This window comes from Anastrepha obliqua, unplaced genomic scaffold, assembly GCF_027943255.1.
Source record: "Anastrepha obliqua isolate idAnaObli1 unplaced genomic scaffold, idAnaObli1_1.0 ptg000009l, whole genome shotgun sequence".
Classification (NCBI taxonomy): Eukaryota; Metazoa; Arthropoda; class Insecta; order Diptera; family Tephritidae; genus Anastrepha; species Anastrepha obliqua.
In genome coordinates, this window is record NW_026562178.1 from 3,615,181 (window position 1) to 3,687,269 (window position 72,089).

At 37.2% G+C, this 72,089-nt stretch overlaps 1 protein-coding gene across 1 annotated transcript; it reads right to left on the bottom strand.

Annotated features, from left to right (window-relative positions):
- Positions 1-6,093: 6,093 nt before the first annotated feature.
- Positions 6,094-6,828, bottom strand: LOC129251198 (uncharacterized). Its single transcript, XM_054890559.1, has one exon. It carries the CDS (start codon positions 6,826-6,828, stop codon positions 6,094-6,096), a length of 735 nt encoding a protein of 244 aa, XP_054746534.1.
- Between the last annotated feature and the right edge of the window lie 65,261 nt (positions 6,829-72,089).

Here is a 72,089-nt window from a genome sequence, read left to right on the forward strand (position 1 = left end):
CCCACAACAAATCCGACACCGAATTTGCGCTCCTTTACATGGCAGCTGTAGTAGACGTCGCAAGGTCCCATGGTTTTCTTTCCTTGCCCCGTCCATCGCATCTCTTGGATGGCAGTGATGTCAGCCTTTACTCTCACGAGGACATCAACCAGCCGGGCAGAGGCACCTTCCCCATTAAGGGACCGGACATTCCAGGTGCATGCCCTCAAATCATAATCCTTAGTTCATTTGCAGGGGTCGTCATCAGTATAGGGAGGTCTCATCCGAGGCTTTTTAAAACTTTTCATTGGGGGCGATTTTTAAGTGGCGGGTCCCAAACCCAACGCACAACCAGCTATCCTGGAATGTTTCGTCTTCTCACGTTAGCTCACTCCCGAACGGATGTTCGGAAGCTACCCAGAGGATACGTGGGCTAATCCCGGCCGTTGTGAGCTGCTTGAACCATATGCAGAAGAATCGTCCTGGCCATTCCCAAGTGAATGGCGATCAGTAACTTTCCCCACTTGCGTGGACTTCTACACATGGAACCATCCTCCAGGCTTACCACCTCATAATTTACGATTAAAAATTGGAGCACCGATTATTATGCTGCGCAATAGTAATGTGCCCCGACTTTGCAACGGTACCAGACTCGCTGTGAAGAAGCTAATGGGTAACGTTATCGAAGCAACAATTTTGAAAGGGAAGTACAAAGGAGAAGACATTTTGATACCCTGAATTCCACTGATTCCGGCGGATTTACCATTCGATTTCAAACGTTTGCAATACCCTATTCGCCTTGCCTTCGCTGTGAGAATTAATAAGGCGCAAGGACAGTCTCTACAAATGTGCGGTATTAATTTAGAACACCCAATTTTTTCTCATGGACAATTGTATGTAGCTTGCTCACGAGTTGGCAAACCATCGTCATTATTCACGCGAAAGATGAAAAAACCAAAAACGTTGTTTACCAAAAAGTGTTACAATAAAGTTCGAATGAAATTGTATCAAAGAATTTGCTTTGTTTCGTATTAATTTTATTCTCTTTTAGCAAATCATTGAATTTATCGTCTAGCGAAGCGGGCGAGGGTACGCTAGTAATCTATATTTCTTATTTTCTTACATTCTACACAGTATACGTTATTAAGGTAGTAGTCTGGTAAATTTATTTCGTCCCTAACTTTCCATTTTTTAGTCCGATTTCCACTTTAAAAAAGGCAATTTTCTTACGAAGTCCGCCATTTTGTTATTTCTTGTCAAAATCATTTGATCTTACTACCCGCCAGAACGACAAGCACACTGATTAATAAACAATTTGTTTTTTCTGTTTCAGATGGCCACAAGTGACGAAATCACGCCGGCCAGCCACTGTACCTCTTTTTTTTGCCGCTTGCTGCAGTGTACAAAAATAGTATCAAAACATAAAAAAAAAAAAATTTTTTTGTACACCTTCTGATACCTTTAATAACATATCAGAAAATTAAACCGATTGAATTTTATTTTCCCTTCCAAAAAATGTCCCAAACATGGCCTCAAAAAACGTGTAAGTTACCAGACTACTACCTTAACATCTAATAAATTTTTAACAGCTTTATCTAATGAAATACTAATAAATTCCATTGAATCTATAAATCTTAATTCTATTTTTTCGTATACAGTATATAATTCTAAGTCTGTTGAATTACAATTACGACAAGTGTCTCTTGTTATTAAATTATACTCATATTTACATTTACCATTTTTACATTTCAAATAATTTTTTTTCATCTACAACAACACTTTTTTTAATTTGTTTAAATTTTTCAGTACTTGTTTCTGTAGTTTCTGTTTCTGGATAAATTTCGTCTAAATATTTTACAAATAACTTTGAATGATAACCTTTTAAATTATGAATAACAATTTGTAAAAATTTTGGTATCTTTAAATTTATATTACATATTTTACATAATGCCATTCTATATTTACCAGTTGTATGATCCCAACATTTTATAATATTTTTAGAAAATGAAATATTGCAAATTTCGCAATTTTTAGTATATTATTATCAAATTTTAATATTGATTCTTTATCTTGAATTATAATATTTGTTGCGGGTTTAAAAATATTGCGGGAAAAGTCCTGTATTCAATCCAATAAGGAAGTCTGCTGGATGCGTGGAGAATCCTTAATATGTTGCGGGAATGTTGCGTGGACAATCTTAAATATGTTGCGGGAATGTTGCGTGGAGAATCCTTAATATATAGCGAAATTAAAAATATTGCGGCAAAAGTCCTATTTCTAATTCAAATATGAAAGTCTGCTGGTTCAGTTTCGAAATTACAATTTTTCTCACAATTTTATTTCAAACTGTTCCCTATATATATACAATTATTTCAAACAAAACCTACTTAATATCTATGGATAAGTTCGTGCGGTTTTACAACAGATGGCGTAACTTGATTATTATTCCATCGATCCACATTTCCAAACATTCATTGGAGAGCTACTGTCGTAAGGCACAAACGTCAGTATAAGTTTTTTATTTGAAGCGTAAACAACAATATTTTTACCACACTTGAAAATGTCGAATTTCGTGCCAAATAATGTGTTTTTGCGGGGAATTCTTTAATATGAAGAAAAAAGCAGCCGAAAGTCATCGTATCTTGGTGGAAGTTTATGGTGAGCATGCTCTAGCTGAGCGAACGTGCCAGAAGTGGTTTGCACGCTTTAAAAGTGGTGATTTTGGCCGCGCCGCCAAAGTTCATGGATACCCAATTGGAGGAATTGCTCGATCAAGATCCGGCTCAAACGCAAGAAGAGGTTGCAAAAACTTTGGGAGTTGATCAATCAACCATTTCCAAACGTTTAAAAGCCATGGGAATGATCCGAAACTCAAATTTCGAAAAAAAACCGCACGAACTTATTCATAGATATTAAGTAGGTTTTGTTTGAAATAATTGTATATATATAGGGAACAGTTTGAAATAAAATTGTGAGAAAAATTGTAATTTCGAAACTGAACCAGCAGACAGAAAATCACAGAAAATTATAACAAACTGGCAAACCCGGCCCGCTTCGCTGGGCAAAGACATGGTGGGTCCACGTTTTGGCATATATTTCGAGACCCTAGTCATCAATAGGTATGAAAATTACCCCACATTAAAGCACTTATCGACAGCTTTCATTTGATGCCCATATTGCACATCCACAACCAAAGGTTACCCGGGCCCACGTTTTGACCTATATCTCGAGACCCCAGTCACGGAGCGGCATGAGAAATACTCTGTACTAAAGCATTCACCAACAGCTTTCAATTGATATCCATATTGTACAAACACATTCTAGGGTCCACGTGTTGGTCTCTATCTCGGGACCCTAGTCACGGAGCGGCATGAAAAATACTCTGAACTAAAGCATTCACCAACAGCTTCCATTTGATACGCATATTGTACAAACACATTCTAGGGTCCACGTGTTGGTCTCTATCTCGGGACCCTAGTCACGGAGCCGCATAAAAAATACTCTGAACTAAAGCATTCACCAACAGCTACCATTTGATACCCATATTGTATATACACATCCGAAGGTTACCCGGGCCCACATTTTGACCTATATCTCGAGACCCCAGTCACGGAGCGGCATGAAAAATACTCTGTACTAAAGCATTCACCAACAGCTTCCAATTGATATCCATATTGTACAAACACATTCTAGGGTCCACGTGTTGGTCTCTATCTCGGGACCCTAGTCACGGAGCGGCATGAAAAATACTCTGAACTAAAGCATTCACCAACAGCTTCCATTTGATACCCATATTGTATATACACATCCGAAGGTTACCCGGGCCCACGTTTTGACCTATATCTCGAGACCCCAGTGTCGGAGCGGCATGAAAAATACTCTGTACTAAAGCATTCACCAACAGCTTCAATTTGACATTCATATTGTACAAACACATTCTAGGGTCCACGTTTTGGTCTCTATCTCGAGACCCTAGTCACGGAGCGGCATGAAAAATACTCTGAACTAAAGCATTCACCAACAGCTTTCATTTGATACCCATATTGTATATACACATCCGAAGGTTACCCGAGCCCACGTTTTGACCTATATCTCGAGACCCCAGTCACGGAGCGGCATGAGAAATACTCTGTACTAAAGCATTCACCAACAGCTTCCAATTGATATCCATATTGTACAAACACATTCTAGGGTCCACGTGTTGGTCTCTATCTCGGGACCCTAGTCACGGAGCCGCATGAAAAATACTCTGAACGAAAGCATTCACCAACAGCTTCCATTTGATACCCGTATTGTATATACACATCCGAAGGTTAACCGGGCCCACGTTTTGACCTATATCTCGAGACCCCAGTCTCGGAGCGGCATGAAAAATACTCTATACTAAAGCATTCACCAACAGCTTCAATTTGATATTCATATTGTACAAACACATTCTAGGGTCCACGTTTTGGTCTTTATCTCGAGACCCTAGTCACGGAGCGGCATGAAAAATACTCTGAACTAAAGCATTCACCAACAGCTTTCATTTGATACCCATATTGTATATACACATCCGAAGGTTACCCGGGCCCACGTTTTGACCTATATCTCGAGACCCCAGTCACGGAGCGGCATGAGAAATACTCTGTACTAAAGCATTCACCAACAGCTTCCAATTGATATCCATATTGTACAAACACATTCTAGGGTCCACGTGTTGGTCTCTATCTCGGGACCCTAGTCACGGAGCCGCATGAAAAATACTCTGAACTAAAGCATTCACCAACAGCTTCCATTTGATACCCATATTGTATATACACATCCGAAGGTTAACCGGGCCCACGTTTTGACCTATATCTCGAGACCCCAGTCTCGGAGCGGCATGAAAAATACTCTATACTAAAGGATTCACCAACAGCTTCAATTTGATATTCATATTGTACAAACACATTCTAGGGTCCACGTTTTGGTCTTTATCTCGAGACCCTAGTCACGGAGCGGCATGAAAAATACTCTGAACTAAAGCATTCACCAACAGCTTTCATTTGATACCCATATTGTATATACACATCCGAAGGTTACCCGGGCCCACGTTTTGACCTATATCTCGAGACCCCAGTCACGGAGCGGCATGAGAAATACTCTGTACTAAAGCATTCACCAACAGCTTCCAATTGATATCCATATTGTACAAACACATTCTAGGGTCCACGTGTTGGTCTCTATCTCGGGACCCTAGTCACGGAGCCGCATGAAAAATACTCTGAACTAAAGCATTCACCAACAGCTTCCATGTGATACCCATATTGTATATACACATCCGAAGGTTACCCGGGCCCACATTTTGACCTATATCTCGAGACCCCAGTCACGGAGCGGCATGAGAAATACTCTGTACTAAAGCATTCACCAACAGCTTCCAATTGATATCCATATTGTACAAACACATTCTAGGGTCCACGTGTTGGTCTCTATCTCGGGACCCTAGTCACGGAGCGGCATGAAAAATACTCTGAACTAAAGCATTCACCAACAGCTTCCATTTGATACCCATATTGTATATACACATCCGAAGGTTAACCGGGCCCACGTTTTGACCTATATCTCGAGACCCCAGTCTCGGAGCGGCATGAAAAATACTCTATACTAAAGCATTCACCAACAGCTTCAATTTGATATTCATATTGTACAAACACATTCTAGGGTCCACGTTTTGGTCTCTATCTCGAGACCCTAGTCACGGAGCGGCATGAAAAATACTCTGAACTAAAGCATTCACCAACAGCTTTCATTTGATACCCATATTGTATATTCACATCCGAAGGTTACCCGGGTCCACGTTTTGACCATTTTCCCGGCAATTATTCGAAATTTTCTCACCTTTAAAACCTTCCCTAGACCTCCACGAATAATTCAAGACCAAGATAAGATAAATCCGTTCAGCCATTCTCGAGTTATAAGCGAACATAGGGACAGATTTTCACATTTATATATATAGATAACAAGAGTTGAAAAACATTAAAGTATTTTAAACTAATACTAAATTGGACTCAACATACCGCCGCCCTTGAACTATCTTAATAAGTTCAAAATAAAATATTAAGAAGAAAATGGAAAGCCTTGAAAAAACATTTACGATAAGTTATTAGTTTCTTCATGAAATAAATCTCCTTTCGTTGGCAAAAGGCAAAGTTTGACTATAGGGCGAACCAATTCGCCATGCGGTGTTTTCAACGTAACTACTCTTACGCGTCCATCGGTACCATGATGGCATTTGATCACTCGTGCAATCGTCCACTTCGTCGGAGGATTAGGCTCGTTGAAAACAGCAACCACATCCCCTTCTTCAATGTTGCGTGAAGAACGAAACCACTTGATGCGGCGTTGTAAGCTCACGAGGTACTCGTCTCTCCAACGACGCCAGAAATGTTGTCTCATGGCAGAAATTGCTTGCCATCGCTGACAAAGATTTCCACGAAACCCTTGACCCTCAGGTTCCGGTATTGACTTAAGCGGTTCACCGACTATGAAATGTCCGGGAGTTAGAACTTCTAAGTCACCAGCAGCTTCAGAGTTGTCACAGAGTGGGCGAGAGTTTGCGCAAGCTTCTATTTCAGTCAAAAGTGTGTTGAACTCTTCGTATGATAGTGGAACTTCTCCTAGTATGCGTTTTAATTGATACTTGACACGTTTGACTCCAGTCTCCCAGTAACCTCCCATATGGGGTGCAGCCGGTGGATTAAAACACCATTCGATATTCGAATCCGCAAAGAAAGAGCGAAGTTTAATATCAGCCATGCACTGTTGAAATGCAATGCGCAACTCCTTCTCGGCTCCAACGAAATTTGTACCGTTATCTGATGTCATGACCTTACAAAAACCTCGACGATTTGTGAACCTTTAAACGCATTTAGGAATGCTGGTGTTGACAGGTCACCAACAAATTCGAGATGCATCGCACCAGTGCACATACAAATGAACGAGCAGATGTAGCCTTTGGTAGCCTTAGCTCCTCTTCCTTGGGTGAACTTGTAGAGGTAAGGTCCAGCGAAATCCACAGCAGTGTGAGTAAAACAACGGGCGTAGGTTGTGCGAATGACAGGTAGATCACCCATGACTTGTGTGGTAAGATTGCGGTTCAAATAAGTGCATTTCACGCACTTTTGGTATATATTACGGATCAAGCTACGGATCAAGCTACGAGCGCCGATAACCCAATCACGACGTTGCAAGACAGTTTGCATAATGCGGGGCCCAGCGTGCAAAGTGACCTTGTGTATATCGCAGATTATTAACTTAGCAAGCGGACAATTCTTAGGCAAGATAATGGGATGCCTAACATCTGGAGCGACTTCATCATTTTTTATTCTTCCTCCAACACGTAGAACACAAGTCCCATCCAGAAAGGGCTGCAGACGCAAAAGACTACTGCGAAGTGGGATTGGTCTTCTAGCGCTGCAAAGAGAAATTTCATTAGAAAAATAAAACCGTTGCGTATACCTGATTAGGCGAAGTTCAGCTTCAAATAACTCATGGCAACTCGGTGTACCAAAACGTTTTGTAACATTAAGCCGTTTGTTAGCCCGAATGTTAGTCAAAAAGCGTAAAACGTAGGAAATAACTCGGCGCAGCTTAGAATACGATGAGTATTTTGTCATCAGGGATCAATAATCTGTAGAATTAGTCACATGGGCACAAATACTATTTCGTATGCCCAGCTCTGTAGTGTGCTCTTTAGATATTTTCTGCTTCCACAATTGTTCAGTGCTTTTCAGGAAAATAGGACCAGCCCAAAACAATTGATCACGTAATAATTCGGAGGGGGTTATACCTCTTGAAGCACAATCTGCAGGATTCTGTTCAGAACGAACGTGGTTCCAACATTCGGGAGGCAAAACTTCTTGAATATCAGCGACGCGGTTGGCTATAAATGTCACCCATCTGCTGGGGTGAGCTTGTAAACATGCCAATGTTATAGTAGAGTCAGTCGAAGCGAAAAGCGGATAACGGAGATCAGACCAGCAGTGCAGCACGCTTCGCACTGGTTTAGTAGCAAGATGAGCGGCGCATCATTCAATACGTGGCAACGTTGTCGGCTTAAGCGGAGTTACCTTGGTTTTCGACGAAATTAATGACACAGTAATGCTACCGTCGCTTTGTGTTGTTCATGCATACAAAACGGCGGCGTAAGCGCGCTCGGACGCGTCTGCGAATACGTGCAATTGCGTAAATGACCCAGCTACTTCAGTACCAAGCCAACGGTTCACCTTCAAATGTGCCAATTGCTTGAGTTCTATGCGATGCTCCAACCACTTCGTTGCGATAGACTCAGGAATGATACCATCCCAACCTACCTTAGTGCGCTATATGTCTTGAAACCAAATTTTTGGATTTGTAGTTGCGGGAGCAACTCGAAGAGCGTACTTGCATCTCATAGAAACATACGCTTGGCCAACTTAACTGGCGGTTCCCTCAAGTTAATGGTAAACGTGAGGTAGTCTCCTTCTGTGTTCCAGATAAGACCTAAAGCGTGAACATCCTTATCGTCGACAATATAATGTGATATGTTCGTAGACGCATTGGAAATGCTTGCGATTAGTTCAGCGCAGTTCGATGCCCACTTACGAAGCTCAAACCCCCCTACCCTCAATATTTCGGAAATATTTTGCTGCAAGAATCGAAGTTCTTCTTTACTAGATGCACCAGTACTTAGATCATCCATGTAAAAATCCTTGAGAATAACACTAACAGCCCTAGCACAACCATTCGACGAATCTCTTGCCGTCTGTTGAAGTGATCGGACAGCTAGATGAGACGCAGCTGCCACTCCGTACGCGAACCATGCGAAAATCTTGGATAGGCAGGGATGGGTGGCTACGCCATACGATGCGTTGCAAATCGGCTTGTTTTAAGGATACGCAGATTTGACGATACATTTTGGCGACATCTGCCGTTACAGCATAGCGGTGTGTTCTAAAGCGAAGTAAGATCGTGTACAAATCTTCTTGCAATTGAGGTCCTACAAAGAATGCGTCATTCAGTGAATTTCCGGAAGTCGATTTTGCGGACGCGTTAAATACAATCCTCAATTTGGTCGTGATACTATTTTCCTTTAAAACAGGATGATGAGGCATATAATGCGTTGGATTCATAGTCTCTGACGTGACCTGCATATGTTTCATGTCAATGAGTTCATTCATGAATTCATTGTAGCGTAAACGAAGATCGGAGCCACAAGAGAGTCTTCTTTCAAGTCGTAACAAATTCCGGATAGCAAAGTTTCGCGACTCTCCCAGAACTACATCGGGCTTCAGCGGCAATTCGACGATAAACCGTCCGTTAGGTTCCCTTCGATGCGTTGTTTCAAAATGGTCTTCACAGTAACGCTGCTCATACGTAAGATACGTTTTTTGCGGAGCTTCCTCTAACTCCCTCTTAACTTCATAACAAATGAACATCGCAATGTAACGACTTTAAGCGTGGCATATCAGGCTCAGATCCATTCACGCTTCCAAACAGAGTCCACCCAAAGACCGTCAGTTGAGCCATAGGAGCTCCAAATGGACCCTTACGAAGTTCTGTACAGATCAGTTGATCCATAACATCCATACCAAACAATATATCGACCCGCCCAGGCTTCATAAAATCGGCTAAAAACAAACCTCGGATATGTGGCCACGATAAAGTAGCTATAGTCTGTGTTGGCAAGTCGCTTGTAATTTTAGACAGAATTAACGTTTTGCCAGTAAAGCATTGATTTGTAGAGAAAGAAGAAAGTGAAAGTGATACTTCATCTCTAGCTCGTCCTCCTTGCGCTGACCCAATTCCAGTAATGTTAACTTCAGATGTGGATCGCGGCAGGCCTAAGCGTTGCACACACGTCTCGGTCACAAAGGAAGCATGTGATCCAGAATCGAAAAGTGCACGTGCAGGCTGCCAATTACCAGAACAGTCGCGTACCTTTACTAATGCGGTGGATAACAGCACAACTCTTTCTACCGCTATGGGTGGACTGGAGCTCGAGTGCAAGCATGAAGAAACGCGTGGAACGTCAACGCTTGCTGGAAGTTTAAAAGTTTTTGCGCTTACCTTTGATGCGGCGTCAGCAGCGCATAACGGATGTGTCGCGTTGCCGATGCAATTGTTCACTGCGGTAGCGGTCGTTGAATGCAAAGCACCGTGCAACAGAGTGTGATGACGTTGTTTACACATGCGGCAAGTGGAAGCACTGTTACAACGGTCTTTATAGTAACCTGAACTTAAGCAGTTGAAGCATATGCGACCTTGCTTCACGAACTGTGATTTTGTGGACAAGTCCAATTCACGAAATTTTTCACAACTGTAAATTTTATGAGGTCCACTACAATATGTACACACGTTATTTTGTTTTGATACCGCGTGGAACACATTTGTCGACTTGCTTGCTGATGCAGTTTTAACCTTAATTGGTGCTGATGTTGTTGACGACGAAAACATCGATAAACGCCTTAAGCTCGCGAATATGCTGTTGCAACGCATCTTTGATTGCGTCAGCATTGTCATGCACAGCCCTTTTAATTTCAGCCAACGCGCGAAGATGAGATTCCACAATTACACGAATAACCGATGTTAATAGACCCCAGGCTTCAACGTAATTTGCGTCACATATTTTCAAACCACTGACAATTTTCATCACGTCACCTTTCAAGCAGCTTCGAAGATAGTGCAACTTTTGTCCATCTGATAAAGCAGAGTTACTATCAACTAACGAGGCAAACGCGCCGAAAAAACCAATCCATTCTGTAGAGTCACCGGAGAATGTGGGCAACTCCATTTTCCTTAAACGTATAACCGTGGACACAGATGCCTTTGTGGAGCTATCTTGCGATTTAGTACGACAATTTTTCACGCGGCTAAAGTTAGCTGAAGCTGTAGATTACCAAGTTTCGGCTTGGATGCGCACATTTTCTTCAATTTCAATAACATCGGCACCACAAGTAATTTCTACAGCGTCTTGAGCATCGTTAAAACGAACCCACTGTTCACTCAATAACTGAAGGTAGCTTGCAATATTTTCTGCATCCATACTGAATGCCTCATCAATACTTTTTGCCATATACCGTTTAATGGCATTGAGAGCGGAATCGCGCGTTTTAGTAGAATTCGACATTTTTAATGTAACAGAAAAGCAACGACGGGGTTTTAGAATTTTCGCCAAGTTAAATGCAGGAACGGCTGCACAAACGTACTCACGATTTAATGCACAAAAATAATTTTCTTAATATTCGTTGCGCCTTTTGCTACGCGTATGTATGTACACAAGCGAATGCATATATGCAAAAGGCAAGCGGAGTGACTATATCCGGCTCGAAGGACCAAAAATGTTGCGGGGAGAATCCTTAATATGTTGCGGGTTTAAAAATATTGCGGGAAAAGTCCTGTATTCAATCCAATAAGGAAGTCTGCTGGATGCGTGGAGAATCCTTAATATGTTGCGGGAATATTGCGTGGAGAATCCTTAACATATTGCGAGATTAAAAATATTGCGGCAAAAGTCCTATTTCCAATTCAAATATGAAAGTCTCGCAATTTTATTTCAAACTATTCTCTATATATACACAATTATTTCAAACAAAACCTACTTATATTCACAGAAAATTATAACAAATAACAAGAGTTGAAAAACATTAAAGTATTATAAACTAATACTAAATTGGACTCAACAATATTATTTATCTTTCTTACTTTATTATATTCTTTAGTATATTCCAATAAATCATCAAAGAATGATTTTAACAATCTTTTTTTATTAGAATCATTCTTTGAAATAAATTGTTTAGAATAAGTGTTATTAATACCATAACTATTTGGAATATGTTCATGAAGTAATATTGTTTCACAATTGTCAGATTTTCTTTTATTAATTTTTTCCAAAGTACATTCAAAGTCAGCATATAAAGTATATGGATGAAATCCGACGCACTGTGGCCATCTGTTGCACCGGAGCTTTTCCGACTACTTCAGGCCCGGCACTAGATGCTCTGATTGGTTTACCACCACTTGATGCTTTCATCCGAGGAGAGGCCTTCAAGGCCATCTGCAGACTGAAACACAGTGGGAACTGGTACGGCCCTTGTCCGGCATTGGAACACAGAGAAGGCATGGACATCGATCCAACGATTCTCTCCATGCCTCTTGACTCCATGACATCAAGGGTCGTACTTGAAAAGAGATACAGTGTAGTGCTACCAGAGGCTCAGTTGTGGGGAGACTCAGAAAATGAGCCCGGCAAACACTGTTTTCGCATTTTTACGGATGGCTCCAGGACCGAGCATGGCTCCGGCTCTGGAGTCTACGTGGAATCCAGCGGGACAAAACTGCACTTTGCTCTGGGAATGCATCCATCTCTGTTTCAAGCGGAGGTGTATGCAGTTCAAGAAACGATGAACTTTGTTGTGGAAAAACGATGGAGAGGCAGATCCATATGTGTCTGCAGCGACAGCCAAGCAGCGCTTATGGCCTTAGACAGCCCTCAAACCACATCAGGGGTAGTGAAGTCCTGTAAATCCAGGCTGAACTATGTCGGCAGACATAATAGCCTGATGCTAACATGGGTCCCGGGACACGTGGGTATCGCGGGTAACGAGACCTCTGACTCCTTAGCTAAGATGGGCTCTGAGGCAAACTTCTTTGGCCCAGAGCCCGTTTTGCCACTCCCCTCTGCGGCCATCACGGCCACAGTTAACAAATGGGTAACTACTACCCACAAGCGAGCTTGGCAGGCTGAGAGAGGCTGCAGATGGACAAAACTGATGTTACCGGTCATGTCCGATCGACTGTCGCAAACCCTTCTGTCATTAAGCAGAGGGGAGTGCAGACGGCTGGTTGGCCTGATGACGGGCCACTTTCTGTGGGCAAAGCACATGGAAAGGTTGGGCATCTCAGACAGTGTACTCTGCCCAGCCTGTGAAGAGGAGGATGAGACGGCGGACCACTTCCTGTGTGTCTGCCCCGCCTTCGCTCGAATCAGGTTTGAGGTCTTTGGCACTGATGTGTTAAGAAGCGACCATCTTGGCTCCTTGGCACCACAAGATCTACTCAGATTTCTTCGGAGATCGGGTAGATTTAAAGAAAATTAAAAGGGAATCCAAGTGTAGTACAATGGACTCAATTAATGTCTGAGTGCTGCACTTGCTAGTTGTCCCGACAAAAAAAAAAAAATATGGATGAAATAATTCTGCTCCATTAGATTTATGTTTTAAAATATTTTCACCTTCTTTAAGTAACTCTATATTTTAAATTATATCATTATCGTCTTATAATGTGTAAGATATTTTTATATGTTCTTTCAAGTCATTCATTGATTTACATTTTTTAAAACATTTATTACAAATATGTAGATGCTTATCATATCTGTGAATTTCACCACTAAAAAATCCAGATAAATTTGTAATTAATATAAAATGAGATTTGTAATTTTCTTTAGTAATATTTTCTTCTATATATAAAAAATTAATATGTTTTCTAATTAATCCATTAACTAAAGAACCAAAAGAATTACTTTTATACACTAATTGAATTTATTAAGTTGTATCATTTTCTTCTGAATCAAAATGATAAAAATTCATTGTAATATTGAAATAATCTTCTGATTTTTTAACATTTGCTTCATTAATTATAAATGGAAAATTTAAATTTAAGTTTTTAAATTTATCATCATTTTCTAAATCTTCAAGATATTATTTATATTTTGTTGGATTTTGAGGATTTTTGGTTATTTCATCTTGATGAATAGAATACAAGATACAATATAAAATGAATTTATTATCAATATTTTTAATATTAATACAATTTCTATTAGTAAATGGAACAAAGGATCCAGCAAGACATTGAGACTTATCTCTACTAAGATGTTTTTTTATAATTTTAACAAATCTAGCTGTAGATCCTTTTGTACATTTTTCTGACAGTTGACTATCTATTTCATCTGTCATTAAATCAAATTCTTTTTTATAGCTTAATTTATTAACACAATGTATTTTTGATCTATACCAAAATTCGTTTTCTTCAACTTCTTTAGTTTTAATATTAGTAGTCACAATATTTACTTTTGTTGCTAAACAAACTTTAAAATTATCATATTTCTTTAAATTTTTGAAAAAATACTTATTTTTTTTTACTAATTCTAAAAGTTGTTTTATATTAAATTCAACCCAGCGCACAACCAGCTATGCTGGGATGCTTCGCCTTCTCACGTTAGCTCACTCCCGAACGGGTGTTCGGAAGCTAACCAGAGGATACGTGGGCTAATCCCGGACGTTGTGAGCTGCTTGAACCATATGTAGAAGAATCGTCCTGGCCACTCCCAAGTGAATGGCGATCAGTAACTTTCCCCACTTGCGTGGACTTCTACACATGGAACCATCCGGAGCTAACGTGAGAAGGCGAAGCATCCCAGCATAGCTGGTTGTGCGCTGGGTTTGGGACCCGCCACTTAAAAAGCCCCCCCAATGAAAACAGCAACAAAGCCTCGGATGAGAACTTCCAACATTGATGACGACCCCTGCAAACGAAATAAGGAATACAATTTGAGGGCATGCACCTGGAATGTCCGGTCCCTTAATGGGGAAGGTGCCTCTGCCCGGCTGGTTGATGTCCTCGTGAGAGTAAAGGCTGACATCACTGCCATCCAAGAGATGCGATGGACGGGGCAAGGTAAGAAAAACATAGGACCTTGCGACGTCTACTACAGCTGCCATGTAAAGGAGCGCAAATTCGGTGTGGGATTTGTTGTGGGAGAGAGACTTCGTCGACAAGTACTGTCGTTCACTCCAGTGAACGAGCGTCTCGCAATAATCCGCATCAAAGCGCGATTTTTTAACATCTCGCTAATTTGCGCCCACGCCCCGACGGAAGAGAAGGACGATGCGACCAAGGATTCTTTCTATGAGCGCTTGGAACGTTCCTATGAGCGCTGCCCCCACCACGACATAAAAATCGTGCTTGGCGACTTCAACGCCAGGGTGGGCAAGGAGGGAATTTTTGGTCCCACAGTCGGAAAATTCAGCCTACACAACGAAACATCCGGTAACGGACAGAGGCTGATCGACTTCGCCGGGGCCCGAAACATGGTAGTCTGCAGCACCAGATTCCAGCATAAAAAGATACACCAAGCTACCTGGCTGTCTCCTGATCGAAAAACGCGAAACCAGATCGATCATGTTGTGATAGATGGAAGACACGCTTCTAGTGTATTAGATGTACGTACGATCCGAGGAGCCAACATCGACTCGGATCATTACCTTGTTGCAGCCAAACTGCGCACACGCCTCTGTGCAGCAAAAAACGTACATCTACCTACGCAAAGAATGTTCGACATCGAAAAGCTGCAATCACATCAGACAGCCAGAAGATTCGCCACTCGACTCTCACTCCTGCTCTCGGAGAGCACTGCCCAACACACCGGCATGCGCGAGCAATGGAGCAACATTTCTCGTTCCCTACGTACCGCCGCCGAAGAAGAAATCGGATTCCGGCGAGCCCGAAAAAACAATTGGTACGACGAGGAATGTCATGCTGCCGCCGAAAGAAAAGATGCCGCCTATAGAGCCACGCTGCGATCGGGCGCAACGCGAGCCATGCGGGATCGCTACAGAGAGCTGAAAAAGGAAGAGAGACGTATTATCCGACAGAAGAAACGAGAGGCCGAAATACGTGAGTGCGAGGAGCTTGAGATGCTGGCCAATAGGAACAACGCCCGAAAATTTTACCAGAAAGTTCGGCGGCTTACAGAAGGTTTTAAGACCGGGGCGTTTTCCTGTAAGAACAAAGACGGCGATCTGGTGACTGACGTACAGAGCAATCTTAAATTATGGAGGGAACACTTCTCGAACCTGTTAAACAGTGACAGCTGCGCATGTCACAGAGAATGTGAAGATCCCGATACCCCAATCGATGACGACGGAATTGTAGTTCCGTTACCCGACCATGACGAGGTGAGAATAGCAATAGCACGGCTAAAGAACAACAAAGCCGCGGGCGCCGACGGACTGCCGGCTGAGCTATTCAAACATGGCGGCGAGGAGCTGGTAAGGTGCATGCATCAGCTCCTATGCAGAATATGGTCGGATGAAAGCATGTCTGCCGATTGGAATTTAAGTGTGCTCTGCCCAATCCATAAGAAGGGCGATCCTGCAATTTGTGCCAATTACCGCGGGATTAGTCTTCTAAATATCGCCTATAAGGTTCTAGCGAGCGTATTGTGTGAAAGGCTGAAGCCCACCGTCAACCAACTGATTGGACCTTATCAGTGTGGCTTCAGACCTGGAAAGTCTACCATCGACCAAATATTCACAATACGCCAAATCTTGGAAAAGACCCATGAAAGGAGAATCGACACACACCATCTTTTCGTCGACTTCAAAGCTGCATTCGACAGTACGGAAAGGAGTTACCTGTATGCCGCTATGTCTGAATTTGGTATCCCCGCAAAACTAATACGGCTATGTAAGATGACGTTGCTCAACACCAGCAGCGCCGTCAGAATTGGGAAGGACCTCTCCGAGCCGTTTGATACCAAACGAGGTTTCAGACAGGGTGACTCGCTGTCGTGTGACTTCTTTAACCTGATGTTGGAGAGCATCGTACGAGCCGCAGAACTTAATCGCTCAGGCACAATTTTTTATAAGAGCGTACAATTGTTGGCGTATGCCGATGATATTGATATCATCGGCCTTAACAACCGCGCTGTTAGTTCTGCCTTCTCCAAACTGGATAAAGAGGCAAAGCGAATGGGTTTGGTGGTGAACGAGGACAAAACGAAGTACCTCCTGTCTTCAAACAAACAGTTGGCGCACTCGCGTATCGGCACCCACGTCACTGTAGACAGTTATAATTTCGAGGTTGTAAAAGACTTCGTTTATTTAGGAACCAGCATTAACACCGATAACAATGTCAGCCTTGAAATCCAACGTAGAATCTCTCTTGCCAACAAGTGCTACTTTGGACTAAGTAGGCAATTGAGCAGTAAAATCCTCTCTCGACGAACAAAACTAACACTCTACAAGACTCTCATCATGCCCGTCCTAACGTATGGCGCAGAAGCTTGGACGATGACAACATCCGATGAAGCGACGCTTGGAGTGTTCGAGAGAAAGATTCTGCGTAAGATTTTTGAACCTTTGCACGTTGGCAACGGCGAATATCGCAGACGATGGAACGATGAGCTGTATGAGCTCTACGACGACATAGACATAGCGCAGCGAATAAAGATCCAGCGGCTACGTTGGCTGGGTCATGTCGTCCGAATGGATACAAACGCTCCGGCTTTGAAAGTATTCGATGCGGTACCAGCTGGTGGTAGCAGAGGAAGAGGAAGGCCTCCTCTGCGTTGGAAAGATCAGGTGGAGAAGGACTTGGCTTCACTTGGTGTGTCCAACTGGCGCCGGTTAGCACGAGATAGAAACGACTGGCGCGCTTTGTTAAACTCGGCCAAAATCGCGTAAGCGGTTATCGCGCCAATTAAGAAGAAGAAGAAGATATAGTTGGCATTATTTAACTAAGTATATTATTGTTATTAAAAATTACAGTATTTTCATTAGTTTTGAAATATTTTTCTATTAATATTGGTAATTTATTTATAGCAAAGGAATCATAGTAAAAAATATGATTATTATATTTTTTATATGCTATCCAATGTGTACCATTACCATCATTATTATCTAAATATATTATTCCACATTCTATGTCTTTTATCTTTTTTGGTAATCTATCTTTCATGAATACACCCCTACAATTTGCAATATTAAATTTTCTAGCATATTTTTTTAAATCATAATTACTTAATGGTTTAATTGGAACTAAATAAAAATCAAATTTTTTTAAGTAACATACCATTACCAGATATTTTAAGTAATATACCATTACCAGATTTTATATTTTTTTCTTCTAATGCTTTATTATGACGTATTTTTTCTTCTAATAATTTATCGTTATTTTTTTATCATTATATGCTCTATATAATGTTGTTCCTGCAGGAACTGCAGCTCCTATTGCTGGAATAAGTGGTAATAGTGCTGGTAAAAATCCACCAATTTTTTCATTATTAAAACTTTGTAACTTAGACATAGATAATTTTAATGTAAACATTTTTAAAGTAGTTTTATTATTCAAATGTTTTTTTATAGAATTAATTTGTTTTCTAGTTAATGGTAAATATGTTTCGTTCATTACACTTTCTTTACTTCTCTATAATTGAATTGGTTCTAATTTTATAGTTATATATTATATATTGGATATTTAATATATCGTCCACATTTTGGAATAAAATTAATTTCATCTTTATTCTCATTTTTATTGTCTATCAATTCTTCAGTTGATGAATTGTGAGTTGTCAAACCCATACCCATTTTTCTTTTAAAATAAATAGCATTAGTAATTAAATATGCATGTACTTTTTCTGATAAACTAGCATCTTTTGCTAAAACTCTTGACCATGCTTTATCTTCTAAAATTTTATCACCTTCATGTCTTTTCCTTATATCATAACTTTTAAAATATGCAATATCATGTTCTTTAGCTGCTTCATCTAATTTATTAATTGGATTCACATCTTTTTCAAGTTTTAATTCAAGATTAGTACCAGGTCCTAAATAATTATATCCTGGAGAATGTAACTCAAATGGAAGATTATTTATAAGATTATTTATAATACCGTTACCATAATATCGTACCATTTATTTAATAAAAAAAAGTGATGTATTTATTTATTTGGATAATTATTAATCATGAACTAAAGGTAAACTAAACAATTCGTTTTTATTTTTCTTATTTATTTTAGTTACATTCTTTAAAAATCCCTCTGTTACACTATTTGATTTGTTTGTCGAGAATTGTTTTCTTTTGTCGAGAATTGTCTTCTTTTTTTGTTTTTTTGCCAATAATTTCCATACCAAGTAATTTAAGTCCATTATTAAGAGAATCACGTGAAATACGATTTTCTTCGCAAAATTTTACTTTCGTTAATTTTAAAGTACTAGCTTGTTCTAAATAATTAATAGCTAAATTTTTTTCTCTAATTTGTTTAATTTCATTAGCATTTTTTGGAATATGAATATTTTTTGAATTTCTAAAACTTTTTGTTTTCCCTTGTAGTGATACAAGTGGTGAAACAGTTTTAGTAGAAGGGTTTGGCTGATTGTATAAATTAGTTATATTCTTATACATTTTATTAATTTTTAATTTATTTATGAAAAAATTTTTAATATTTTTATTTTTATTAGTGTTTCAATATAAAACTATATTAAAAATTTTTTGCATAAGTAAATTTTTAAAATAATTATATTTTTATTAGTGTTTCAATATAAAAAAAATTAAAAATGTGTTATATAAATAAATTTTTAAAATAATTATATTTTTATTAGTGTTTCAATATAAAAAACAATAAAAAATTTGTATTAATATATAATAAATGTCGAATATACATACAATTGAAGAATTTAAATCAAATACTGATGTGTCCAACAGTGCCCATATTCCTATTCTAAAATTAAGAGGACATCATCTAACACTTTTAAGTAAAGATGAGATTGAAAAAGAGGTTAAACAAACACAAGAGTTTATTAGCCAACATAAGTCTCAATTCAATAATGGAAGAGGTTATGTTGAATGTTTAAATGATGCAATTAAAAATGATGATCATGCATGGCATAAATATGCTGTTTGTATTATGAAAAGTGTTAAAAATATTAAAGATTATTATATTGATTTACATTCAGAATCAAATAAAATATTAGTAAATGAATTATTAAATGAGAAAGCTATGTTAGAATTTACTTTAATGAGTCATGAAGAAATTATTGCCAAATTATGTAATGATGTGGATGAGTTACAAATACATAAATTATTATATTCTTGAATCAGAACACAATAATCTTACAAATAGCATTGAAAAAGAAAATGTTGGACTAGCTGAAAAATATAAGAACAATTTAGTTAAAAGACAAAAAGCTATTGATTAATCTAAAAAAATGAAGATTGGACTAGTAAATAAAAAAAATACAACTCAAAAACTTCAAATGATTTCTGAAAAGTGTAAGTAAAATGAAATAATCAAATAAAATATTTCTTAACACAATAAATGAATGTTATTCAAAATTGATGCTAACAATAAATATAATGGAGGATGCAGATGTGTCATAAAGTAAAATTAATTTCTATTGCAATTGTTGTATTTATTATAATTCTTATATTAATTATAATATATTTAGATATACAAAAAAGCGTAATTGAAAATAAATGTATAAAGATTAACAAAAAATATATGAAAAATATATAGGATTTTTTCTAATGCATTAAATGAATAATTGTAAAAACAAAATCAGTTATCAAACATGGATTTAAGTATTTCAAATGGAATAGATAAAATAATGCAAAATGAAAACATTTGTATGGTACTAATTATTATTCTATTAATAATGTTTTTTTATAATTTGATAAGACAATTAAATGCAAGACTACAATTATTTTAAATAACGGTTTCCTTTGGAAACATATTAGCAAATTTTTAAATATATTTAGTTAAATAAATGAAAGATGAAAAAGGTATCAAATCTTATGACTTTTATGAACATTTACCATCTAATTCTACACTATTAAATGCATATGGAAGACCGATAGAAATAAATATTATATTAATAATCAAGACATTAAAACATTACCATCAAAAAGTTTACTTAATATTAGAGGTCAAATTATTGTCAAAGATAAAGATGGTAAAATAATAGATAAACTTAATCCTGATAAAATAAATTTTGTAAATAATGGGATAATAAATCTTTTTAGTAAAATTACATATTTTATTAATTCGGGTGAAATTGACAAAATTGAAAATCCTGGAATAACAACAACAATTAAAGGATTAGCATCATTTTCTAATGATTTATCATTAAATAATGCTGGTTGGCAAATTGTAAATAAAGGTAGTGCTTGTAATAAGAAAGGCTATTTTTCTGTTAGCATTCCTTTGTGTATAATAATTGGGTTTTTTGATGATTACAAAAATTTCATTTTTAGAATTAATAAAAATTAGAATTAGTAAGATCAAATGATGATACAAATTGTTTAATTATTGATAGTAGTTTAAGTGATCATACTTTTTCTATTGATATTAATCAAGTTATATGGAGAATGCCTCATGTTAAATTTTCGGTTGAAGTTGATGATGAAATTAATAAAAATATTTCAAATAATACAAATTTTCAAATGTATTTTAGGAATGGGAGATATTATTGTACTACTGCAATTCCAGCTGTAAAGACTTATACTTGGAATATAACATCATCTAGTGCTAAACCTAGATATTTTTATGTTGCACGGAATCTTCACGAAGTTGCATCCAGCAGCAGTCGCTCATAATTCCTTGAAAAAATCCAAATGACTGTGAAGTAGGTGCATTTTTAACGACATGCGAGCACCTGTTAACAAAAACAAAGTTAATTGTGAATTTTCCAATTAATTTATATGATAAATATATTTTGCAGTATGTACGTTTTACAATACTAACCAATAGTTTTAAAGTATTTCATCATTGTATGAATCAATTGACGGTCGTTGTTGCTCCTGTTGTTTCCCAAGAATCCATGAACAACTTTTTGGAAAGCTTTACAAGGCTTAGCTTCGGAACTGTCAAGGCATTGTTGAAATTCTGTGTCCGACGAATATACCCGCTTTGATTTTCTCTGTTGACAATCTTGGGAACTTGGTTTTCAAGTATTTAAGGGCGGTTTTTTCCGGTTTTTTTGACAAAGCTTTCACAAAATTCTTCATTAGCCCTATGTCGTTGTGCACAAATTTATACTTGCAGAAATATGGCGGTCATGCAATGGTCATACCTAGCTCTTATTTAGCTGGAATTGGTACAATGGACAAATAAGCCTAAGAACAGTTATTTTGCGTGACTCAATACGCAGGCTGGCATGATTTACTTTTGTTCGATATACGACAGACGATGAAATTGTCTTCATTCACATAATACGTTACAGCTTCTACAATTTTTTGTCGATTCAGACAAACTTAGGCTTAAAATGTAGGTAACAAAATTGTCTTTCAGAAAACCTATCTTATGTCGATATAAAAAAATTTTTTGTTCCAGAAAAAAGTTAATAAACTTTGATAATTTAGTAAAAACGTCAAAAATGCCTTTTTTTAACTTAAAACAGCTGTTTTGCGAAAACTACGACTTCCATTGACACGAATTATATATAGCCATGTAGGTCATATGTGTACCTTTCGAAATTTATGCACTTCAAAGAAATGGCGCGCACTGTTTTCGAGATTGCAGGTAATAACTGCACTATTGCCCAAACAACAGGTTTTTTGGGAATAAAATTCATTTTTGGTTTCGGCGACCTCAAATTAGTTTAAAAAACGCTTTTTGGTCGAGGACCATTTTTGAAACTGAAAATTCGTAAACTAGTGTAATTTACCAATAGTTAATTATGATACATTTTTAAAACACTATCCAATAATATGCATTGATACGTCTAAACAAAATGAGGTAATTAAAGAGGCTGCTATTGATATTAAAATAGAATTTAAATGGACAGAAAATTTTCCAGCAAATACAACTGTTCATTACTTAATTATTAGTGATGATAGTTATTCGTATAATCTATTAACGAATCAAGTAATGCATGCTTGACTTGTTTTTTAAATATTTTAAAATTTTAATTAACTAAAAATTAATTGAAATAAATATGTAATTAACCTATATATATAAAAGAAAGTCATGTTAGTTACACTTTTTATAACTCGAGAACGGCTGAACCGATTTGCCTGAAAATTGGTGGAGAGGTAGCTTCGAACCAGGAGACGGACATAGGATACTTTTTATCCCATTCGAATGCGTTTCCGTGAAGTCACTATAAAATGTGGCATAACAAAAACGCATCTGATATGGAATAACAAAACGCAAATGACAGCTAAACGTAATTTTGTCTATGGTTAAGTAGAAAATTTAATAATATAAATTTGGCAGAAATATATAATCACAGTAATTTGTATTCTCTTTGAATCATCATTATCAATGCCGCGGATATGAAACATTGCGAATGAAACGACTGAAGAAGCACAAAGAATTGTCAGTGATGAGCGCCGCGTTAGTATGGCTCGACTTCGTGATTGAGAAATCAGAAGAGCAAAGCGAATCAGCCCGTGTAACGGCTCGGTTGGTAATGCGAAATCGTCGAGCGAATAACAGAGATCAACAAGTAGATTTAGTAGTTCAAACGAATGCACCACTGTTGAATCGCCAACAAAAAGAAGTTTATGATACATTAATCAACGCAATTGATGATGGAAATGGTGGTTGATATTTCCTTGAGGCCCCTGATCGAACTGGTAAGACATTCCTCATGCCAGTAATTTTAGCCACTGTTCGTGCGAGATCCAACATTACGCTTGCAGTTGCTTCTTCTGGAATAGCAACCACATTGTTAGAAGGATGCCGTACGGCTCATTCAGCATTAAAATTGCCGTTAAATCTTCAAAAAATTGAAGAACCAACATGTAATAATTCAAAAAACTCAGCAATGGCCAAAGTTTTATCAGCACCGAATATCATCATCTGGGACGAATGCACAATGGCGCATAAACGTGCATTAGAAGCACTTAACCGAACATTGAAAGATATACGCAATGACTCGAGATGTTTTGGAGGCGCAATGATTTTACTGTCTGGCGACTTCCGCCAAACACTGCCAGTAATTCCAAGATCAAAGGCTGCTGACGAAATAAACGCTTGCCTCAAATCATCGAATCTATGGCCCTGTGTGAAGAAACTTCAGCTGACAACAAGCACGAGAGTTGCATTACGTAATGATACATTGTAGTATGATTATAAGTCGGATATGCCTTAACATTAATATTCATAAACATTTTGTTTTGGCTTTTATTTTATTGTCCACTTATACATTCACTGTGCTGTGCCGTTTAAATAAAGTATCATATTTCTTAAAAGGTTCATTACACTTGAAAGTAAACGCAAACATAGCTAACGTAATTATTTTATGCGCGGCGCGTGAATGCTAGAATCATATTATATTACACAAGTAAACACCGAAAAATTGTTATTGGCTTGCATTGATAAAAGTTACTATAAAAACGCTTGTAATTAGTATGTAAGACACAAGAAAGAAAATAATCGTTCGCCAAGCTGGATGCCTAGCTTGGAACGACAAATAAATAAATATAACAAACAAATAAATAATAAACTTTCTTTACATGGCGATCCTGCCAGCTTGAACATTAATTTTGCTAAGCTATAAAATGCAAGTTTCTTGCACAAACAAGATCCTGCCAGCTTGGTGCTAAGATTTTTTTGCACAAGTGGCGGAAAGCTCAAATGCTTATTCCAAAGTCCAGCTTGGTGCTAAGATTTTTTGCACAAGTGGCGGAAAGCATATAATATAATATACTAATAATAATAACAAAGTCCTGATATTGATCAGCCAATAAGATCTACCAGTTGCGTGAAGTTCCTGGTCTGGCCAATAGACCAGAAGATAGATGACCACAGAAGGGCCGAAAGCTATCTCCATTGAGGAGTATAGGAGAAGAAGTCAACACTCAGCCGCCACCACCATCTTGGAACAAGGCTTGGAATTTGGGAACGCATCCCAAACTGGAATTCCTGCTCCAGCAGAGGAAAGAATTTAAGTAAAAACTGTGCATGATTGAATGCAGACAGTTAGAGTCTGTAAGCGTTAACCGCTCGAGACAAAAATAATTTTCTTTTTCTTAAAGTTAAACAACTTTGGCTTCTGTTTGCCTTATAAAAAAAAAAAAAAAATTTTTTTTGACTGTAAAAATTACTCAGAAGGTCATTTTATGAATATGTTGAATATGCTAAAGGTCATTTTATGAATATGTTAAATATAATATACTTTCTAATATGCTTACTCAATAAATGAATTAACTTGAAAAACAAAAAATTTTAAATCCAATGTAAAAAAAAAAAAAAATTATACATACATTATATACATATATACATTATACATTATTACATTGAATAAATTATTTGATTTACGGTATAAGGTCCCCAATAGGTAATCTTTCAGAAATGGGAAAAACCTTATCAAAAGTTGATAAACCCAATGCCAATGTAGTAAACGAAGTAGTCGTTAACACTGGCTTCAATTTAGTAGAAATTTGCTTAATTATAATCACAGTCGTAACCTTATTGATATTAGCATTAAAATTATATGCTATGCATAATAAAAAACTAAAGAAAAAGTATATGAGTAGATCTAATGAGTTAAACAAAATATGAACAAATGGTCCGAAATTCATAAAACTTTACTGATAGAAAAGGAAAATTTCAAAAAATCGTTTAAATATATAAATAAAAATATACAAATAAAACAGGAAACAGTTAAAAAACATTTAGAAAATTTAGTATTAGCATTAGAATCAATTAGAAATTTAACTTATATAAATTTCGAGCGACTCACAAAGGATCATCAAAAAGAAGCTCTTGACATATTTTGGCCACGAGATCAATTAGTAAAAGTTTTAGCCAAATACAACATCCAACAGGAAGTATCTCATTCAATTAATGAGAAAATTTCAATAAGTATTATTGAAAACCCACCAGCTGATCTATTAACAAAGCTTGAAGCAGTTTCCTCAGAAACAGATTGTCCAATTACTAATTCAGAAATAGAGTCAGAAGAAGAAGGCGAAATGACACAAACAGTTGTGGAGTTTCTCAGCACGGCTGCAAAGCTAGTGACTGAATTCGATGGTAAACCAGAAAATCTACGGTCATTCTTAGATTCCTTAAAATTAGTTGAAGTGATCAAGGGTGAGCACGAAACTGTTGCTGTTTCACTCATAAAAACAAAATTAAAAGGGAATGCCAGAAATCTCATAGACACAGAAACAACAATCTCTGAAATAATCACAAAACTTAACAGGTCAGTTAAAGGAGAATCGGTAGAAGTATTAACTGCAAAAATAATGAGTATCAGACAGAACAACAAACCAGCTAATAGTTATTGTAATGAGATAGAAGCTCTTACAAAAAACTTAGAAAATGCCTATATCACAGATGGGTTGTCGGCAGAACTCGCAAGTAAATACTCGACACAAACTGCAGTAAAAGCATTGACCAAAAACTGCAGCATTGAAAAAGTCAAATTAATAATGGAAGCTGGCCATTTTAACAATATGAACGATGCGATAAGCAAATTCATTGGTAGCTGTACTGAAGCTACAGGACAACAAAACACAATACTACATTTTGGTCAACGACCATTCAATGGACGATTTGCAAGAAATGGAAGGTTTCAAAGAAGAAACAACTTCCCTAGAAATCAAAATCGTTCAAATTTTGATAATTTAGGAAATAATAATCAAAATAGAAATCGTTACCGACAAGGCAGACCAAATTTCAACCGGAAGATGACACACAATGTACGAGTTGCCCAATCGGACGAAAACAACTCGGAAAACTAATCTATTCCTCTAAGATACATACGCTTAACCTTAACTTTAGCATTTTTGTACAACTTAAAATAGCAGATTTAAATACAAACATTACACTACTTGTAGATACTGGCGCAGATATATCACTTTTAAAATTCAATAAATCCACTTTTCAAAAAATAAACACAAAACACATTACAGCATTAAGCGGTATAGGGCAAGGCAAAATCAGTTCTATTGGTACAATATTTTTTGATTTAAAATTTACGAAATTTTTAATTCCACATAAATTTCACGTTATCCCGGATAACTTTCCAATTCCATGTGATGGTATAATAGACATGGATTTCATGAAAAAATTCAATTGTGTATTAGACTTTACTCAAAATTACGATGCTCTAATTCTGAGACCAGACAATTTAACACAAATTATAGAAATACCAATAACAACAGCATGTAACGACGAAATAATCATTCCCGCAAGGTCAGAAGTTATACGAAAAATAAACTTACCTAATACCTTGGAGGAAGCACTGATTCCAAATCAAGAACCACACCCTGGAATATTTATAGCCAATACCTTGGTAAAACCTGACAACGCCTATATCCGCATTTTAAATACAAATTATAATACAGTATCTTTAAAGCAAAGCAACATTTTAACTGAAAATGTTTCTGATTACGACATAATAAACAATAACACGGGAAATGCACAAAGAAAAACGGACATTCTCGACAAATTGAGAAAAAATTTTCCTAAAACATATGAAAAAAAATTGACAAACCTATGTTCCGAATACAGTGACATATTTGGGTTAGAAACAGAAACAATAACAACAAATAATTTTTATAAGCAAAAGTTAATGGTTAAAGACAAACAGCCGGTATACATAAAGAACTACCGTATACCCCACACACATAAGGATGAAATTGAGAGACAAGTAAACAAACTTATAGAAGACAAAATAGTCGAACCATCATTTTCAGAATACAATAGTCCAATACTATTGGTACCAAAAAAGTCTCTACCGAACTCAGTAGAAAAAAGATGGAGATTAGTAATCGACTACAGACAAATCAACAAAAAATTAATTGCAGATAAATTCCCGTTACCGAGAATAGATGACATTTTAGACCAACTCGGAAGGGCAAAGTATTTTTCATGTCTCGATCTAATGACTGGATTTCATCAAATAGAACTTGATAAAAATTCAAGAAATTTCACATCCTTTTCAACCAACAACGGTTCATACAGATTTACTAGACTACCATATGGCTTAAAGGTAGCACCTAATTCATTCCAAAGAATGATGACAATTGCTTTCAGTGGTTTAAAACCAGAGCAAGCTTTCTTATATATGGATGACTTAGTAGTCCTTGGTTGCTCTGAAAAACATATGCTTTCAAACTTGAAAAATGTTTTCGATTTATGTAGAACACATAATCTAAAATTACATCCTGAAAAATGTTCATTTTTTATGCATGAAGTAACCTACCTCGGGCATAAATGTACAAACAAGGGGATACTTCCAGACGACAATAAGTACTCGGTAATAAAAAATTATCCTACACCCACAGACGGAGATAGTGCAAAAAGGTTCGTCGCCTTTTGCAACTACTACCGCAGGTTTATTAAAAACTTCGCTGAATATTCAAGACACCTAACAAGGTTATCTAAAAAGGGAGTTGCTTTCGAATGGACAAAAGAATGCAATGATGCATTTGTGTACCTCAAAAGAGCATTAATGAGTCCTACATTGTTACAATATCCCGACTTTAAGAAACCATTTTGCTTAACAACAGACGCAAGCAAATACGCGTGTGGTGCAGTACTTACTCAGGAATATGAAGGAAAACATCTACCAGTAGCATATGCCTCCAAAAGTTTCACAAAAGGAGAAAGCAACAAGTCGACAATTGAACAAGAGTTAGCTGCCATACACTGGGCAATAACCCATTTCAGACCTTATATCTATGGTACAAAGTTTTTAGTTAGAACCGATCACAGACCCCTGTCTTACCTGTTCTCAATGAAGAATCCAAGTTCAAAGCTAACACGAATGAGACTTGATTTAGAAGAGTATGATTTCGTAGTAGAATATCTTAGAGGAAAAGATAATCACGTCGCGGACGCTTTGTCTCGCATTACAATAAATGACTTAAAAGATAATCACGTCGCGGACGCTTTGTCTCGCATTACAATAAATGACTTAAAAGATAATCACGTCGCGGACGCTTTGTCTCGCATTACAATCAATGACTTAAAGGAAATAAATGAAAAGAATCAAAATTTATACAAAATAGTGACTAGATCAATGTCGAAAAATAACAGCAGTCCAACTACACAGCAGCACATTAAAACATATGATAAGCCCAAAATATATGTCCCAATTAATAACACTGACGTCAGGAAAAACAATAAATTAAAGATTACACCCACGCGATGTTACATCAAACGAGGAAAATCTATAATGGCATATATAAAAATTGATGACTTATTTGTTAATGGGAAAATTGACTTAGGACAATTCTTCTCTAGGCTCGACGAAGTGGCCGACAAATATGGCATTAATAATTTACAAGTGGCACCTAGCGAGAAAATTTTCGAATTTGTCTCGATAAATGATTTTAGAAATAAGGGCAATATGATATTAAATAAAGTAAAAGTAGCGCTACTGAATGAGGTGACCCAGATCAATGATGCTAAAACTGTAATGGACATTCTAAAAAGATACCACGATGACCCTATAGAAGGCGGTCATTGCGGAATTTTCAGAACACTTATGAAAATTAAAAGACATTACTTCTGGAATAAAATGTCAAAAGATGTTGCTAAGTACGTAAAAACTTGCGAAAAATGCCAAAAAACCAAAATAACAAAGCATTTAAAAAGCCCAATGACTATAACACCAACACCTACAGGTACATTTGATACAGTTATTGTAGACACAATAGGCCCACTACCTACAACAATTAATGGCAATACTTATGCCGTCACAATAATATGCGACATGACAAAATATTTAGTCACGATACCCATCCAAGACAAAAACGCCAAGACAGTGGCGAAAGCAATATTTGAAAAGTTTATTCTTACCTACGGTCCAATGAAGACGTTCATTTCGGACATGGGTACAGAATACAAAAATTCAATACTAACAGAGCTATGTGAATTGCTAAAAATAGAGAAAATTAATTCAACTGCTTACCACCACCAAACACTAGGAGTAATAGAAAGATCACATAAAACTTTCAATCAATACGTAAGATCTTACATATCGATTGACAAAAACGACTGGGATGAGTGGCTACAATACTTCACATACTGTTTTAACACCACTCCTTCTACAGTACATGACTATTGTCCGTATGAATTAGTTTTTGGAAAAACACCAAACATGTTTCAGCAGTTCAAAAATGTAGACCAAATTATGTTATCAGCGGACTGAGTAGACGTGTTTTTGAGTAGTTGCAGTTTAATCCGTATTTTTATTTAATCCACTGAGTGTTAGTTTGCTAAAAAACCACGTAAATCCTTTAAAAGCGGCTCTTTTGTCCGGGTAAATCAAAATCGTAATAAAGTTTACATAACTACTTGAAATACTGCGAAAAAACCTTGTTGTTTCACCTGTTAAATTGTTTGAATTTGCTAACATGCCAAAAATGTCAACACGAACAACGGCAGTGAACAAATTGTCACCATCCCCGCAAACGCCTTCAGTACAAAGTAAGTCCCTTAGTACCGATGCATCAAGCGCTACTCTCAATGCGTGGTTTGCGAAAATTGAGAGTCGCCTAGAATCACAAAAGCAGAGCATCATTGAAGAGCTAACATTACGACTAAGAGAATCGGAAGAGCGAGTAATGGAGCGATTCAGTGAGTTGTCAGCGGATGTTATGAACTTGAAGTCGGCAGTTAAGCACATGGAAGAGCGCGTAAAAAAAACTGAACTCAAATGTGCCAATGTAGACAAATTGCGCAGCGAGGTATATGCACTCACCGAACAACTAACTGTATATGAGAATAACGCAATATCAACAGATGTGATTGTTAGTGGGTTGCCTATAAGGAAAAATGAGGACATAATAAATGATTTCTCCAAGCTGTGCCAAACGCTTCAAGTAAGACTAGCGCCCGTACGTTCTGCTTTCCGGTTACGACCAAACAATAAAAGCGTAGCTCCAATAATAAAGTGGTGCACAAGTCGACATATATGTGCTTTCAAGTCATTTGCTAAATTCACACAACAATGCAGTGTTTTGTTCTCAACTAACAGTAACAGGCAATAGCAGCTAGAGAGAAAACCAAATCATGCTTTTGTATGACTTGCTTCTCTCTCAGCATTATCACAACACACATATTTCGGCAAGATAGCAAGAAAAGCAATGACACTGAAAGGCAATGAAAAACAATTCAATTCAAACAAGTGAATTGTGTCAAATGTGGATTATTTACTTACATGAATTCCTGATATTTTAAAATCAAATACGCAGTTAATGTTTGGTATGATGGTTTTGTAGAATAAAAATTAAATTCTGATTAATATTTGAATGTAACTTACACTTTGCCTGCTAATATACGCTACGTACATACATATATATGACACCAATTCACACATTGTACTTGATGTCTTTCGGCAAAGCTTGTATGAGAAGGTTTTTCTACCATTGCCATGCAAGCATATAAGCAGCGTCGTGCAATTCGTGCACTGTCGATAGAGCCGAAGTAGTATTGCTTGTTGAAGACAGTTTTTCTTCGTTGCTGTTCAAGTTGTGTGCCAACATTGCTTTTTGTCTTCACAAACAGTGTCACATGCAATGTGTGACTTGTTGCTTTGTAATAAGCAAGTCATTTGTGCACCACTTTATCCAATAATAATCAAATTGAGCTCTGCTGCAGATCGCTCTCAACTGCTGAAAGCTGTTGCTAAATTCTGCAAAGATAAGAGACGAGCACTTTCTCTTAGTGATGTCGGCGTCGGTATTGAAGGGAAGCTATTTATCCACGAATGTCTTACGAGAAAAAATCGCGAACTAATGCGTTTGGCTATGCAATATAAAAAGCAAAAGCGTCTAACGTCAGTTTTCTCTGTTCGTGGGCAAGTGTTTATTAGAGCTCGACCCCAAACTGATGCTGTAATTATAACTGAAAAAACGAGTATAGAGAGCATTGCAACTGCTAATATGTAAAAACAAAAACATTTATGCGTTATATTATTAATGTTATGTATGCGTTAAATTTATTCTCTTATGTATCATTTATGTTTTCCAAACTCTTTGCTTTGCATTGTTATTTTAGTATCATTTCTATTTCGTTCATCTCATTTGTACTTTTCATATTCTCGGCTTTACAATGTAATCTTTTTTATTTTGATCTCATTCCTATCTACCTCATTATCCCCTTGCTTTATTTAAATTCCTCCACCTTGCGTATACTCCCAACCATAAACTGTCAATGTGTAATGAAATAGCAAAACAAGTAGACAAAGAACATGCAAGAGGATTGCTTAAACTCATTTCTAATCGCTACAATGGGTTTAATGTCTGTCAGTTGAATGCGCGAAGTTTGAATGCTGAAAAAATTGACTATCTAAATTTTGTTTTTGATAATTTGAGCATTGACTTAATATGTATTACAGAGACATGGTTTAAAGACTATATTGATAATAATGTATATTCCCTGTGCGACTACGCTATTATTAGATGTGATAGGACTACGAAGACTCGAGGAGGTGGCATTGCTTTATATTTTAAAAATAATTTTAAATGGAAAGAGATCTGTAGATCAGATCATTTTCAAGAAGTCGAATACATTTTTGTTGAATTTTATGATAACAATACCAAATGTCTTGTTGCATGCATTTACAACCCTAGCAATAGAAATGACCTCTCAGTGATATTTGATAAATTAGCGGAATTCCACATCTCCTATGAACATATTATTGTGTGTGGTGATTTAAATGTAGACCTTCTTTGTGATAATTTTTCTTCCAGGAGTTTGATAGATAGTTTCCAATCATTAGGAATTTCCTTAATCAATGAATATGCTACTCGCTTTGCACCCCACTGCAAGCCAAGTCTTTTGGATGTATTTTGCGTCAGTGACAGAGATTACGTCAGTCATATTGATCAGCTTCCTATGGCTGGAGTTTCCGACCACGAGTTGATATTCTTATCTTACAACATCAAGTTCAACAGATCAATCAATCAAGTAAAGGAGATATTTTTTAGAGACTTTAAGCTTATTCAGCATGATCTCTTAAATAAGGAGGCTGCCGAGCTTAATTGGAATATGTGTCGGTTATTCACAACAGTGGATGAAAAACTTCAACATTTCAATGCTTTAGTCAGCCATCTATTTGATAGGTTTGTTCCGTTGCGTAAAGTTAAAGTCCACGGAAATAGGAAACCATGGTTTACGCGTGAGATATTGTCTTTAATTAGAGAGCGTAGTAAAGCATATAAGAAATGGAAAAATGATAGAAACACTCACTTGTGGCAAAAATATCGTGTAGCAAGAAATAAAGTAACTGCAATCACTAGAGATGCCAAAAGGGCATATCTACAATGGAAGCTCAATGATAGTTTACCTCCGAAAGTCCTATGGAAAAACCTTAAAACCTTAGGTGTCTCAGGAGAGAATAAGCCCGTGTGCAGTTTGGACCCAGAAATCTTAAATACTCACTTTCTAGCATCTAACAGGGCTCCACTCGACATACCTGTAAAAGTTCCTCTACGAGAGCATGTTGATGACGGTGAGTTTGAATTTGTGTCTGCAACAGAGATGGATTTGATACAGTGTGTACATACTGTCAAATCTAATGCTATAGGGACCGACGGCATTTGCCTTAAATTTCTTAAAATTATTCTACCATTTGTAATACCATCACTTACGCACATATTTAACTTTTCAATCACCTCATCTACATTTCCATATCTTTGGAAGACAGCAAATATAATACCTGTGCCAAAAACAAAATGCTCTACCGCTCCTCAGCACTTCAGACCAATAAGCATTTTACCTGCCCTATCGAAAGTATTTGAAAAATTTTTGGCGCGACAAATTACCTGCTACTTGGACAAGAATAATCTGCTGAGTAATTTCCAGTCGGGCTTCAGAAGTCTGCATAGTTGCTCCACAGCTATGCTTAAAATTTTTGAAGATGTTCGCTCTGCTTATGATAAAAACTACCTAACAGTGCTAGTATTACTCGATTTTTCAAAAGCATTTGATACTATTGATCACAACATTTTATTGCAAAAATTGTGCTATCACTATAAGTTTGGAGCATTTTCTCTGCAACTAATAAAAAGTTACCTTTCGAATCGGCTACAACAAGTTAAGTGTGGTGATAACTACTCAAGTCTAAAACCAATTACGTCAGGTGTGCCGCAGGGCTCTATTTTAGGTCCAATTTTATTTTGCATTTTCATTAATGATATTGTTGAGTGTTGCCAAAATTCGTCGATTCATCTCTATGCTGATGACACCCAGATCTACCTGTCAAGGCCAATAGGTCTTATTGAAGATTTGATAGCAAGGCTTAATGAAGACCTCACACGTATTTCTAACTGGTCCAAATCTAACAACTTGAAATTAAATGAGTCAAAGACGAAGTCGATTGCTATTTCTCATTCAAAGTATGACCTTAACTCTTTGCCGCCAATATTACTTAATGAAGTAAATATTAACTTTGATGACATAGTAACTAACCTGGGTTTCAGAATAAATTCAAGACTATCATGCGTTGACCATGTAAACTTTGTTGTAAACAAGGTATATAATATTCTTAGAAAGCTATATTGTACTGCCTACTTACTGCCACGGCAAACTAAATTAAAACTTGTTAGATCACTCATTGTTCCTCATGTATCATACGCTGAATTAGTATATTGCAGGCTTGATAATAATTCGAAACAAAAATTGCAAATCGCTTTAAATAATGCAGCGCGTTTCGTGTTTGAAAAAAGGAAATATGACCATATATCTATCTACTCAAAACAGATTCTCGATCATAACCTCGACTCGTATCTCAAAATACGCTCTGTTTTGTTCCTGCATAAACTAATATACACACAAAAACCATTGTACCTGTATAAAAACATTAAACAATGCCAGTGCACCCGAACATTGAATCTAATTGTTCCGACTTACACTTACTTGGAATCAGAACGCATGTTCTTTGTCAGTGCCATTAAACTATGGAATTCTATACCAACTACAATAAAGCTTATAAAACAAGCAAGGTGTTTTAAAACTGCAGTTTCTAATTACTTCTAACCTTTAATACCCCTTTCCTTCTCCCATTCCCACCATCTTCCTCTTCTTCTTACTTACTACTCTAAGTTTTAGTCTATAAGTTTAATAGTTAAAATAGTTTTAAATCTAAGTAGAATTTTTATGTATACCATCCTCGTATTCTAGAATTATAAGAAGATGTACTACCACAAGACTCTGTCTTACTATGTACAAAACAAATCAAATAAATTGAATTGAAATTGAAATAAAAAAAAAAAAAAAAAAAAAAAAATTACTCCATTATATAACATAGATAACTACGCTAGAGAAGTAAGATTTAGGCTAGAAGTAGCACATAAAAGAGCTCGCAATATGATAGACATAGCTAAAATTAAGCAAAAAACATTTTATGATAAAAATAGTTTAGATCACAATTTTAGCATAGGCAATTTAGTTTTACTTAGAAATGAAGTGGCCCATAAACTGGAACCCCAATATTGTGGGCCTTATACCATTAAAGCAATAGATGATAAAAATAATGTTACTATAGTCGATAAGTTATCTTTAAAAGAACAAATAGTTCACAAAAATAGGCTTAAGATTTATCAACAATAAGTAGTTTTAAAGACCGGTCTAAACTTAGAAAATTAATACAATATATACATATAAATAAAATTAAGATTACTCTTATGTACATATTTTATTTTAACAATTCAACGTAAAAGAATGTTCATACAAAAAAAAAGTTGTATGAGCATTCTTCCGAAGAAGGGAGGTGTAGTATGATTATAAGTCGGATATGCCTTAACATTAATATTCATAAACATTTTGTTTTGGCTTTTATTTTATTGTCCACTTATACATTCACTGTGCTGTGCCGTTTAAATAAAGTATCATATTTCTTAAAAGGTTCATTACACTTGAAAGTAAACGCAAACATAGCTAACGTAATTATTTTATGCGCGGCGCGTGAATGCTAGAATCATATTATATTACACAAGTAAACACCGAAAAATTGTTATTGGCTTGCATTGATAAAAGTTACTATAAAAACGCTTGTAATTAGTATGTAAGACACAAGAAAGAAAATAATCGTTCGCCAAGCTGGATGCCTAGCTTGGAACGACAAATAAATAAATATAACAAACAAATAAATAATAAACTTTCTTTACAACATCTACTGAAGATTTCTCTGAGCAATTACTGACTATCGGTAATGGTCGAGTACCAGTCGACGAATCGAGCGGATTGATTTCATTTCCTCGGAATTTCTGTAACTTTGTCTCATCGAAAGACGAACTTATCAATAAAGTATTCCCAAACATCATTAATAACTAGAAAAAAATGAATGGTTGAGTGAACGAGCAAGTTTAGCGGCTAAGAACAAAGATGTAGATGACCTAAACTACATAATTCAAAATGATATCATTGGGCCAATGCATTCATTCAAATCCATTGACTGTGCAACAAATGAAGATGAAGCCATCAACTATCCAACTGAATTTTTAAACTTCTTGGATGTGCCTTACCACAGTACAATTTACGCCTAAAAGTTGGCTCCGTAGTAATCATACTTCGAAACCTAAGCCCACCAAAACTTTGCAACGGTAAGCGTTTGGTTGTAAATAAATTGATGAACAATGTGATTTACGCGACGATACTCAAAGGAAAATTCGAAGGTGAAGAAGTTCTCATTCTGAGGATCCCGATGATCCCAACCGATCTTCCGTTTGAGTTTAAAAGACTTCAATTTCCGATCCGTCTTGCATTCGCCATGACCATTAACAAGTCACAAGGCCAATTCTTGAAAGTTTGTGGTCTGAATCTAGAAAATCAATGTTTCTCACATGGCCAATTATATGTATATTAGCATGTTCACGGGTCGGAAAACCACCTGCGTTGTTTGTTCTTGCACCTGATAATAAAACAAAAAATGTCGTGGATCACAAGGTGCTTAACTGAAGAGTGCAATCTATTAAAGCTTCATTGAAATACTTGATTAATAAAAAAATTAACTTAATAAAATAAAAAATCTGCTTTTTTATTGCCTCTAGGGCGGAACAAAGTTCGCCGGGTCAGCTAATATAGTTATATTAATAATTAAAAAATCTATCTAAAATTTACAAGTTTCGCAAAACAAATATATGGAAGGTCATTTAAAAGTTACCTAATTAGATCATAAAACTAAATTAACTATTAAAAAGTTTGATATTCATAAACCAATAAAAGGATTAAATTAATTATTTCCAAATATTATAAGAGCAATTATTTCTGGACCAAGTAATTGTGGAAAAACAAATGCATTATTAAATATATTATCAAAGATTTATTATTCTGATATAATAATTTGTTCAAAAACTTGCTATCAAGAAAAATATAAATTTTTAGAAGATATGATAATCCAATTTAATAAATTGTGTATTAAAAATTATTTAGAATCTAAAGACATAAAATGTTTATCAATTCAATCTCTACCAACACCTGAAAATGTTAAACCATATTCTGTAATAATATTTGATGATATCTCTACAGAATAGCAAGATAATATTGCCAATTATTTTGCTTATGGTAGACAGAATAACATATCTTGTTTTTATTTATGTCAAATATATTCAAAAATTCCTAAACAATTGATAAGAGATAATGCTAACTATATAATTTTATTTAAACAAGATAAGACTAATCTGAAGCATATATTTAATGATCATTGTAATGATATTGATTATGATATTTTAAAAAGCATGTGTATTTAATGTTGGAAAGAACAGTTTAGATTTTTAGTAACAAATAAAGAACAAGAAACTAATGATGGTAGATATAAAAAATGTTTGAATTTTTGTTTGCAGTATAAAAAGAATGTTTGAGTTTTTATTGAATTAGATTTTTGTTAATTGTTTTAATATAATATTAATTTTTTGGTACACCAATTATTGTTTTATTACTCAAATCAGTTTTTTTATAAAAATGTTGAACATTATTTTATATTAGTAAATTTATCCTTCTCATCCAATAACATATTTAATAAGAGATTTAAATTATGAACCAATATTAGGTAAATTTTATAAATTTGAACTTCAGAGAGTTCAAATTTGAAGTTTTCGTAGAAAACTTATAAAGAAGAATTACAAAAAACTATTCAATAAATTAAAACATTTCATATTTTAGTTCGCGCGGACAAATGCTTATCTTGCAGCTTGTGACTCATATTTACTCTGTCAATGGTTTCTATTTATAGTTTGTGAGCAGTGTTGATAAGATCACCGTTTTGTTATGCAAACATGCTCACTTTGTGAACGATTTCAACAGAGTTGAAATATGCTACCCAACTATAATGACATTACTTCCATACGTGATGTTTAGATGAGTTGGTTAAGCGGTTGGAATCGTAACAATGGTTTTTGTTGCGAGTTCGAATCTCGAATATTTTGCGTTCCAAATGGAACGCTTTTTTCTTTTGGAACGCTTTTTAAAAAGTACTTGCAAAAATGAAGGTGTTCTTTTCTTTAATTTAAAAATTAACTTAATTTTTACAAATTACTTACTTGAACTATTTTAACTTTAACATTTTAAATATGGACGGATTGTCCGTACATGTTTTTTATTCATTTTTATTAAATATTAATATTTTTATAGTTTTTATAATTTTTATTTTAAATTATATTTCTAAGTTAAATATTTGAGTTAACGTAGAGTGATATTCCAGGGGGGACGCTAGCGTCGAGCCTGAATATACGCGTTAAGAATATTCAAAATTTGAATGATATATTAGTTAATTTAATATTTTTGAAATTTTAACTATTCCAAGTTTAATACATTTATATTTTTTATAATTTTTATTTTGAATTATATTTTTAAGTTAAATATTTGAGTTAACGTACAGTGATATTCCAGCTAGCGTCCCCCCTGAATATACGCGTTAAGAATATTCAAAATTTCAATGATAGTTTAGATTTTAAAAATTAAATTCATTTTTTTGAGTTGGGTCAATAAATGACAAAAAATGCTAAAATTTTGAGTTAAATATTTAAATAATCAACTATAATGAAAAATGTTAAAATTTTGAGTTAATGAAGTTAAAAAAAATCAACTAAAATGACAAAAAATGTTAAAATTTTAAGTTAAATATTTAGAAAATCAACTAAAATAAAAAATGTTAAAATTTTGAGTTAATGAAGTTAAAAAAAAATGAACTAAAGTTACAAAAAATGTTAAAATTTTGTCATTACGCAGTAACCTGCGAAATTCATACTACTAAAGGGTTTTCCAATAAGAGGTGTTATTTTGATAAAATGCTATTTTTTAATATAAATGATCGGACGTTTATTTCATTATAAAGAGGAAGGTATGCCGATAATAGTGGAAAATAACATCAAGCAAATGACCACCACAACCACGCTTACAGGACAATATCCTTTTCATGAAATTTTCCATAGCCAAATTGCAAAGTGTGTCCTCGATAGCCTCAGGAATTCCATCTTTGAGGTGTTAAATCGACCCTGGGCTGTTGGCGTAGATCTTTTCTTTCCCGTGGCCCCAAAGAAAAAAGTCAGAAGGTGTTAAATCACAAGATCTCGGTGGCCAATTGTGATCACCTCTTCGAGAGATAACACGGTCCGGAAACTTTTCCCGCAAAATATCAATGGTTTCGTTGCTTGTGTGGCACGTAGCTCCGTCTTGTTGAAAATAAACGTTGTCCAGATCAATACCATTCAATTTCGGCTATAAAAAATCGTTAATCACCTCTATTTTATTCAAAATAATACCTGTTATTGGAAAACCTTTTACATGCAAGCTAAGTAGGCGAGTTGTTTTGAGCGTTTTGAGTTATTGTTTATTTATTATTTTTACTGAATACGGGTCTCTTTGAACATTCTACTTCTGTAGCCGAGTAAATTTATAAATATTTTGTGAGTATTATGATACAATATTTTTAAATCTGTAATATCTGAAACTTGCGAGCGTCACATCCCAATGTTAAGTAATAAGCCTTCGAAACGGCCGTGGTTCTCTAAAGAACTCAAACATCTAAGGAGCTTGAAGAATAAGTTTTATAAAAAACAAAAACATTCTAATGATGCAGATTTTCGTAAGCGGTATGTGTTTTACAGAAGTAAATTCAATAAACTCAATAAGTCTTTGTACCGAAGTTATTAGGTGCGGAACTAAGTTCTAGCTGTTTTTTGATGAAAATACAACTCTTTTCTGAAAAAATGGTTACAAGTGAATCATTGAAAGTATTGCCCATCGCTCGTTATTACTTTTTCCCATCTTTCTGGTAGATCTCGTATACCGTCGGGTAAAACTGTTCATCTTTTGAGGTTATCCACGGCTAAACGGATAATAACCCTGAATTGTGGTACCAGTTCCCTTAGCTTTACGAAAAGGTAAAGAATTTAGGGTTTATTCTTAACACAAAACTTACCTGCGCTCGGCATATAAATAGGGTTGTGAGAAGAATGTTTATACATATGCTACATTGCGTAAGTTGAGAGTCTCTGCAACATTGACGTCAGTGAAAACGAGGCGCAAATTAGTTCTCCAGCTAATTATGCCACTCATTACCTACTCTGAGGTGATATACAGCAAACTGGATTCAATATTTTGCCCCAAACTCAATGTGGCTTTTAATAATTCTATACGTGGGGTTGGTGCGTGACAACCATTCGGAATTCGGAGAACGTAGGTTCGAATCTCAGTGAAACGCCAAAACGAAGAAAAAGTTCTTTTATAGCGGTCGCCCCTCGGTAGGCAATTTCAAACCACTGAGTGTATTTCTGCCATGAAAGGTAGGTAGGTAGGTAAGATTGCGAGAGTACACCAGGTACACTACAAGTAGCACTTACGTGCCATTTTGATACCATGTGGACCACTACCTGTGAAAGGATTTAGGGAGGAGAGAAGACCGTCTACAGCCATCCAGTGCTGTTGATGTAGCGGAGGAGAGAAAAGGGATCTAGGCTGGAGAATTTCATCAAGTCATCCCCAAAGGGTACGCTAAGGAATCTCAAGCGCCTAGCCGCCAGAGCCGAACATTTGCAGAGAAAGGGTTCCACAGTCTCTTTGTCTGCAGGATCCCCACAGCTTCTGCAATAGGGGTTGTACGGAATTCCAAGCTTCTCCGCATGAGTGCCGATCACCCAGTGACCAGTGATCACCGCAATGAGTTTGGAAATTGAATGGCGGGGGATTCCCATCACCTTAAGCGTTCTGTTTCTATCGTATTGAGGCCATAGTGCTTTTGAAATAGCAAACTATGAGACAGACCTCCATCTGTCTTGCGCTTTTCTTAGAAAGAAGTTGTGTAGTTTCCCTTTAACGACGGCCAAGGGGATACCGATGTCTGAGAAGGGGGCAGCTGGAACCGGTTTTGCCGCCCCCTTCCTGGCAAGCTCATCGGCAATTTCATTTCCCTCTATGTTCCTGTGCCCAGTAACCCAGATGAGGGAAATGTTTCCTGCACGTTCGAGACGTTTGAGTTCCTCCTTACAGGAGTTCACGAGAAGAGAGCTGCTATACGGCGACGACAGTGCCTTGATTGCAGCTTGGCTAACGGAAAAAATATTAATGCCTCCCTTCCAACAGCCATCCCGAAGCATTTTGTAAGCCTGCAGGATCGCGAAGACCTCTGCTTGAAAAACGCTGTTTGTTTCCAGCAGTTTAAAGGAGACCGAAATGCTGGCTGAACACCCGCTCCCACTACAGACTCCATTTTGGATCCGTCAGTGAAAACAGGGGCATCTATATCCGTACCGAGTCTCCCCTGTTTCCAATCTTGCCTGCTCGGAGATCTGCTTCAAGATGCTTCTATGTCCTACAGGAAGTTTTCTCCAAAGGCCAATCTCATTCAGCCTAATAGCACTCTGATCAGCAATGTGTTTAACCTGCAGATCCACAGGAATTAAGTGGAGAATAACGTTGAGCGCAGCAGTGGGACATGTTCTACAGGCCCCAGTGATGCCAACACATGCAGTTCTCTGCACTCTCTCTAATTTAGTGGGGTTGTAGCCCTTCTGAAGAGCTACCCACCAAACTAGGCAACCGTATGTCAAAATTGGCAGAACCACTAAGTTGTACATCCAAGAACATAGATTTACAGGCGTAGAAGGCTATATTGGCCTTCTTAACTCGATTTTCTATGTGCAGCTTCCAACGGAGCTTGGGGTCAAGTATTGCACCAAGATACTTGACTTCCGATGAAAGAGTAAAACACTGGTTGTTAAGTCTAGGAAGCTTAAAAGGTGGAGGCTTGTATTTTCTGGTGAATAGCATCAACTCCGTTTTGTCAGAGTTGACTCTGAGACCGCAACTGGCGGCCCATCTGCTGAGTGTAGCCAGTGCACCTTCCAAAGTTTCAGCCATTACTGATGGGAATGGGCCTGAGACCATTAGGACCAAGTCATCGGCATATGCTACTACCTTTACCCCACCCCTGTTTAAGCGTGTTAAAGCTTCATCCACAGCTGCTAGCCAAAGGAGAGGCGAGAGGACCCGCCCTGCGGTGTGCCCCTATGTACGAATCTAGTGATTATATCTCTCCTGCCACCGCATTTATTTCCCTACTACCAATCAGGGACGAAGTCTAGAGGTAGATAGGTCTTTCCACCCCTGGCCTATTTAGAGCCGTGACAATTGACTATGCCGTAATATTATTAAAGGCGCCCTCTATGTCTATAAAGGCCGCCGAAGTGAATTGTTTTCCCTCCAGAGATTTCTCTACAGTCCCTACTACCTCATGTAAGGCTGACTCGGCAGATTTCCCTTTCAGGTAAGCGTGTTGGGCTGGAAAAAGTCTGGTTTCACAGTGCTCTCGGATGTGATGGTCGATCACTCTTTCAAACACTTTGAAAATAAAGGAGGTAAGACTTATAGGTCTGAAGTCCTTGACCAGGACGTTGCCCCTGCTTCCTGCTTTAGGAATGAAGACCACTTTGGATTTCTTCCAGCTAGCAGGGACGTGGTTTAGCGAGATACATGCCAAGAAGATCTTTTGAAGAACGGGAACCACCACGGTACCATCGATACCTGGAGATTTGAAAGGGGAAAAGCTCTCGATTGCCCAGTTTATTTTGTCGGTTTGCGTCTTCGTTACAGACTGGAGTAATATAATTTTCCGGGAGTTGGAATCAATAAGGAGTTTTAAGGATTCGCCTGAAGATTCAGCCCACTCCCCGTTCTCTCTTTTGACAAGAGTTTTATAGAAGTGGTCCTTGGATAGGATCCTGCTGAGTCTGGTCGAGTCTTTTACGGATCCGATGGATTCGCAGTACTCTTTCCAAGAGTTGCGCTTCGCATCTCTAATGGCTTTCTTATACTCTTTCAAAATTCCCTGGTAATCTTGAAAGTACCTTATTGGGTAACATTTGTTGAAGACTCTCCTAACCTTCTCTTTCAAGTCGGTCAGCGTCTTGTTCCACCAGGGAGGAAAGTCTTTCTTGCTAAAGGATACTGGACCGGCCACTTTGAAGGCAGTCTGATAGGACCTCTCTAAGTGTCTAACTTGCATGTCCAGTTGTTCCCTAGTGGTAGTCAAAAGCTTATTCTTGCTCAGCTTCTTGCAGAAAACACTGTGGAAAAGAGACCAGTCAGCTCGTTTAGGGTTCCTACGGGGTAGCAAGGTCTCCCGAAGAAAATTGATTTCGAAGAGATCATCCTGTGGTCCGAAAAAGAGTTCCTCTGGGAGAGCGTCCAATTTTCAACGCTAACAGCAGATGAGTTTGTCGAAAGAGAGATATCAAGAACTTCCTCCCAACCTCTTGATGTTTCCGATGCCGGGAAAATAAAAGTTGGCGAGTTGCCCTTGTTCCAGATAAGTAAATTACGGCTTGGTATAAAATCAAATAGAGACTCACCCCGTTCATTGATCTCGCTGCTGCCCCGATAGTGGGTAGAGGTTGCCATTTGGAGAGGAGTGGCTAATATATATTGTTCGCATCACTTTCCCATCTAACCCGCCCTGCCTTGAAAAAGATCCTCATAAAAAATATCTGCCGTTCGGATTCGGTATAAAACTTTAGGCCCCTCTCCATTTGTGGAGCATCATGAGGTACCTCACATATAGGAGGAAGAGCTCGGCCAAATATCCACAAAGGTTGTAAACGCCAACTATATATAAATACATATATATATCTAATAACTACTTATATCTTTTTCCTTAATCTACCTTTTCTTTTCCTATTACACTGTGCGACAGTGAAATTATACTTTTATGGAGACCTAGTTCAACTTGTAGGTATAGTAAAACTAAGAAAAATGGTATAGGAGAAATTTCCAATACACCCCTAAAATCTCATTTTATGGCCATAAAACCGTTTTTCAGTAGGTTGATGTGAAGAATAACTCCTAACTTCGCCAATTTCCATCCGATTTCGAATTTGCTTTTTTAGTTCGAAAGAACAAAAACAAGCCTTTTTGACAGTGTGTTGACAATTTTTCTGAAATGACAACTGACGAGACTGTAGACGGAAGTATTTGGAATTTTTTATTTTTTCTCTATTTTTTCAACTTTGACATAATTTTTACGATATTATCCGATATTGAGGATTTTTTTTAGTACACTACTGTTATAGTAAAATTAATTTATCGTCGAATGAGCTATATTTGACTGTAATTGAATTAAAATTAATAAAGTTGTGTGAGTTTTAAGATTTTATTTTTTTTTACTAATTTGGTATGTATATGTATGGTAGCTTACGCTAAATGGGGATAGGGACGTGTTTTGATGCGTTATTATAGATACGTAATATTTATTGGAGTGTATATGTATACATAAGAGTACACTCTACTGCATACAACAGAACTGGTTAGAACTTACGAAAATATTTGACATATTATAGCACTTTTTTTTCAATAGAAATATGAAAAAGCTCCCAAGTGTACCAAAGTTTACACTGTGCATTGATTAACAAAAGAAGTTTGTTATTATAATTTAACCTTATTAAAACGTCAAAGTTTTATTGTTTGTTTCATTGAAATTTTAGAGATATATAAATAAAAACGTGGCCAGAAAAGTCGAATTTCTCAATATTCTCCGATGATGTGGCATCATCAGCCTTATCATAAACCAGATGATTGTTATTTTTATAAAACGGACGTAAACGGTCATCATTATAAAACTTGAAAGCACATAAAGTATGCTGATGTTGCAACTGTTAAGAACCCCGTAGTCTTGGACGATATGATTGACTCAACTGCAGGAACTGAAGGAAGTTCAACTCATTGCTGATGATGATCAAACTGACAACAATAAACTTAATGATGAAGAGTACTTTCCGTCTGGTTCTAAGTCTTCAGAACGACACATTGTATCAAATTCAGATTTTCACTATCTTTCTCGTGATTTACTTCTATCGCGAAGACAATGTGAAACGATCGCTTCTCGATTTAAACAATGGAATTTAGTTGATGACGACTTCAGATGAATGATGATGATCGAATTTCTTACAGAGATGTACTCAAAACTGATGAAGAGAATGACAAATGTACCGTACCATACTAAACTCCAAAGGGCCGTTTCCAATGCATTTTTAAGTTTGGAACCAGTTCCGTTGTGTACTGCACCGTACCGCACCGTACCGCACCGTACCATACCGTACAGTGCTGCACTGCACAATACTCCAACAAATATTATGTGTTTATAATGAAACTTGTTATCATTTTCATGCTTCGATGCCTACATACCAAATTAGTAAAAAAAGATAAAATCTCAAAACTTACACAACTCTATTAATTTTAATTCAATTGTACTAAAAAAAATCCTCAATAACGGATAATATCGTAAAAATTATGTCAAAGTCGAAAAAATAGAGAAAAAATTAAAAAATTCCAAATACTTCCATCTACAGTCTCGTCAGTTGTCATTTCAGAAAAATTGTCAACACACTGTCAAAAAGGCTTGTTTTTGTTCTTTCGAACTAAGAAAGCAAATTCGAAATCGGATGGAAATTGGCGAAGTTAGGAGTTATTCTTCACATCAACCTACTGAAAAACGGTTTTATGGCCATAAAATGAGATTTTGGGGGTGTATTGGAAATTTCTCCTATACCATTTTTTTTAGTTTTTCTATAGCCACAAGTTGTGCTAGGTCTCCATAAAAGTATATTTATTTTTTTTTCTTGTCACACAGTGTTATCAAAGCCTTATCTTATTATTATTGTTAAGATACATTTGTATATGGTATATATTGGATTGTTTTCTTAATGAACAGTTGGTAGCCACTCGCTGTAGCCGAGGTAACTGGTGCAGTGGTTTGAGGAAACCAGCGGAAATTTCGCATGTTAGCCTGTATAACAGGTTACTGCAAACAACAGAGCAATAGATGTAGCAACTAAGAAATATATTATATTATCATGCAAAAAACAGAATCAATCTAAAAAGTAAAAGGATAGAGTGAACAGGAGCATCACATGTAACTGTATAAGGCAAGGAAACATGTAATTTATTCCGCAACTGAAAAGATGCTTAGGGGCCGTTCATAAGCCTCGTGTCCGGAATTTCAGAAAAAAATTGCCTCCCCCCTTGTGACTCTCTGTGACAAATCTTTACACCACCCCTGAAAGGCACGAGATAATTCGTGATGAATACAATTTTTATTTATTTAATTATTTTATTAACACAAAAAGGCACTCTTCAAAGCCGCAAAATACTATTAAATAAATAGATCAAAGATTTAACATTATATAAAATTAAGAACTGTTGTTCGAATTTGAAGGTTGCTATTTAAAAAAGGCGAAATAAATTAATTACTTAATTGATGACTCGGATTTTATTATACATACTCCTCATGGATCTCTGGTTACTTTTGAATATTAAAGTACAAGGTATAAGTATCGCCATATCTTCTCACAATTTTTTTTTCACCATAGCAAACAAGCACAAGTTTTCAATCTATCATCCTTGTGTGCAACATGGCTTAACACCAAGGCGAACTGAGTACTGAAAGTGGCATTTTCCCAAAACTGTTACATTATTTTTCGCAATGAATAGCTTAATAATATTGTAATTTGTGAGATTTCAACTACACAAACTAATGAAAACGACGTGCTGCGTATATGAACATAAAGCCTTTAAATGCAATTTTGTGCGTTTTATGCGTCAGACCACCTGGCAAGAAAGTGTGTGTGTATATAATTTCTTGTGTTTGGTAGCCTCTATTGCTTTCACCTACACTTCGTCTTAAAAAAAAAGTAATTCCTCTTCCTTTTTTTTGTACATTCATGGACCTTGACGAATTCGGAAGACGTAACCTGATATTCTATCATCCTTGGCTTAACACCAAACAAGCAAAAATATTCTATAATCAACTCAAAGACTTCGCCAAGTAGAGCTTCTGCGTCCATACCAAGAATGATAGAATAAGAGATTGCGCCTTCCGAGTTCGCTGTGTCGCCAGAGCTCATGAATAAACGACCAAAAGGAAGGGGAATTACTTGTTTGTGAAGAGGAAGAAAAGGCGAAAGCAATAGAAAATACCAAGCACAAGAAATTATATACATACACTCTATCTTGCACGGCATCATCCGCAAAAACATAAATATTTCAGAGATATTAAGATGCAAATATGATAGTAATTATACAATTAACAAGCTTGGGATAGAAAAACACCTCATGAAGTAGGTTTCCTTGCCGCGGGGATTAGATTTAAGTGGGGGCTTAACCCCTAACTCACTACGAACTAAGAGAGAAACTCCATATGGAGATTGGCTAACCATCCATCCGCGGAACGGCGGAATTGGACAAGGCGTAAGTACACTGATGACTGAAGTTAGGTTAGGTTAGGTTAGCCTAGTTGGCAGTAAGCCACGTATAGACCTTTTGGTCCCTAGCGATACCAGATGGAGACCGACCTCTATGAATACCTAAAGTAGACATCATGTAGGATGTCAGCGGTTTTGGCGAATCTAAGTAGGGCTGGGAGCTCCGCTTTTGAGACGTCTTCCAGACCCTCAAACAGTGGGGCTCCCAGGCATCTTAGTCGTGTTTTTGATAATGCCGGACAAACGCACAGAAGGTGTTCTAAAGTCTCCTCAACATCCTCTCTGCATTTTCTGCATTTGTCCGTGTTAGCAATCCCTATCTTGTATGCATGTGCAGCCAATAGATTGTAATCTGTTAGCATACCTATGATAGTTCTGCATTCCTTTCGCTAGAGCGTAAGTACGAATTGAGTAAGTTTTTTGTCGTTAGTTCTACACATGAGTTTTGCCGTTTTGCATGTGGTCAGTTAGTCCACCTAGCTTTAACTTGCCTTTTCATGTGGTCATCTATTTCATTGTATATTGTGTTTAGCTGTCTCGGTATGTCGTTCTCTTGTTCAAATGGTAGTCTCACAGCACTTTTTGCTATCTCATCTACTATTTTGTTCCCTATAATGCCTTTGTGTCCAGGTACCCAGTAGATATGCAGCCTACTGTTTTCGGCTAGCCTTTCTATGGCCTCCCTGCTCCGTCGAACATTTTTGGACTTAATACAATATGAGCTTATTGCTCTTATTGCTGCTTGACTATCCACGTATATATTAATTGTTGAGTTCTTTCTTGTTCTAGTGTAGGCTAGCTCCGCGGCCTTCCCCACAGCAAAAACTTCCGCTTGGAAAATACTGCTGTGGTCTGGCAGCTTGATAGACTGCCTTATTCCTAGTTTTGAGCAGTAGATACCCGCTCCCACTCCGTCTGGAGTTTTCGAGCCGTCTGTATAGATGTGAAAGGTTCTATGGCCAGGCTTCATGCCTTTGTGCCATCCCCCCTCTTCAATTGTAGTGCGGAACCTTCTTTCCCAATTAAAGTACGGAGTCATGTAGTCTGTGCCACCTGAGCTTCACTTTCCTATTGAGCTGTGACCGAAGGTTCTGCAGATGAATACCCCCGCAGCCATTAGCCTCCTCGCGGATTTCGCTGCCAGGTATGTATCATGAGTATAATTTCCAGCGCCGCCGTTGGAGTGGTCTTCATCGCTCCTGTTATACACAGGGCAGCGAGTCGTTGAATCCTTTCCAGCGGCATTAAGTATGTCAGTTTTTTTGTCGCAGTCCACCATACTAAGGTTCCGTACAGCAATATCGGTCTGACTACTGCTGTGTAGCACCAATGCATCAGGGAGGGTGATAGACCCCAAGTAACGCCCAGCATTCTTTTACATGCGTACAACGCATTACTGGCCTTTTCCACCCTCTCCTCAACGTTGTGCTTCCACAGCAGTTTGCTGTCCAATATTACTCCGAGGTACCTTGCATAATCTGTGAGAATTAGTTCGTTGTTGCCTAGCTTTGGGAGGTTCCACGCCGGAACTTTGTACTTCCTGGTAAAAAGTACCATGTCCGTTTTTCCCGCGTTTATCCCCAGCCCTGCGCGAGATGCCCATTGATGTATCGTTTTGAGAGTGCTGTTCATCACATTACTGATGGTGTCCAGGTACTTTCCCGTAACTACTATAGCTATGTCATCGGCATATGCCACTAGTTTAGGTGCCCCTCTGTCAAGTTTCTTAAGAATTTCATTTGCTACTAGTAGCCATAATAGCGGTGATAGTACCCCACCTTGCGGAGTACCTCTGCATGCATATTTGGTGACGCTCGCATCGTTCCACTCCGCTCTTATCTTTCTGCTAGCTAATATCTGCCTTATCCATAGATAATCCGCGGGTTGCACATTAAGTGACTCTATGCTATTTAGAATAGCATCTTTTGTCACGTTGTTAAAGGCCCCTGATATATCTAGAAATACTCCTAGAGCATACTCCTTATATTCTAACGCCTTTTCTATGTTTAGTACAAGTGAGTGAAGTGCAGTTTCAGTGGATCTGCCTTTAGTGTAAGCATGATGCGCCTTGGATAATTCGTCCGGCGCAATTGTGTCTCGAATGTATGTATCTAGAATCTTCTCTAACGTTTTCAGGAGAAATGAAGTCAGACTAATGGGTCTGTATTCTTTTGAGTATAGAGGGTTGCTTTTTCCCGCTTTTGGAATAAACACAACCCTCGCTTCCCTCCACAATACAGGAACGTAGCTGATCCTCAGGCATCCCCTGAATATCGTTCTTAACCATGGTACCACAAGGTGGCTTACCTTTTGGAGCATGGCTGGGAAGATTCCGTCCAGTCCTGGTGATTTATATGGGTCGAAACTTTGTACAGCCCATTCTATTTTGTTGGTTGTAATTACGTTCGTCGGGATTTCGTGCACAATATCTCCTCTAGGTTCGAGATCTGCAATGTCCGCACACCCTGGAAAATGTGTACTGACTAGGTCTTCTAGAGAGTCCTCACAGCTGTCAGCCCACTCCCCGTTAGTTTTTCGTATTGTTCTTGGCATAGACGGATTCTTGGATAGCAGTTTCCTGAGTCAAGCCACATCGTTAGTGTCTTCCATACTGCTACAGAAGTCTTTCCAAGATTCTCTCTTGGCTTTACGTATCTCTCCTTGTATACTTTTAGTAGATCCTTATACTCTTTTCAACAGAACTCATTGTCAGCAACTTTGGCTAACCTATAGAATTCATGTACTCTACGTCTTTGTGCTCCTAATTCCCTGTTCCACCAGGGAGGCTTCACCTTGCGTTTATTACGTGTTGGAGGGCAGGATCTTTTAAAGGCCTTGACAAGAGTAGTTGCAAACAATTCAACCCCTTTCTCAAGTGCGACGTGTGACTTGTATTTCCGGGGTATCATTGGTGTTTTTGATAGTATATCCCTATACAAGTCCCAGTTCGTATTCTTAGGATTTCTAAAGGATGTAAGCTTGTTTTTTGAGCGGAATATAACCTGAAAGCTTATGTATCTGTGATCAGAGAATGAGGGCCTACTCAACACTTCCCATTCCTGAACCATAACATGCTTGCTTGTGTAAAGTGTTAAATCGAGTACATTCTTCGAGGTTGGTCACACATATGTTGGTTCTTCACCTCTATTAGCTATTTCTAGGCTACTCTGAAGAATATAAGTAAATAGTGACTCACCTCCGTCGTTTATATCTGCACTTCCCCAGACCGTGTGATGTGCGTTTGCGTCCGTTCCTACCACCAGAGCATGCTTCTTTCTGGCAGCTGTTTCTACCAGCTTCCGAAGTTCCGTCTGTGGTGCTTCTTCATCATGTGGCATATAGCAGGACCCAAAGAGTAGCGTCTCATCCTTGCAGCCCTCCAGCGCCACCACTGTCAGATCGTCTGAAGAGAGATTATTATCAATATAAGAACATATACTTTTTTTGACCATTATCACTGTTCTTACCTTATTTTTTACAATCGGGATGTATGTGTTGTAGTTGTGTGACTTTAGACCGGAGACTACGTGTCCCGATGCTATCCATGGTTCCTGGACTAGAGCCACATCGTAGCCGACTCGCTCTATGTTGAGCAGAAGCTCGGCTGAGGCGTTCTTACTTTTGTGGAGGTTTATCTGAAGGACTTTCAGCATCTGGCCTCAGTACCTTCTCGGGGTTGGATACTACTACTTGTTGATTTGGATGATGTAGTCCTGGCCACCATCAGCAGTTGCTGGTTTTGCCACACTCAACACTTTCCAATCGTCTGTCGGCACGTCCGTGTTTTGTCGTTGTAGTAGTCGCAGCACATGTTCCGGTTTTACCACTCGCGGAATGAAAACCTTTGCCTTCGGTATTGAGGGAATGCAGCTGCGATCAACAATTTCCATTGATGCCCCCTCCCACAGGCCGTGAAGCGTTTTTACCGTTTCCTTTAGCCATGTGAGCGTGGGGTCATCCTTGCATTTTATGATTTTGACGCCGCTGAACCACAAGGCTTCCAGTAGCTTCATTTCCACTACCTTCCACCGTTCCTGCGACATTCGCCCCAGCTGGTCGCTACGGTCAGTGAGTGGCACTATGAGGTGTCTCTTGGCAATTTCACTGGCCGCTGCCGCTGCTTTCGACGTCGTAGGTCTTTCGTCACCGTTTTTCGGTTTAGCCGTCTCGTGCCTGTGCTTCTGCTTTTTTGATGGCCCTGAGGCTTCACTATCCGCAGCACGCTGCCTCTTGATGGCTAGCTATTCTTCGATTTTGTTCGCATATTTCGGATTGGAAGCCGCGAACATTGGCTTTGTTGCGTAGAAGGCCCGGCCATTTTTTATCTCCTCTCGGGCCCAAGCTAACCGTTCCTCCTCTTGCTTCGTCAGGTTGGACTTGCTGCGAAATCGGTCACAAACTTTGACCGCGGCCTTGTATCGGGCTTTGGCCTTCAGCTTCTCTTTATCAGGCTTGATCCTTGGTCTGATCTTGCTATCCGAAGCAGCACCATTGGATCCAGCCGGAGAACGCAGAAGAGCCTCTTCCTCAGCTGTGTTAATGCTCCCGACGCTTTCGTGGTCCGAGTCTTCGTTGACAACGGCACCTCCGCGCTGAAGAGCGTTATGTGTGTGTTTGGCAGTAGAATTACGACCACTGTAGCCTGCTCCCGCTACAATGGAAGTTTTGTTGCTTAAATTTTTGCTTGTATTCATCTTTTTCGTACGACCACCTGCTCGACGAGGCGAGCGCAGTGGTCTATTTTTATGATGGGGAATTCAACACGGTCCACCACGGCAGCGCCCCATGCCGTGGCAAGGCCACAGTTACTTCCTAAGGCGGTCCGGTGTTAGGAAGGCGCCGTTGAAATACAGCCGGTCTGGTGAACCCTCTGACTGAAGTTATATATCTATATATGGGGCATTCTTTCTCAACGGGAGACCCCTATCTGTCCAAAAATGTTTTTGACCTAGAGAGTTCTAATAGGGCTTAAAATTTAGCTCTTTTTATCTACTTTTCAATACAGAGTGGCCAAAAACGAAATTGAAGATGGCTCATTTAATATGGCTAAAAATGTAATCAAAATTCATTAAATTCATTCTAATAACCTATACCAAAAAAATTCATTTCAACGGAAAGAGTTGTACGAGGTCTCAAAATTTAGCTAATAAAGTTTACTTTAAAATACAAAATGAAAAATTTTAAAATCCAAGATGGCGGCCACAACATGCCGGCTAATTTTTTAAAACTCCTCAAATCCACTTAAAATGTATAATATTACTCGGGGGTTTTTTGGGTCGCTGATTACAAATCTGGTGTTAGATTTCCAAATTTCAAAATGGCGGATCCAATATGGCGGACGGATTTTTTAAAAAACTCATGAATTCGCATGAAACTCGTTACTCAGGGGTTTAAGTGGATTTGAGTAGTTTTAAAAAATTAGCCGCCATGTTGTGGAAGCCATCTTGGGTTTTAAAATTTTTCATTTTGTATTTTAAAGTAAACTTTATTGGCTAAATTTTGAGACCTCGTACAACTCTTTCCGTTGAAATGAATATTTTTGGTATAGGTTATTAGAATGAATTTAATGAATTTTGATTACATTTTTAGCCATATTAAATGAGCCATCTTCAATTTCGTTTTTGGCCACTCTGTATTGAAAAGTAGATAAAAAGAGCTAAATTTTAAGCCCTATTAGAACTCTCTAGGTCAAAAACATTTTTGGACAGATAGGGGTCTCCCGTTGAGAAAGAATGCCCCATATATAAAAGAAAGTCATGTTAGTTACTGACTGAAAATCGGTGGAGAGGTAGTATAGGACCAGGAGACGGACATAGGATACTTTTTATCCCATTCGAACGCGTTTCCGTGAAGTCACTATAAAATGTGGTATAGCAAAACGCAAATGACAGCTAAACGTAATTTTGTCTATGGTTAAGTAGAAATTTTGATAATATAAATTTGGCAGAAATATATAATCACAGTAATTTGTATTCTCTTTGAATCATCAATCACAAGAGCAAAGCGAGGCAGCTCGTGAAACGACTCGGTTGGCAATGCGAAATTGTCGAGCGAATAACAAGATCAACAAGTAGATTATTTTCGACGCACAAGAAGATAATTATCAAGTGCTGATTTGAATCAAGCAGCATTTCGATATGATTGCAATACTGATTACTGCTTGCATCCTAGCGTTTGCATTGCAGAAATCACTTGAAGCACCTAACTTCATACTGAAGGATCTTCGGCGAAATAACAACAAATTTGGCGGCTTGATCATATTGTTGGCAGGCGATTTCAGGCAGACGTTGGCGTCCCCGTGGAACGCCTGCAGATGAATTGAATGCTTGCCTGAAGGCATCAACTTTGTGAAATAACGTAAAAACGTTATCGCTAACCACTAATATGAGAGTTCAACTTCAAAATGAACAAAGTGCTCCACAATTTTCCAAACGATTGTTAGCTGTTGGAAATGGAAAAGTCCCAGATGATGCGACAGCTGGATTAGTTATTCTTACCAACGACTTTTGCCGATTTGTAGACTCTCAATTAGCTCTTATTAAAAATGTTTTCCCAAACATTAGTGAAAATTATCAGAAATATGCCTGGTTAAGTCAACGAGCAATTCTCGTCGCAAAGAATAATGATGTATACGCACTGAATTTCACCATTCACCACTCGATGGCGATTTGGTAACATACAAATTCGTTGATTCCTTAACAAATCAACATGATGTAGTGAATTATCCAACGGAGTTTTTGAACTCTCTGGAATTACCAGGATTTGCACCATATAACTTGCAACCCAAAGTCGGTTTAGTTATTATGATATTGCGTAATTTAAATCCACCGCGACTTTGCAACGGTACTCGAGTTGCGGTGAAAAGACTTATGCCGAATTTGATTGAGGCAACCATTATTAACGCAATTACGCAGGTGAAAATGTATGTATTTCTCGAATACCAATGATTCCTGCTGATCTGCGGTTTGAATTTAAACGATTGCAATTTCCGGTTCGCCTTGCGTTCGCAATGACAATTACCAAGTCGCAAAGCCAATCGCTTAGTGTTTGCGGGATAAATTTAGAAAATTAGTCTTTTCACATGGGCAGCTATACGTTGCGTGTTCACGAGTTGGGAAACCATCCGATTTGTTTGTGTTAACGTCATACCAAAGAACAAAAAATGTGGTTTACCAAAAGCACTTCAATGAAACGGATAATTGAAATACAATTTTTCCTTTTCAAATATAAAACAAAAAAAAATATTTTTTTTTCATCTTTTAATCCCTAAACGAAATGTTACAAAAACGAAGCCATCTGGTGGCGAAACAGAGTTCGCGGGTTTGCTAGTATATACATAATTGGCACGTACACCCTTTTGGGTGTTTGGCCGAGCTCCTCCTCCTATTTGAGGTGTGCATCTTGATGTTGTTCCACAATTGGAGGGACCTACAGTTTCAAGCCGACTCCGAGCGGCAGATATTTTTATGAGGAGCTTTTTTATGGCAGAAATACTCTCGGAGGCTTGCCATTCCCTGCCGAGGGGCACCCGCTCTTAGAAAAATGTTTTACTTAATTTGGTGTTTACCGGGATTCGAACCTTCGTTCTCTCTGTGAATTCCGAATGGAAGTCACGCACCAACCCATTCGACTACGGCGCCGATGACTGAAGTTATATTCACGCAAATAAATCTGAAACATAGCAAAGTGTCTACGGCTCTCCTTTGCCGTGGGAATGCAAAAGTGCAAACAATCCCACACATGGGTAAGCCACATGCGTATATTTGGTCTAGGTGTTATAGCGTGGGGACAAATACTTCATTGCGGAGGGAATGTGAGACCACGAGCATGTATTATCATGTTAAGGTTGATCGAACACACAATGTTAAAAGAGCTATGCTGTAGAAATATCGTTGTTGCAACAATCAAGTATTGGAATAGTGGGAACAGTGTCGAAACTATACCTTCCTAAGCCTACCTGCCCTACGACCCTTTACTGCCGTTCCTGTTGAGGTAGCTAAGAGAATTTGATGGATTTTATTCTGTCGCCTGATTTTGTTATTCAAAAAATTGGTAAAAAACAATCTTTTGTAACGAAAAGGAGGCAAGAGGTGATTGATTTAACACTTACCAATAATTTAGTTGGAAATCAAAAGAACCAATGGCGAGTTTTGGAAGAAGTGTCTCTTACAGATTATCGCCAGAGAACGTTAAATATAGAGAATTCTCACGAGCAACGAATAGTGTGAATTGTCAAAAATGAAGTCTAACCGCCGCCGGGGTGTGGTGAAACTTTTAACAGAGATGTTTTACAGCGATTTCTCCTTTAGCATATTGGCCCTGCACAGTTTTTGGCCTCTGTAGGAAATCAAATTGACGAATAGCCGACGGCATTTTGCAAAGTATTTGCTTGTGCATTTTTATGTTCCCTTGATAAACGAAAATTTATTCAATTTGTATTTTCAGACAAAGGTGATGAAGAAAAAATGATTGAATATTTATTATATGCGCCAACATTTCAAATCAAAGTAACTTTAATATTTTGATTTAATTTAAAAAAATTCATTATAAAACGACGTCTCACATTTTGGTATGTGCGGTTTAGTAAATTTAAAACTAAACAAATTTGATGAAAATTTTTACTAATTTTTTGAGTCAAAATTAATTCATAGCATAAAGTGTTTTGGTATATCGACATATGTATTTACATTTCAATATGCATTTATTTGTTCCTTTGGCAAACCAAATTTTTTTCAATTTACATTTTATTACAGGGAATAATAATATACATACATTTGTATGTACGCATTTTCTAGATAGTGTAAAATCTTAAAATAAATAAAGGAAAACTTCAAAGAAACGTATTTGCATATATGGGACAACTAAGTTCAATTGCATCTTTATTAAATATGTATATGTTGCACGCATATGTGTGCACTGAAGCAACATGACCTACCTCACGAGCATCGCCTTATATTTCATGTAAATAACCTAATGATCAAACTCCTGCCTCACAAATGCTAAAACAAATTTCTTTTGAATACTCATGTACATATTTGTATGTGCGTATGTACACTTGGTGCCCATATCCCTTCAAACAAATAAAAAAATTCTGTATTCAAAACACTTCATTACCAGGCACACAGGAAGATGGCATATGCAAATATAAATATGTGATTTGAATTCAAGCAAAACAATGCTTATTAATATACACATATGCATGTGCATACAATCGCACACACAGGGCACTCACTTTATTCGTCAAAATGCGTATGTCGTTCAAAGCTAAAATTCTATGCCTAGCGACTACAAGAACAAAATGCAGTCATAGACGCAGGCGTAGCGGCCATCATCCTAGTTGCCATAGCGCTGAACAGTCGCGGCGGCGCCGAACAGTTTCAACTATTGTACTGTGCAACAAAAACTCATCATCAAAAAATTCATTGATAAATTCGAGCTCATAGTTCTAAGAGCAAGAACTTTCATTCATAAAACGAGCCGCCCATATGCCAATTTTCTCGACAATTCGAAAATAGTCAATATTGGAATATTTCGCGTGAATTATTTGCCAATATTTGATAAATCTTGAATTTTTGTCAAGTCGAGTGCCCGCGGCTTCGTACATATGTATGCATCAATATATGTATGTAAATATGTGTATATGTACAATGCTGTGCCAATGAATGTGCGCTGCGCCTATGAATGCGCGCTGGATTTCTTGAGAAGTTTTACCGTTTTATCTTGAGCTGTGGCTGGTGAGCATACATACACACAGCATATACATATGCGCAAATGTATATAAATTCACAAATTTACATTTGCATATGCCATCTTCCTGTGCGCCTGGTAATGAGGCGTTTTCTATAGAGGATTTTGATTCAGTTGAAGGGAATTCAACAAAGTTTTACAGACACCAGACAGACGACAGACAGACATAACATATGTATATAATTTTGGATGATTTGGAAAAATTCAAATATATAGGTCATATTAAAAAGCTACCTAACATTCTTTGCTTCTAATCACCAAGAAATTCTTATCGACTGCTGCTAAATTTACATAATTCAGCCCCTTACTGTTAATTTTTGTTGAAAAATGTGGGTGTGTGTACCTCGCGCGCAAAACGAGTACCCCTGAAAAGTGCTGCCTTTTCAGTCATTGAAAATTCTCTATATTTAACGTTCTCTGTCATCGCCTTATCGAATCCCGAGCGGGAATTGATCACTATATCAATACCTTCTGGTAGGAATCCTCAAAATGTGGACTGTCACATATATGAAGAGCTTGTAACAGAGAGGATACCAAACCTGAAAAAACTCAAATCAGTAGAAATTATTGAAGATGCTACTGAGAAATTGGAAGGTACTTTAATCAATTGCTTTGAGGAACTGTGCCCACTCAGGGAAAGCAGATAGGTAAAAGCTGTCCCTTGGTGGAACCCTGAACTCTGGAAGCTTCGTGTGCGGTCCAAAAACGTTTTTAATAAGGCTTTAAAACCTCGAACAGAAGTAGACTGGACCAATTATTTGCGTATGCAGAGAGAATATAAAAAAAGTGAGGCAACCCAAACTCGAATCTTATAAAAATTTCATTAGTGCAGTCGAAGAAATGAAGGAAACAGCTAGACTTAGTAAGGTGCTTCAACTGAGCCGCTCAGTAAGGCCGGCTTCCTTTCGAAAATTCTTGTAACCCATTTTCTGGGTTGTAGGTAGTGATGGTGGAACCTCTAGGTATAGCTGGCATATTGCATGTCAAATAGTGAAAGAGGAATAGACCCTTGGACCTAATGAAATATATCCACTAATGCTAAAGCAATGAGAAAACCACCTGATTGAGGTCCTGAAAAGGATCTTCACAGCTTGTCTTGCACTTGGTCACATACCATCCCCATGGCGACGCGTAAGAGTAGTATTTATTCCGAAACCAGGAAAGGATGACTATTCTCTAACTAAAAGAGAATACCCTAGAGTGATAAATCCCCTTAGTAGAAATCAACATGCTAACCGGAGTGAAAAATCATGTGAAGCTGCCTTACACGATCTTGTTAGCTGGATTGAAACCGGACTGAAAGCTGAGGGGTTCACAATGGGCGTGTTCGTGAGCATTGGGAAGGCTTTTGATAATGCCGCCTTTAGCTCAATACGTTTATATGCCGAACGACACGAAATTAATCAAGTCATTGTAAAATGGATACATCCCATGCTCTTTGAAGGGTTGGTAATCGCTGGGGAGGAAAGTGAAGAACTCATTACCGTCAGGGCCAAGCAAGAATGTCGATGACTGAGCGCTATCATCGGATAAATTCTTAACAAGGCTTTGCATGAAAGTGCATAGAATTCTGGATAAAACCGATGACTGGTATACGAGAAAAGATATTTCCGTACGGAACTACCTTGGTATTCTTTACGAGAAAACGGAAAATTGGTGGACTTAGTCTTCCAGCACTGAAAGGTGTGACACTCAGTCTCTTTGAGAAAGTTAAAAATCTAGGAGTAATTTTGGATAAGAAACTGACTTGGGAGACACATGTTTCACTGAAGGTGGATCGCGCATTAAGGATCTTTCAACAATGCCGAAAAGCCTTTGGCAAAATGTAAGGTCTGAAGCCTGCTGTGGTCTGGTGGATATATATATAATATAAGTAAACATCACTTATCAGACCAATCTTCACTTATTCCTCTGCGGTTTGGTGGCGACGGACTATAGGTAAGTCCACACTTCGGGAACTATACAGGCTGCAAAGAAGTGTTTGTTTGCACCCGTAATGCATGGATGCCTTGAGTACAACCTCCGGCGATGCTCTAAATGCTAAGCTTGATTTGCTCGCTTTGAATCTTAAGATGCAATAGTAAGCAATGAAAGCAATGTGTTGACTCCATAAATATGGTTTCTGGCACAAAGACGGAACTTCCGGATACAGAGAAATCTTCAAGCAGATTTCTGAACAGTATTCACTGTATTTGGCACCTAAGGACGACTTTATACCCAGAGTTGCATTTGGAAGAAAATTTGATGTAAAATTTCTATTGAATGAGCAATGCAGTAATCCAGAGGCATTCAAAAAGGCTTGACAGATATTTTCTTTACCGATGGGTTCAAGAATGCAATAGGTTCCGAAGCAGGATTGTACTTAAGCAATAGTAATAAGAACCATAACGCTATAGGAGAAAAGGTAACTGTTTTTCAAACGGAAATTTTTGCCATTCAGAAAGTAGCAGAATGAATAATTGGAGATTGAGTAAGAAACAGATTGGAGTCTTAAGTGACAGTCAACCTGCACTAAATGCCCTGGAGAACGCAATGCAAGCCTCAAAGATTGCTCAAGTATGTAAGAAGAAGCTTAATAATGATTCAAGACAGAATAAACTTGCACTTATTCCAGGACACTGCGGTGCTCAAGGGAATGAAAGTGCCGATAAATTGGTCAGTTGTGGATTGGTGGCTACCCCACAGGGATCAGCGCCAATAATCGGAATCAGTTCTGCAGGAATCACGAAAAGAATCAGCGATTATGTATGCAATTTACATAAAGAGCGATGATCCGGTCTAGAACGCTGCAGAACTGCAAAGTGGGTTGGGACAAACCGTTCCAGAAAACTGTCGAAGGAGGCGGACTCTACTCCTCGGATGGGACCGCTGTAAACATTTCATAAAGAAGGAGCAGCGTTTATGTCTACTGAAACAACAAGGTACCTGTGTCCAGGTCCCTCTCTTGTGGACTTATGGAGTTCTTACGCTAGCGATAGTTTCCACTCCTCCCATTGGTAGGTAGGTGGTTCTGAAGGAAGCGGAACATCGGAAAATTTGCGATAGCGCAGTATTTATGAACTATCGTCTTTCCTTTTGTCTGATTTTATTGTGAGTGATTGTCTCAAATGCCAGCGTTTGTAATCGTCCTGTTCAGAAACAGTTCATGTGTTCATGTCGTACTTGCAACAGTACCTGCAGCTGCTGAGCATTGCACTCCCATTCAATGATGTGTCGTACCATAATTTTTCCAGCAAATGCTCGAACCGTTTCCCACTTAGCACTGGAGGAGCACATGTCCCGCGTGAGATTGATAGGACTAGGCGAGTGTCCCAAAACTGTTTCAACTATTGAACGTTCTCGTGCGAGGCGATCACAATGAAAAGTAACGTGTTCCGCACTTTTGATTGTATTAGGGCATCTTGGATAAAATGGGCTATCTGCCAACTGAAAGCAGTGGAGATATTCAATAAAGCAGCCGTGACCGGTGAGTATGTGCGTATGGTTGTAATAGGTATCACCTCGCTTTCTTTTCACCTACTCTTCGAGATGTGATATTATCTTGTACGTCCATTGACCTTTAGATGACTCTTCCCATCTTCTTTGCCTCTCGTACATTGATCGCTCTCTCTCGATGGCTTTTTCTGCTTCCAAAACCAATTGAATATTCTACAGTGGGTCTGAGATACAGTGTCTCAATAAAGAACTCATAGCATGCAGCTTCAAATTCAAAATTTTTGTAAGAAATGCAAGTTAAATATTTTTTTTTTATTTTTATATTTCTCTATTGGGTATTCAAATCGAATTTCAACAATAGTAATAATAATTTACAAATCTATTACCTCCTTGATAAACAAATTTAACATGCAGCATTCTCAAAATTGGTGTCGAAAAAGAAGTCGGACATCTGTCATTATTACGATTGTTTGGATCTTTAAAACGGGAAATCCCACAATTAGTTTTCTCTCGGTAGAACAGAAAGAAAGCAAAGAAAGAAATAAACGTAATAAATTAAAATAAAATTTCAGTCGTGTTTTGCTGAATAAAATTTATAAACATGGGTAGACAGCGTGGTCAAAGCTCAATGGAAGTCAGAAATTTAATTATTAGTCATGATGAAAAGGAAAAGCTGTTCGGGAAATCCCAGAAATAGTGGATAGATCCTGTTCGACTGTATACGACGTAATAAAACGTTTCCGTAGAAAATAAGAAGAAAACGAGACGACCAAAACTGTCGGATGCAGATGAACAGTGGATAGTGCAATAAATTAAGAAAAATCCAAATTTGAGCGCTCCTAAGCCGCAACAGAAGTCGTCCAACACCTTAATATTAACTGCAACCGCGAAGGTATACGACTAGTGATGCGAAAGAATAATTATAACGGAAGAGTTGCACGAAAAAAAACGTTTCATCAACGAGATTAACCGACACAAGAGAATAAAATTCGCAAAGCGTAATGGGGATAAGGATTTCGGGCTCTGGAAGTTTAGGAGTTATCTATACATTCAAATCTTCAGCCATAATAGTTATATACTTTTCTTTTCATTAACACGCGGTATATACATCTCACTTTAATTTATCATAATCAATTGAATTGTACTTTGCATTTATGTTAGTGCTTTCCATTATTGGTACGTCCGCCGTAGCCGAATGGGTTGGTGCGTGACTACCATTCGGAGTTCACAGAGAGAACGTAGGTTCAAATCTCGGTGAAATACCAATATGCAACTGCCATAAAGTACTTGAAACACCTCCTCAATCTGTACACATAATTGTAATTGAACATCTGTAGGCTCATTTGGAGAATCAACTGAAAAAGCATGTTATTAGAAACAAGAAGAGTGGGGAAATAGATCCTTTAACATGCACGAAGTTGGTCGAATCCATGCCAATAAGACTGAATTCTGTGAGAAAAAATAAAGGTTTGACGACTAAATATTAGATATATTATTTTTTCTTAAATATTATTTGCCTAACTCTACTTTATATAAATGTCCGAGTTCTTTTTGTCATGTATTTTGCTAAGATTTTATATTTGTATTTTCTATGTAGGACTGAGTTGAAGTTAGTTTATGTTTTTTGTAGTTTTGAAAAATACGCTTAAAGAACGAAAGTAAATGTAATGCATTTATGTGTTAGATTTGCATTTTAATATTTATTTTGTGATTTCCATATCACTTTGGTGTCAGAGTTTTTTATTGAGCCACTGTACAACTTTCACGAGGAACTGGTGTCTATTTAAAAACCTTTTCACCATGGTTCGCATCTGTATAAGTGAAAATATCCTAGCAACACCTTGTATAAAAGTTCTCTCTTTTCCAACTTGAGCACGAAAGTCACCTATCACAATTAGCGCATCAATTGTATGTATTCTGCTAAGTAGGTTTTCAGGATCATTTGAAAATTAATCTTTAACAGCATTGGTACTGTCTTTTGGGTGTATATATATTTGTGATATATTCTGGAATTTGCCTTTTAATTTTAGGTAACACAATCTGGCGCTGACTGGAAGACCACTCAGTATGCTGTTTATCGGTAGTACAAAATGTTCTTAGAAGGCCGAGAAGATGTGAACGACGAAAAGCGTGCTGGACGCCTGAGCACTTCAACAACAGACAAAAAAATTGATGAAGTGAAGAAAATGGTATTGGCCAATCGTCGAATCACCGTTAGAGAAGTTGCTGAGGATCTAGATGTATCGATTGGCTCGTGCCATTTGATTTTTTTCAATGATTTGGGCATGAGAGAGGTCGCCGCAAAATTCGTTGGCACAAGTGCATAATATGTATATCATGTGGATTACTTAATGAATAAATAAATAATTTTTGAAAAAACTTAAAATTCGCGATACTTTTTGAATACACCTTGTATAGCTGCAAAATGGTGCGCGCATTATGCTACTTCTTTTCTTCAAATTTCTGAATTTAATTTAGAACACATAACTTTTCACATTTTCCCTTTCGCCATAGCGAAGAAAAGAGATCTGAAGTAAGATGAAAATTACCGCAAAGCAAATAATAAAAAGCAGCAAGCAAAGAACTTTAACGTACGAGGGTGAAAGAATAAGTTCTCATTTTTGATAACAGAGGGCGTTCCTGAGGGAAGTTGATGGTAGCATCGTGTGCTGCCATCTAGCAAACGCCGGCAAAACAAATTTCAGACTGATTGATAGGTAAGTGTAGTTTTGCAGCTATTCGATTAAGACGTGTGTCGTGATTTTCGCTAAGATAGAAAATGAGCAGTATCGTTCGGCAATTCACTTTTTCTTTTCGGATGGAAAAAATGCGAGGAGATAAAAGCAAAGTTTGATGCTTTCTAATGGGGACGATTCATCATTTATGATCACAGTTAGATATTGGTTCAACGAATTTAAACGTGGGTGAACATCCGTTTTTGATGAGGCCACTCCTGGAGCACGGCGTTCAAATAATCTACGACATGATTTCCGCTGATCGACGAATGTGCGAAGTAACAAATGCCATAGATGGGTCGACCGGAAAGGCAATTAATATTTTACATGAAAAGTTGCCGATAAAAAAATTGTCAGTCCGATGGGTGCTGCAATTGCTAACGGTGGACATCAAGTGGATGCGGCTTTTAACTTCGAAGCAGTGTTTGCGGCAATTTAAGCTAGATCCTGGATTCGTCATTACACACCAGAAACTAAGCAACAATCAAAACAATGGATTTCTCCAGACGATAGAAGCATTCGTCGTGTTCGGACGTGTATTTATTTACTCTTCATACAATAAGCTATGATTAGTGATTTTAGTGACTTTTAATTATATTAATATCGACAGTGCTCTAAGTAGCTGTAGCTGCTTAATTGTGTCTTTTGTTATGGCTAATTGTGTGTCATGCAAATTAAAGTGCTTAGCGAACGAGTACATTACGTGCGGTATATGTTGCTCATTAACGCATATAAAATGTTCCAATCTGAGTGCCAGCTGCATAAATGTAATCAATTGCAATTTTAATGTAGTATACAGGTGTGGTATCTGCAAAGATCGCATGCTATCTCTTAGCCAGTCAAAAATTGATGAAGCCATGGATAAGCTAAATCATGTTAAAGAATTTATTAATTTAGTTTCTAATCTGCATTCTAACAACAACACTAAAGCTGCTGATAATAAAATTGTAACAAGATCTAAGGGCCAGGTCAATGAACCTAACAACGTTTGCGTAGCAACAAAACTGGATGCGCCAGCTCTTCGGTCCAAAAACAACGCTAAAAACTCTCTAAGTAGCTCTCCCTGTCAACTTAGACCGTCCACTCTGCATACTGATGCTGATACTTTAATCGTTGCTGATCATGATGGAAAGAATAATGAGATGGCGCCTATCGTGGTCCCGTTACTTTCTTCTCAGCGAATTTGACAACGAGTTACGTGATTTTAGCTCCAGTATGCCAGATTACCATTTTCGTAACTTGATTTATCATTTTTTTTTGTTATTTAGTCTGAGAGTTTTAGTTCTTTCTTCATGGCATTTTTCTAGCCTGTTCTAATTAAAAGCAATGCTTATAATTTTGTAAAGTATACATTTTTTTTAAATTAGTTCAATAATTCACTTAGTTTTATTTAGCTTTACTTTTTTTAAAATCTGGTGGCATTGCCCGCGATTGCAGGTGTTGTGGGTGTTCTTCTGCTTTCGGCAGTCAAATCTCTCTCTCGCTACTGCAGTATTGCCTACCTTTGGATATAAAAACGCACTAAGATTCCCATTCAAAGAAAATAACACAACAAATTTTTATTGAATCATTTAAAGAACTTTGTATGCGTGACAAATTTTCTTTAGTATGTGCGTTTTTTTTTAATAAATGTGTTGTGCTTATGTACAATTTAATTTATAAGTTATTTTTGTCAAGCGAGACTCTTTTGCTAAGGGAACGACTTATTTGCTATATTTGAGGTTATGTAACTAGATAAGGTACTCTTTTTGTAAAAATGTCAGTATGGTTTCTTTAGTATTTTCTGGTATTTTGTTGCTTATTTTTATAATGAATACACCTCTTGATGCCCACTAATTGATGATGGGGATTGACGGCCGGAAGAAACGATTACACCTCTATGGTTTTAATCCGCATTCTGTAAATTCAAACGCCTTTTAAAACGTGTAAAAAGTTTTCAATCTTAAGAAGAGTTGAGAGAGGGACATTTAATATTCTTCCATAACCTTAAAAGGAGCAAAAAATTATATTCACACTTTCAAATTGTCAAATTTTATAAAAACCAACTAATTTTCATTAGCACTAAAATCTTCTCAGAGTGACCTTTTTTAACCTTCTTTTGTATAATAATGCAGTTTTTTTAACCTTTAAATTAAAAGAAAAAGAAAAAAACATGAAACTTCCAAATTTTCGCATTTTCGGTATAAAAAAGCACTAAATTTTTTGCGAAGAGCAAATGGTTGGCAATACTGCTCGACTCAGAAAACGTGACGTCACGTACTCTCTGATGGGCGCAATCTTCTTTCTATCATTCTTGATGGTTACACATCTCATCTTTTAAACCGTCGGTATCAGCGGAAGATATAATAGCATACATTGCGAAACATGCAAACATCGACCAGAACCTTATCTCTTGCTATAAATTAATCAAAAAATTGACTCGCTAAAGAGGGTGAATTTTAAAATAGGCATCTCTTCATCATACTATGATAAATTGATGAATCGAAACATATGGCCAGCCAATGTAAACGTGCGGCCCTTTAAATTTTTTCAAACAGCGGCGCCGGCTGAGAAAGACCATATTGATGAACCTACGAACAAATATGCTGTATATTATCATAATGTTAGTGGAATGCGAACTAAATCTGCTCAGTTTCGTCGTGATATGCATTTACACGATTTATCAGAAACTTGGTTTCACGAGCAAATATTTTCATCAGAATTTTTCGACGAAAATCATCACGTATATCGCAGCCCAACAACCACTAGCCTTTCTAGAGGAGGTGGAGTACTGTGGGCAGTAAAAGCTAATTTGTGTAGTAGTAATGTTTCTCTAAACTTATACTCTAATAGTATAGAACAAATATGTGTTAAGATAAAATTTTCATTGAACCGCTGTATCTTCTTTTTGTTATCCTACATTCCACCAGATAGCACGTATGATATCTATGAAAAGCATTTAAATAATTCAGCATCTATTTATAATAATTTAACTCAAAATGATGAAATTATGTATCTTGGAGACTTTAATTTAGGAAATATTTCATGGTTGTCATCTTCTATAGTATTATTTTAAAACATGGCGCTTATTCTGACTAAACTACAACACGTACAGATATGAAATATATATCAAAAGAAAGGTTTTGATGAGCATATTTCCGGAAAATTGTAAAAATTAAAATTGGCTAATTTGTTCATGAAATATTTGCGTATAAAGTTATTAAAATTTTCATATTGATAACAGCGATGTCTATGAAAAGCGGAATGACACACAAACATACGCATATATGTATATGAGTACGTTTGCTTTGTTTAGCTCTCTTTCTAATGAGCACAGCATTGTATGGGCAAAGAACTCTTTAATTTGTCTTTTGCGCGATATTCACCAAAATGAAACGCCTTTACGTGGGAAAATTATTATTCTGGGTGGAGACTTTAGGCAAGTTTAGCCTGTGGCACCGAGAAGTACGTGAACTGGCATAATTGGTAATTGTTTAAAGCGTTGCTCTTTGTGGAAATTTTTTAAATCATTTAAGGTCACAATCAATATGCGTAGTCAAGAACCCGACTATTGTAATTTTCTTTTGCGCATAGGACGCGGCGAAGGGCAAGACAATGCATCAAGAGTAAAAATTCCTGATCAAATTCTTTTAAAAAACGGAAACCTCATTGACTGGGTTTTCCAACCAAATAATGGAATAATAGAAATCGATAATTTAAAAGACCGAGCCATATTATGTCCAAAAAATGATCAATGTGCCATCATAAACACGAGTATAGTCGATATGCTACCTGGTCAAGAGCGCACATATCTCAGCGCTGATACGATTGTTTCACAAGATTCACAAGATCAGGTAAGATTCCCAGTGGAATTTTTACACTCCCTCAATTTTAGTGGAACTCCGCCGCATAAGCTTCAATTTAAAATTGGAACAGTGTTAATGTTGATTCGCAATTTAAGCCCAGCAGAAGGATTGGTGAATGGCACACGACTTATCATAAAACAAATGCATCCGAATTGTTTGCACGCGGAAGTGTTATGCGGAGAGGCTCAGGGCAGGCGATTTCTATTGCCTCGTATAAATTTGCAGCCGAGCGAAACCACACTTCCGTTTACGTTGAAGCGCCGCCAATTTCCCATTATAATAGCCTTCGCCATAACAATAAATAAGGCCCAGGGGCAAACATTATCAAGGGTGGGGCTTCATTTAAAGGAGGATTGCTTTGCTCACGGCCAACTTTATGGTGCGTTAAGCCGGGTTAGATCCTGGGAAAATATACGAGTTCAAAGGGGCAATAACGAAAACTTGACGTTGAATGTAGTTTATAATGAAGTAGTTAAAAAAAAAAAATTACTGATTTAACTGAAAAAAATTTTAAAAATGTTATATGCATAAGTTCTTACATATTACATATGAATAAAAATATACACTTTTCTAATCATCATAACTTTTAATATTATATATAAAAGTGTCACATATGCTGTTTACTTTCCGTGGGAAAAAAGCCCACTCGATTTTCGGGGGTTACATACTAGTATAATAATAATCTAATACCTTCTAAGGTTAAATCTGAAATTGAGTTACTGTTTGTAAGCACTTTATTATCGTTTGGCCTTAAACAGATCAATTCAGTTCTAAACGATAACAATCGAATATTGGATTTAGCTTTTATTTCTGCAGACTTGAATTCATCCTGCCAACAATGCTATTTACCTATTTTAAGTATTAGTCAACATCATAAAGCGCTCTTAATAAATTTTGAATTTTATAAATTCGATAAACTATCATCGATCACTACACTTGGACGCAATTACTCTAAAGCTGATGTTACAAAGATAAGCGAATACATTGATAACACATATTGATCATTTTTGTACTCTTTCGATGATCCTAAAACATCTTATAGTATTTTATGTGACAAGTTACTATCAACAATTTCCCGCTTTGTTCTTCTACAAAATTGGAAATCTCATAAGAAACCCCCCTGGTTTAACTCGAGGCTTTATCATCTGAAAAATTTAAAAAATAAAGCATACAAGATATTAAAAAGAACCAATAGCATAATCGATCGGGACAACTTACTCCGATTGAAAAGGGAATTCAATTGTCTTCATAACTACTTGTTTAAACATTATATATTTAGAATTGAATCAAATTTAAAATCAAATCCCTCTAGCTTTTGGCGTTATATCAACAATAAACGGAAGACCAACGGCTTCCCCACTTGTTTAAATTATGATGGCATTGTGTCGGATAATGAACAAGACTCTTGCGACCTCTTTGCAAAATTTTTCCAAAAAGTTTATGAAAAATGTGACAAATTAGACACTTTTAACTTTAATGTATCCTCTTCTGAATCTTATGATGACTTTACTGTTTCAACCAATGATGTTGTACAAGAAGGCTTCTTCCCCGTATTTTTTAAACTCGTCTCCACCTCAATAGCGAAACCGATCTCAATTCTCTTCAATAAATGACTAAACAAATCGATTTTCTTAGATGCTTGGAAAATACCTATGCTCAGTCACGCCAATTTATAAGTCAGGAAGCCGAAATGACGTATGCAACTATCGCCCAATAGTTAAACAAAGCACCATTTCGAAATTATTTGATTCTATTCTCAAAGTTAAAATGTTAAGTCGTATTAGTGATCTTATCTGCGAGTACCAGCATGGCTTTGTCCCGATAAAATCCACTTGTATTAATTTGGCACTAGTCACAAACAATATTATTAACGCTTTTGTTAATCGCGCACAACTAGATGTAGTTTACACGGATTTCTCAGAGGCATTCGATAAAGCCGACCATTCTATCCTCATTAAGAAGCTGAATGCATGCGGTATTAAGGGAACACTTTTAAAATTCTTTTTAAGCTACCATACGGGAAGGAAATTATTTGTTAAAATAGCATCGTCTAAATCTACATTATTAATTAATGCTTGGTCTGGAATACCCCAAGGAACTCACTGTGGGCCAATTCTTTTCCTAATGTTCATAAACGACTTACCTAAAATATTTCAATATGTCAAATGCTTAATGTTTGCAGATGATGTTAAGGGGTAACACGACTGTAGAAATTTCAAAAAATTGATTTTTTTTTATAAGCTTAAAAAATTCTTTGAACCTTTTAAAATACAGAACAAAAAGTTTTATACGTTACCGAAGTCTATTTCATAAATATTTTAAGCTTTTAACCAAGCGTTAGTGACTGCTACCTACCGACTTCTCCAAATTTCCAAACTTTAAACGCGTTTTTCTCAAAACACGTTTTCTGAAATTGGCACGCAGCATAACTCAAACAATTTTAAATATTTTTAATCAGGTTTTTCACTACGTCTGTATAATAACCTTCTTAAGAGAAGAGCGTAGGGGATTTTCGATAGATTAATTTAAACGATTGTTATAATTATTTAAGTGCCGTTTTTTTAGTCCAAAATAGAGTTTTTTCCTTCAAATGCTTGCTAATTCCACAAAAATAAATATTTTTTAAATCCCCTACGTGTTTCTCTAGCTATTCCTATCTAGATTAAGAAAAAAATGTTTCTTTGTTCCAGATTAAAATTTGCACCCTCTGTGCTGCGTGCCGCGGAGCTCCTTCAAGAGAAACCACATTACAAAAATGTCTCCAATGCCGCCATTTTGTAAAATTTTTCGATCAAACTTTGTAGTTTTGTATTTTAGTATATAAGTAATAACTTCCCAAATTGATTGTTTCCCCTTTCCTTCTATACAAAAAAATTCTTTAAAAATCGTGTTTATTTTACGCGTGTACAGTGGTGTTACCCCTTAAGTTATTTTTACAAATAAGCTGTATTGAAGATTGTTCCATTGTTCAAAAGGATCTCAAACATCTTCAAGATTGGTGTACCATGAACCACCTACACTTGAATACCGACAAATGCTGCGTGGTTTCATACAGGAAGAAACCTAATCCATTCATCTATAATTACTTTTTGAACAATATTATACTTAATAAGAAATAGGAAATCAAAGACTTGGGCATAATCTTCGATTCAGGACTTACGTTCTCGAAACATATTGATTATATTATTGTAAATAAACAGTGGGACATGTCGGACGTGCTTTGCTAATCGCTCTGTATTTTTGCTATATAAAAGTTATTTCGACATAATATAAAATGGCATTTTAGTGTTAATATCAAAAATTTAAAAGACAGTGACTTTAAGCTATATTTATTATAGTCTGAACTAAATACAAATTTGTGTAATTAAAAAACTAAATAAAAAACAATTCAAATATGCCGTGTGTATGTGGACAAAAAGTTGATCGTCCTCAACCGAAAGTGCAGTGTGCTGAATGTCAAGAGTTCTTTCACCTTGATTGTATTGGTTTATTACAGGCAGATGTGGATTTCTTGCTCTCATCTGATAAACCGTATCTCTGCAAGACCTGCTCTGCTGATAGACGCTCTTCCATTAGGTGTCAAACTTTATCAGTACTTTCGGCCGAAACAAAAAATAAAAATCAGGATGATACAAATGTGCACAATAATGAGCAACAAATTACATTGCTTGTTGTTGTTAAAGAACTAGCTGCGCTTAGAGCGGAAAACTGTCGTATACTATCTGCTGTAAATGCTCTGCGTGAAGAAAAAAAACAAACAATGCAAAAATCAGATGATCTTCTTGCAGAAATTCGCTCATTGCATTCTAAGCTTGAAGCAAAAGATGTCGCTCTCTCCACTTTAACAACTGAGTTAATAAATCTCAAATGCATTGTTGCGAACTCTGCTAGCGTTCTCGGTAGTGGAAAGTCAAAACATGCGAGCTCATTGCTCTCTCCTCTTTCTGCTCGTTGTCCGCCTACTGACCATGAAAACAATGCGCTGAACTCTGCTGCTACGTCTAAGCCTGCGTCGCAAACATCTGCTTTGCATGGTTCTGCCGTCGCTAAGGAAAAGAAAGCTAAGACTACATCCAAGACGGCTGCTGCTACTATTACTGCACCTGCAAAAGTTACCTTTGCTTCTGTTGCTGCTTCATCTCAGGTCTCTGCGACTTCTGTTTTAAATGCTACTACTGAATCTGTGCCCGCAATACGACAGACATCCCAGTGGGAAATCGTAACAAAAAGTAGTAGAAGGAAATTTAATAAGCCTATTGTGATTGGTTCCAATAACAATAATGAGCTACAAGTGGTCCCAATATTTAAATGGCTACACTTGTCATCATTCTCGCCTAATGTCAAAGAAACTGATATTTTGACTTATGTGTCGAAGCATGCTGAAATTGAAACTAAGTCTTTGGTATGCTACAAACTTGTTAAAAAAGATACGGAACTAAATACACTTAGAAAAATTAATTTTAAATTGGGGGTATCAGAATGCTCTTTTGAAAAGGTGCTCAATGCGGACATATGGCCAGAGAGTGTAAAAATCCGACCTTTTCATTTTTTTCAAAAAAACGATTCACCAACGCATCAGCAATAAAAAATTGTGCTCTCAATAATGGCCAAAAAAATCTTAAAATGTACTTTCAAAATGTTTCTGGATTGAGAACTAAATCTAAACAACTTTTAGCGTTTAGTTCGCACATGGACTATGATATTTTTGTTCTCATCGAGACATGGTTAAATGAGAACTTTTTCGATAATGAGTTTTTTGATCCAAATTTATACCATGTCTATCGCAAAGACCGTGATGTCGAGAAAACTGGTCTCTGCAGAGGTGGAGGGGTTTTAATAGCTGTTCAACGGAAGTATAGCTCATCACTAGTATCTCTGAAAAACAATGATACACTCCTGGATCAGCTGTGTG

Coding starts and splice junctions, on each gene's coding strand:
- LOC129251198 (XM_054890559.1), bottom strand. CDS start 6,828: ATGACATCAGATAACGGTACAAATTTCGTTGGAGCCGAGAAGGAGTTG.